The following is a 57,647-nucleotide window of genomic DNA, read 5'->3' on the forward strand; positions in this document are numbered from 1 at the left end:
ATCAAATCAAGTCACGGTAAGGTATTCAGTTGGTCGGTTTGCAATGGCTTTCTTACCACCTTGTTGCCTACATCCCACTTCTCCCATTCCTCTTGGAAAGCAAATGAGCTCCGGTAAATTCCCAGTAGAGATTGCTTATCTTATCAGCAGTCTAGAAACAATTCTTATGGTCTTCAATTGAACTCTGTTTCTAGAAGCATGATAGTTGTAAAAATATAGACTGTGATAAAAGAAGATCTGTTTTCAAGGTGATACCTACAATTGCCCTCTACTGATTGCTATTATCTAGGCAGCCCAAATAGAATTGTGGTAGCTGATATCTGGAAAGCAAAGTCTTGGTTTTCATGAGAGTTTTTGAATACTTGAACGAATCCAGAGTTAAAGAATTGGAAATTAAAGAATTTAATTAAATGTAGAGAGATTGCTTGAAAAAATCCCTTCATAAAAAAGGCATGCCGTAGGTGTGTGCTAAACGTGTCATCGATGTCTTCCTGCAAAACATGATCTGTCATCGATTAAATTATTCTTTCGTTGCCATAATACTTGGGGAAAAAATTGCATGCCAGCAAGCGAAGTTGGACTAAAAGGTTCACGTGAAGATGTAGTTAGGACAGTTTTTACCAAATATTGAATGACTTTTCCTACCTTCTAGGGAATAAATCCAGGTAATAGATCCAGGAAGAATACCTCTTGACTTTGAAAACCAAAGCCTGTTGAACAGAACAAAGATAGTCCCTTCATTCAGACCCAAAATCACGCGTCTCTTTGCTGGAGGAAAAGGTGTAACTGTGTGTGTGAATGGGAAGTATACTCACCCACCAAACAGATCCAGTCTTCAGTAACCGCCATCTAGTAAGTGAGGATGCATAGAATTTTCTGATCTTTATTTCTCTTTTTTTTTTTTAAAAAACAAAGATTTTCTAGTCATTGAAAAATTTTTCTGTGCTTGTGTGAGTGTAAAAGTGTCCATAAAACTTTCTGTGTTAGGGCAATCCTCTGTACAAGATGATGAATGTTTATATTATTGTATTTTCCTCTGTATCAATCAATTTCCTTCTTTTGGAAATATTTTTGTTATCTAAAGTAGTAACTTTCAAGATGTATTTTTAGAAGGTGTAAAAATGGAGATCATCATTTGTATCAAAGAAAGACAAAGAAAGCCCCCATCCATTCCATTATTTCAATGTTGTATGTTTGAATTTTCAATATCTAACTCGAATTCTCACTTTAAAATCACTTTTAAACGCTCTTTCTTCACACCAATTTGTTAGTGCTCCATTTCCATGCTTTAAAATGATATTGAGGGAAGAGTCATTTAGTGCAACTACTTCACAGTTTAGAAATTACCATCAGGAAGGAAGGAAGGAAGGAAGGAAGGAAGGAAGGAAGGAAGGAAGGAAGGAAAGAGAAAATTTCCAATTGTCAGAAGTCTTGAAAATTATAAAACACTGTGTGTATGATATTGAAGTGCCAGGACTGTTACTTGATATAGTAATGCTAAATTGAACATCTATGTGAGACCAAAGCAGTTAAATTCATTGGACAACGGTTTCTCAGAATCAAGAGTCTGTTATTTCTGTCTTCAACGACTTACTGCACAGTAGGAATATTATCATAGAATAATATAATGGTTTGGGTTGGAAGGGACCTTAAATTTCACCGATATTCACCCCCCATGTCATTGGCAGGGACACCTTTCGCTAGACTGCGATAAGCTCGAAGAGCCATTTAAGCTGGCCTTGAACACTTCCAGGAATGGGTCACCCACAAGATGTTCCAGTGTCTCACAAGCCTCATGGCAAAGAATCTCTTGCCACTACCCAAACCAAACATATACTCTTCAGGTTTTAAAGGCATCAACACTTTTCCTTTAACTACGTGCCCTTGTGTAGCTCATCTCCCTCCTTCTACTAGGCTGCCTTCAGCTACTGGAGGCCTGCTATAACACTTGCCCAGAGTCTGCTCTTCTCCAGGCTGAGAAGATGCCTGGAGCACTCGGGCTGCATTACAGATCTCCTGTGCTACACTGGGGGCTCAGACCATTCTTCTTCTTAGAATTGTTGTGTGATGCTCAGCCACTGTTTCGTGTTCTTCATTGTGGTAGAGCTCATAGATAGATGATTGCTTCCATAAAAACACACTTGAAATGATAAGAGCTAAACTTGAAAGCCAAATGAATTGGAGAAAGACTCCTAAACCTGTGGCCAGTTACCCCAGCCCATAGATTGATTGTAAATGCCATTCCTTGGAGATGTTATGATCCATGAACCAAAGCCAAGTGATGTATAGTACTTAAGACAGATGTTCTACCTGCTTCCTGGAATATCTTCTTATGCTTCTAAAACAAGAGCCTGAACATTAAGAACAAGGGATTCCATCATGAAGTAATGAAGCAATTTGGTTGAAAGGAAAATGCATTTTTTTGAAGGAAATGAGTTTGGGGGTTAGCACAGCAAGATCTCAGAAAGTGAGGGCCAGCTTAGTTCTCTGGTTCAGAGACAAGTGAAGCAATTCAGGAGTGTCCTCCTGTGAAAAGAAGTTACAGATCCTTCTGCACAACAGTTAACAAGCAGCATCTGAAATGTGTGCAAATCAAATACTAGCCACTACAAGGTTGCCAGCCATGAGTGCTAGGGCAACTCAGACTGATAGCAGTGTTCTGCCCTTGTGCTGTTAGAATAGACAGAAAAGAATGAGGAAAATGATTTTTTCCAACTAATTGGTTTCAGTATTGGTACAAAGACTATTTTCCTGCCCTCAAGAAACAGCAAAAACTCTCAACAATTGAAATGCTTCAGAATTGGAAATGATCTGAAGCACAAATCTTTCTTCTCCAATCAAATTTAAAATGCAATTCATAACTATAAAGCAGATAGCGCTGTTTAAAGATGAAAGTACTATACATCCTAAAATATTCCCAGAGATAACCATTGTGTACAAAGTCTGTTGAAAAGTCTAGAGCTCCTGGTAAAATACTTGTACACAACTCAGGCACCTAAATGATAGTCTCTTTTCAGATTAATGATCCTCTTCAATCTCATACCTTCTACCAATTGATTTCCGTAAGTCCATAGAAAACAGGAATTTAACTTTTTTTAGTTCTATTTAAAAAAAAATATGACAGTGACAAGAGCTATTTGCACTCCCTATTTTCTGAAAAGCCTGAACATCAGGCCTTAAGAACTTTCTCTTGGATTTCATTTCCTAGAAAAGGAAATTTTAACGGAGTGGCAGAGAGAATGGGAGCTTCAAGCAAAAGAATTTAGGCTTCTAATTCTTAGATTGTTTTCTTACTTACCTATGACAAGAAGTGGACAGAGAATAGAATCGAGTAAGCAGCTGTTGGACATTTACACATACTCTTCCACTAAAGAAGAGCTCAAGGATGGCTTTCTGCCCCACAAGCTGCAGCTTCCTTCAAGGCACATCCATCTGCTGCGGCATGGAGCCCTCCACGGCCTGCAGTGTAGGTATGTGTTCCCCCACGGTTCTCCAGGGACTGCTGGGAGACAACCTGCTTCACTATGATGTCCTTCAGGGACTGAGGGGGATTCTCTGCTCTGTCAGCTGGAGCACCTCCTCCTCCTTCTTGTCTCACCTTAGTATCACAGAGCTGCTTCTCATCGTCCTTTTTTCCTCATTTCTCACTACCTAGTCATATGTTTTTTGCTTTTTACAATATCTTTTCACAGAGACAGATGTGCTCAGTTGCAAAAATGTCTCTTGCTAGAAAATGACATGCTATACATAACCATGCTTTTATAGAAAAGCATAGTGGAAGTAGAAATCTACTGCTAAAGAACCGGAAAATTGACAATGCTTCATTGGAATATGTCCCCTCACTTTGCCTTCTTTCTCCTTAAGATCTGGAAAGAATACAGGGCATAAGACAGTGTTGTTTCAAGGAAAAGATTTTTTTTTTAGGATTCTAGGGTGCATGTTCAAATTTCTGTTGAGAAAAGGCGCTTTGTCTTTTGTGATAAATATCATAACCCAATATGATGCTACAGAATATCACTAGTGACAAATTCTGAGCAACAACAGCAGATCAAAATCTGGTGAGAGCAAGCAATACACCTTGAGTGGCCAGGACAGAACTATGGAGTCATAGAATCAGCTGAATTGGAAGGGGCTCATCAGGATCACCAAGTCCAACTCCCAGCCCTGCATGGGACCATCCTCGAGAATCACACCATATGCCTGAGAGCAATGGCCAAAAGCTTCTTGAACTCAGACAGGTGTGATGCTGTGACCACTCCCTGGAGAGACTCTTCCAGTGCCCAGCCATCCTCTGCTTCAAAACCTTTTTCCTGCTACTCCACCTACACCTCCCCTGACTCAGCTGCATGCCATTTCCTCCAGTCCTGTCCTTGTAGACCTCATTTGAATACTTTCTAATACCTTCATGTCTTTTGTCATTGTGGCACCCAAAACTGCCCCCAGCACTCAAGGTGAGGCCGCCACAGAGCAGAGCAGAGCAGAGCAAAACAATTGCTCCCCTTGCCCAGCTGGAAATGCTGTGCCTGATGCACCCCAGGACAGGATTGGCCTTCCTGGCTGCCAGGGCACTGCTGACTCACATTCAGCTTGCCATTGGCCAGGAGCCTGGGTCCCTTTCTGCGGTGCTTCTCTCCAGCCTCTTGTTCCCTAGTCTATACACAGCCCAGGATTGGCCTGTCCCAGGTGCTGAATCCAGCACTTGCCCTTGTTCAACTTCATCTGTTTGGTGATTGCCCATCTCTCTTCTTTGTCAAGATCTCTCTGCAGGGCCTCTCTGTCCTCAAGGCAGTTAGTTCACTGCTCCTCCCAATTTAGTGCCTTTGGCAAACTTATTCAATATTCCTTCAAGTCCCATGTCCAGCTTGTTAGAAAGATGTTGAAGAGAACTGGTCCAAGGATGAGCCTATCTATCTGCAGCCACGCGGCAGATGTGGCCGGGGTGGCCACCTTCCAAGAGCATCTCCCTTGACCAAGGCAGATAGCCCAAACAAGCAGCAGACGCTCGCATAGGCAGATGGTGTATAGCAGGCTGACCAGAGAAGACAGGAGAGGCTCTCTGTGTAGGCTTCCAACCATTGTATATCAACAGGAGGGCTGAAGGGACAGTGAGGAGCAGGGCTTAGAGCCCAGAAGTCAGTGCCTCCAACAGGGGAGGGTCCAAGGTATTGAACTGACCAGGGCTAGGCAGGGTGAAACAACTTGAGGGCCAGTGGGAGGAGGGATAAGGGCAGGCACAAAGGTGGGCTAAAGGAACAGTAAACAATGGCTAGACAGAGGGGGAGTAACATATAACAAGGACCAATGGGAAAGTATGAAACAGTGAACATTCTGGAACTGGGGAAGGGACTAGAAGTGATGTCACAACAGTTATTAACATCAAGAACAAAGAACCATGGGAAAAAAACCCTAGTTGTCACTCTAACCTAAACTCTTGTATCCTCCCAAGGCATTCCTGCCCCTCCTTCCTCCATATGAGATACTGCATCTAGCCACTGAAATGGGGGCTCCATACTTCTTGTTCCTTAATGCAGAAATCACAACAAATGTCTTCTTATTTCTTTCTTTAATAGCCATGCAGATATCTCTGCTTATGTTCATGCTTTTAATCCCAACAGCAGCTGACATGACATTTACACACACATCAGCAGCACACTTTCCCTACTGTTACTAGACTTAACAATTTTGCAATCTGTGAATCAGTGACCTTTGCAACTAAATTCAGACCTTCAGCATTTCTCAAAAAAAGAGGAAAATGTCAGCAGAAGAAAACTTTGCTGCATACTCTGTAAGACTAGAGAATATATGATCATGAGTTAGCATCACAATCATTGAAGAACAGACCCTATACTTTAGCAGGGAAAAAATTCAAAGAAGAGCTATTTTATGCAGCAACATAGCTGAGAAACAAAAAAACTAGCTTCTTCCAAACTGTTCCCTGCAGTATACAGGTGTCCCTACCAAGTATGAAAGCATCACGGACTCCAAGAAGGCTGCTTTGCACAACTGCAACTTCAATGCGAAAAAGTCTTCTCTTTATAGACTGTTCTGACACATTCTACCTGATTGGCTAATTAGCAAAAACACTTTTCTCACACACTATCCTTGAGAAGAACAGAAAAACAAAGAGTAGAAAAACACCAGCTGCAGGTTGTTTACAATAACAAGCTATCATAGTTTCTCCACAACTTCCTAAAAGTCTCCCAAGTCTGCCGTGAGAAAACTTACCTCGTTTTCTCACTCTCTGACCAGACTGTCATATCCACATAAATGTACTTGTAAGAATAGAGAAGATAAAAGATGTGGTTTTGAAAGGCTATATCCTTGCTAGGCCAAATTGGATCTCATCCTGTAGATGAAAGATCAAGGAACTCAAAGTGGAGATAGGGAGACATGTCCAGATAACGAGATATAGCAAAGCATTTCTAAAGATAATGAGGGATTCTGGTGGACTGGGCAGTTAGGTTAAATCTGCCACACTCATTCACTTTCAGGGACTGAACTGTGGAGTGCTAAACCATATCTGCTGCTGTAAAAAGTAAAAGAGACCCATCAAAACTGTATGGTTAGTGTGAACACTGTCATTCTCTATTGTAAAATACTTCATAAGATATTACATAGTCTTAGGAACAAAATGAAATAAAGCCATTTTACCCTCTTGGGATGGGAAAATATGTTCCAAATATATATATATAACAGATGAACCCAGCATAGTATTTTTTTTATTACAGGCTCTTGCCCCTTACATGTTTCATTACAGTTTTGTACAGTCATTAGAGTTTTTTTATTTCTTTTCCCAGAGACAATTTTAAAGGACTACTTAACCCCTAAAAATCATCATTTCTCTGGTGTCTCAAAGCTTTTTAAGAAAGTTGTTTTGGTTTGTTTGTTTGTTTTTTAATATTGCAGCATTCCTAATGGCTTCAGACCCCCTACAAGTAGAAGTTCCAAATCAATCTTATCGTAAGGAGACTGTTAAAGCTAATGAACTGCCAGTTTTGGTATTTGTATGTTTCTAAATCCTTTTAATGTCAAGGTTGCCTTCCTGGATCCTAAGATGAATTAGAAAACATTGTGCTTATAAAACAGACCCAGTTCAATTGCTTCTGCAAATTCACCTTTCTTGTTATACAGGATTGTACTTCAAGAAATCTTGTTTCATTCAAACATTAAAAGTATAGATTTGACATCATATGTGACCCTTTCATCTGTCTGAACTGTATTTCCTTGTGTGAGTTTCTCAGTTGCTTCAAATAAGGACAGATTCTTTTCAATTCACATAGCATGTTATCTGAAGATCTCCTGTCTGCTTTCTTCACTGGCTTGAATGGGAAGACATGATTGTTATCTTTTATAGTCTGAATATCTGAAGGTTCTCTTTTCTAGTCTACTTTTACCTACCAGTGTGCTTATATCTACCAGGACCAATTTCAGCTTGAAAGAACATATCAGAAAATCTCATTACTAAAATGGCCAAAAAGAATGCATAAGACCAAGATTTAGTGTCGCTGAAGCTGGAGGCAGAAATATTGAAATCCTCCAGCCTCCTTTTTAGTACCTCATTTGCATTCCAAAATCAGTGCACAATCTTGTCCTTTAAGATCCAGCTGTCAGCCAGCTGAGTTAGCTGAGTTTATAGCAACAGGGTGACATTAGTACAGCTCACGTGATGCTGCACACAGAAGTCCTCAGTGTGCAGCTCTAGCATACAATAATTCCATGCAGTTGGACAATGCCAGTGCTGACTTTGGATCACCAGAAGAGTAGAACTATAGAGATTTAATGGAGAGGTCTCTGGAGGAAGTGGCCTGAAGAAGATGGCAGAAATCCCATCTGTGTGTTTGTACAAAGAATTGCAATGCCATTTCCAGAAAAAGATCTTCAAATGGATCTGGCTTTTTCTGCAGATGATTTCTAAATTATATGCATTCCATGGAGAGTTTCACTGAGCATCTGAAATACAACTGCATTGAAGTGGATTGAATCAAGGCTGGGCAGCAGTGAAATCAAGGTTTTCAGGAATACCTGACATCCAAGTCCTGCAGAAATTTATACCTTTTGATGACCAGATGCTTTTTAAAATTATGGCTGACCATTTAGCTACCTAATGGTCAAAAAACCTAATGTTTTTAATCTGAAATACAAAGAAAATCTTAAAGTGTGAGAGAAAACTCACATCTTTTATGGCTTGAATATTTTTCTTAGTTTATTTCCTGTTTTCCAATTCATTTCTACAAATCATATTATTAGATAATGAGAACACATGCTGTATAAAAGTACTGAATGCTATAATTCTAAGTTAAGACTATTAAGACTCCTGGAACTGTTTAAAAAAAAAAAAAAAAAAAAAAAAAAAAACAAACACCAAGCCTATCTGGATTCTCTCTTCCCCACACTCATCCTTCTATGAAAAGAATTGAAATCTTCTATTTTGACCTTACATGGTGCAATTCTATTCAGAAATTCAAGGCTCTATTATTAGATTGTTTCCATTGTTTTCTGGCTATTCTAACTTCCCGGAACCACTCTTTGCAGCTCTATATTTTTTACAGTAAGGCATCACAGGGGTCTGTGAGAAGTCTGAATGCAAAGGAGAACTAACATGCAAAATACACGTGACATACTTGATGTATTTCACTTCAGAAAGTTACAGTATGCTTTGACGGGACAAAATATGAAATAAATCAACTTAACACAAGATTTCTACATCTTGGCAATCTATGACCTGAACTTTGAATCAGTTTGCAGGACTCTGTGGAACTGCAAAGGTGAAGTCCAAGGAATAGAGCAGAAGGTGTGTTGGGCAGGGGTACAGAAGATTGCTCTGAAGGGTGCTTAAAGCAAGATTGCATCCTATAAAGATAGCAGCTGCTTCTGCTGGTGCCAATATAGAAAATTTGTGCCACCATCCTAGTTTTCTGGATACATTTGACCTGTACATTCTTCAGGGCTTGCAGATGTGAATGGCTCCATCCTTGGATCTTTTTTTTTTTCTTTTGAATGTGCATGACCTGATCTGCTATTGTGTACTGTACCATATCGTTTTCTAAACAGACATGTCTCAACCCTTTGAAAGCAGTAGTTGGAAGTTAGGTTGCAATCATGAGTTGGCCGTCAAAAGAATTAATTTTCTGGTTGAAGCAAAATAGCAATAGAAAAATTCAATCCATGATAAGAGTCCTCTTTGTATTACTACAAGAATTGAATCGATCATCATTATTTTCCTATTATTATTGTGCTGTAAAGGAAAAATAGTTTTGCATGAAGCAAGGAGTAAAATGCATGTATTTAACATCATTCTTCCAGGTAGTCCTCAATTCTGAAAATACCTCCCAGAAGCTGCATCAAATGGGAAAGCTAGACAGATGGCAGAATGCAGAACCTGCATTGCATTTAGGATTGAGTACAAAATAAAACCCAAGAAATTCTTCAGAGATGCTTCCTAAGTACAGAGGCACCATGAATTCAAGTTGAAAAATAGTCAATGTGAAACTTGTTCGATGAATTAAAAAATGCTGCTAATCAAGAGACTACCATGCCAAGTGTGCTACAAGGCATTTTTGTAGTTAACATCATTTCCAGCATGAAAAAATATTCTTTTTCTTGTCGATTGTTTAAGAGTGCCAAACATTTTGAAAAAAAGTGCTTTTCTTTTTCTACTGGTAAGAACAGTGTATCATTAGAAGAGATACTGTCAACAGGTTTTTGAAAACAATGCTATTTTCAAGGTTAATTCTATTCATAAATACTTCACATGAAAAAATTGGATCTGCTATTAATCCTGAAGACTCTTAAAAGACAATGTCTTTGTTGCAGTCTCTTCTCACTAGTAGAGGAGCTAAGTCTTACCTGCAATCGAATGCATTTTGATGTTCCTGATGCACGGCCCAGACATCCTTGTCTCCATGACCATCATGATTTCCATAGCAAGTGATGAGAATTTTTGTTCATGATTGGTGAAATTAAGTATCATAACATTGATGTAAAGTCAGTTGGAAGTTTTTTTCTACAAAGGAATCTCTTCCTTCCTAATGAAAACCATTGGCAATAGCAAACCTACTCCGTTTTTCAGGAAATGAAATAACACACTTGCACTGTACAATTGCCGCCTTTTTTTTTCACCAGAAGAAGAAAACTGCTGTTTTCTTCTTCTTCTATCACCTTAGTCTTACTTGAGTCTAAATAGTTTTCAGCCTTTGAATTTCTATTTCTAGCTAATTGCTTTCACAGTGTTCTATAGCATATGTATTCCAAAAGGCCATTTGCACATCTTCAAATGGCTTACTTCTATGATATTAAGAAATGGTTGTACTTCTACTAAGAAACCATCAAGATGCAGACATATTTTATCTTATACCAAATTAAAAAGAACCCCAAGGATTAAAAATGATACCAGGAAATGATGGCTGTAAGACTGTTGCAGGAGGTTTTTTCCAGAACCATGTGCAGTTCTTCCCAATTTTATTTTTCCCTCCGATTGCTTAGTACAGGAATATTTTTACACAGTCTTCTAATAGCGGCATGTTACTACTGGGGTAGGGTATTGCCCTGCCAGTATTGGAATTGCCTCTGTTGTAGTTGTGTTCAAATTTGCTGATGGGACAAGGATTTTTTGCTGAAGACACTTTAGCGAGCAAGAGTGCCTCTTAGTCTTTAGATGCTAGGAGTCCCAGAAAAAGATTAATGAGATGATGATGTGCCTTGTGCTCTGAAGAGAGATCAAAAACTTCTTTCTGGGGTCACCCCCGTCTTGGTACAGAAAGTGCACAGAAGGGTTGGAAGCAGCACTTTAACCCTCTTTGCATTCACTAGTAAATGTGAGACAGAACTTGCCCCAAGGTTTGTGCAACCAGACTCTTTTGCTGCAACTGTTAACCAGACAATATCTACAGGAAAATTGGCAGTGGCAGCAAGCAAGCTCTTCCTGGGAAATGGACTGAAATTGTTCCGAAGTTATTTCCGTTCACTGTTGCTAAGCTCTGATGTCTAGCTGTCAGATATGGTTGGGACCATGTTGAAATCATTTGAAACAATGGACTGATGCTGCAATATTGAGTCAACATAGGTGGTCTTTTCCATAGGTGTCATGGAAAAATATTGCTATTGGTAAAAATGAGTTGTATATCAAAAAAGAACAGCATGGTAGAAAAAAAAATGACATCAATAGAATGAAGATGCCTAGAGTTCTTCTTTTTAAGTTACACAGAGTGGATATTTTCTAAAGAAGGTTGTGAAACTTATGAAGAAGTAGGAGTACATTCCACATGACTGGTGCACTAGTTCATCTTCCCAACTTACAAAAAACATATGATTAAAAGACAAATTTTCTTCCTTGTGGAAAAGTAGCGCATTAGTAATTTGATCAAAGGTAGGATTTTATCAAGTATTCCTACAAGACAGTAGCAGTACTATGAAAAGCCTTTTGGCATGTATTTAACTCCAGGAAATTAGAGAAAGCAGAAGAGTGTCTTTCCCTGCTGCAAGCTGTACTTCCTATTTGCTATTGCTGCTTGAACATTGTCTGAAGAAAACTTGTCCAAAGAAGACTATTGTATAGAAGCAACTGTAAATATCCATTCCATTCCTGCCAATTTTAACTCGAAAGTATGAGACATACACCCTAGTTGAATAGTCTAGTGCATAGATGGAGTATACCATCACTAAGAATGGGGGACTCTGGATACAGGAGCAAATGCAGATGATTTTCAGGGAAGGAAGTGATTGGAGACCTATGTGCAGACTCTCGACTTGACAAGAAATGACGTCCAGTAATCCCAACCAGAACCATATAGAACTCCATTTTGAAATGGGTGGCATTTATGGTCCTCTCTTCTTCCTAGATGAAGGATCTGTATTTTGAATCAATCTTCAAAATGGTATGGCTAAAAACCTTAGATGTCTTTCTTATTTTTTTCCTCAGAAACAACTGGCTCAAAACCTCTTTAAAAGAGACCTTTTCCCTTAAGATGCCATATTTTAAAATAGCATCTCGTCATTTAACAGTGTATTCCAAACATCATTTACAAATTTAGACTAAAAGTAACACTCTTCCTAGTCATCTTTCTTTTTTTACAGCTCAGTGCTAACATAGGCAGCAAAGAAGAGAACAGATCGCAGCTCTTTCTGGAACATCTTGAACAAATGCCATTGCTTATGTTCTAATCATTTGCTTCACCAAAATACCCAATGGTGAAGAAAAGGTTGTGAAGGCATTGCTAGTAGTATCATATGGCAATGTGTGGGTGTGATTAATCAAGTAGAATTTGTATTGCAATGATGCTACTTGGCAAACAGCAAATGAAGGGGTTTTTTGCAGATCTCAGACTGATGTTACATATCAGTAATTGAATAAAAAGATAACAAGAATGATAGTTTTTGACTCCATGAAGATGAACCTTAATTACGCCCCTACCATGGACATCTGAATCTTATGACTAGACAGTGTCTGATTTAGAAAAAAAGAAAGAATTATCACCATTGAAAGAAACATATGACCATAAAGACTTTGCTGATGGAACATAGCCTATTCATTGGCTGAAACGAAGCAGGTAGACAGGACAGATGAAATATTTTTTGTGGATCAAACATTTGTTTTCTAAAGTGATGCTGACGGTGAACTCACCAACTTGGATATTGCACTGTAGATAAGGGTACATAACTTGCTACACTTCCCTGGGGAATCATTATCCAAGGGGATTTTCCCCTGCATCTGGGAAAATGTGCCTACCTTTTCCACAAACCTTTTGCAGCAGCTTTATTAGGCCTGATCAGCTGATATGGAGAGTGAATGACCAGCAGCAAGGTGACTTGCCAGGGTAATTTGCTTCAATGGATTTTGATCTACCAGATCTTTTGAAGATCTGTTTCAGCCCTGTTTGTCAAAGACGCCCTTTAAAAGGTGCTAAACAATTTTTCACGCTGTGGATCACATGAAGAAGTACTTTCTGGTATCTCTACTGGGCCATATGCTCTTTATTCTCTCCCTCAACATCTTCATCACCTCTCGTCTGTTTCACATGAGCTATGTTCAAGGTCCACAGGATACTTTTGACAGAATCATGAGGCCTGCTGCAGTAAGAATGATGAATAGAACACACCTGGGATGAATTTTCCAGTTTGGATCCAATGTATTGTGTACACAAATCCAAGGGGAAGGTGTTCCCCTTATGCCCCGAAAAACCTTTACTAGTACTGGTGTTCTACATAAACCGTATTTTAGTCTGAAAGAAAAGCCTTTTCTGAGAGTGTTTGAGTGATTTGTATGAAGCACAGATACTTGACATATGCAATTTTGAGTATCAGAGGAAAAAGGAAAAAGCAAGAAGTTTTTAATTTTACTGGTTTTGATTTTAAATTCCATGCACTTCTTCAAAAAGTGTCAAGCTCAAATGCCCATCAATTTTAGGAATTTGTGAGCTATTATTAATATAAAATGTGTTTCAAATCAAAACCATTTCAAATATTTCCTCAAATTGTATATGCCTAGACAATTTCTGCCTATTATTGCCTATCTGCAATTTCTATGCCTATTATTTCTGACATCTATTAGATAAAAGGAAGACATTTTTTCCTGTGGGGGTGGTGGAACACTGGAAAAGGTTGCCCAGAGAAATTGTGGATGTCCAATCCCTGAAAGTATTCAAGGCTGGGTTGGATGGGGCTTTGAGCAGCAACAAATGAGACTCTTGATGGTAGAGAAAGAAAGTTTGAATCTAGAAGAAACTCCGATTGAAGTATAGGAGCAAGTTTTCTCTCAGCTCTTGGTGTAAATTCAAAGATGTACAAAATTGCATTTATCTGTTATTTTCACTACTGTAACAAAAAGGTTAATGAAAACAATGCAGAAGAGATCCAGTTTTAAAATAGATAAGAATTACAACATCCAATACATGGGATGGGTTTCAACATGGGACACAATCTAAGAGACAAGCTCTGTATTTCAACACTTCATCATGTTAGGATTTCATGACGTGCCAAAGAAGAAGGTAAAATATCATTCAGGATATTATTTACTGTAGTTCAGCCTGGCCATTAGCAGGAATTGGTGTTTGAACTAATGTATATATACCAGACATACTTTCCATTCACTGAAAAATTACTGCTTATAATGAGCAATGAGGATCAACATTTATTGAAACCATCTTCAAAATGTCAAGGATTTCATTCTAAATTATCTGTGATTAAAATACTTATCCCACCTTAGTGAGAGACAAATCAATTCTTCCATATCATTATGGTTTAAAATGGTATAAACCCATGTTTTATTCTGAAAACAGATGATCAAATGTTTTCTATTTTTAGCAGAAAATATTAATAGACATACAGCACACAAGAATTAAGTAATTTTGAATTATTGTAGCAGATCTTTTGCCCAGGAAGAGAGGTATTTAGCATTTCAGTCTTTTCCAAGTTGTTCATCATCTGCTATGCTGATCCCTGTGCCTAGGTGTGTGTGGAAGGGGGTGCATGTGAAGGGGAGTGTGTATGTTTGCTTAACACTTGTAGTGACAGATTCATGCTTCAGCTCCATAATTTTTTTTAGAGAGTTGACAGAGAGTGGAAACTAAGTTGAATATCAACAAGAGTTCAATTCCCAAATCATCCATTTTACTCTACCTTCTAAATTATATGCTTTGTTGCATCTTTTATCAAATAGACTTTCAAGCCACATGGAGAAATGAGAATGTGGAGAATCCCTCAAATGTCTTGCAACTTTGATGCAAATAGATTTTCAAGAACATCATCATTTCTCTTTGAAATATGTCTGGGCCAGGCATGATGGGGGTATCAACCTGTTGGAGTTTTTGTTGCTGGGAGAAGTTGTAAAAAAGGATTGGGTTTTACATTGTCCAGTTACTGAATCAAGTGCATGAATATATTTGAAATTCAATTTGGGTTTCCTTTTTCTAGCAAACTAATTCTAGAACTAGCTTGCAGACTCAAGCTCACTCTTTTTCTCTGTTTTTGTTTCTTTCCTATTTTCTTGGCTTCTTTGCCATTTTATACACAATTTTAGAAGTTTTTGCCCAACTCAAATTGTTTCGTAGTCCAATAATGATGATCCATTATTACAAGGAATTTTTTAAATCTTTGTTAGAGTTAAGAAAGTTATGGACTTAGGTAATTTTCTTCTCTTATGAATATTGCAATGAAATAGTTAAATAAAGAGCCATTCTTTTTCTTTTGAACACAAATAGATTATTCCCATCCATTCATCCATTTTGTGGACCAATATTTGCCATTATGATGCAAGTTGTCACTTCTTAACAAGATACCTTCTATGAGTATGTTGACAACATTTTCTGTGAAGATTCTGACTGGTCTTAGACACACATAGGGAGAAATATGCTCAGCCAGTGTCAGTCTTAAGCATGCATATCAGAAGATCTTTATATACCTGGGGAATTTTCCCATAAAAGGGATTCAGTTCTGGAAGAGACAATTATCCTAGAGTTTCACATTCTTCTGGAACACTACTCAAGGAACTCAAATCCCATGTCCATTTGGATCTTTCTCTGCAAAGAAACTTAGAATGCCAGTTACAGAACGAGAGAACACAGTCTCAAGCTTCATCAAGGGAAATATAGGTTGGATAGTAGGAAAATGTTTTTCATGGAAAGAGTCCTAAAGTTCTGGAATGGCCTGCCTGGGGACGTGATGGAGTCACCATCCCTGGATTTGTTTAAAAAAGCCTGGATGTGCACTCGATGCCATGCTTTCATTGAGGTGTTAGGGCATGGGATGGACTCAATGATCTTGAAGGTCTCTTCCAACCTAGTCATTCTGGGAATTCTGTGAACAAGTGACAAGGGCTGAAGAAGCTCCACCGTACCACCAACTACCAGCAGAAGAAACACGATACACTCTTTTCACTGACGGTTCCCGTCGCATCGTAGGGATGAACCGGAAGTAGAAAGCAGCTGTATAGAGCCCCACAGGACAGATTGCACAAGCTGCTGAAGGAGAAGGTGGGTCAAGTCAACTTGCTGAACTCAAGGCCATTCAGCTGGCTCTGGACATTGCTGAAAGAGAGAAGTGGCCAAAGCTCTACCTTTATACAGATTCATGGATGGTAGCCAATGCTCTGTGGGCTTGGCTGGAAAGGTGGAAAAAGGCCAGCTGGCAGCATAGCAGAAAACCAATCTGGGTTGCTGAGGAGTGTAAAGACATTGCCACTCAGGTAGAGAAGATACCTGTGAAAGTCTGCCATGTAGATCCCCATGTCCACAAGAGTTGGGCTAGTGAGGAGCATTGAAACAATGAGCGGGTAGATCAGGCTGCAAAGACAGAGGTGTCAAAGATAGACTGGCAACACAAGGGGGACTTGTTCCCAGCTCAATGGGCTCATGATGCCTCAGGTCTTCGGGGCAGAGATGCCACCTATAAAAGGGACACGAGACCAAGGGGTGGATTTAACCATGGACAGTATTTCTCAGTGTTACAGATAAGTAATGCAATAGTTGGCTCTCACAGTTAAGAGACTGATATCATATAGATATATACCAATGTTACTGGTAACATGTCATTCCAAAGTCCTCTTTCCTCCCCCCCTTGTAATAGCCGTAATAGTCAAGACATTTAGAGGAGGCTGGCTTGTTACCAGGAGGTGCGGCAAAACACACACTGGGCCTCCAATCAAGATGTAAAAAGTCATCTCCACCAATGGATGGCAGAGACAGAGTTGATTGACAAAACTTTCAGAAGAGCTAAAGATAGAAAAGGCAGAGCATCCATTTTGTAGAGGAGCCACATGTCTAGTAATGATGGAGGGGGCTCCCAGAGCTGTGGTTTTTCATTATTCAGTCCTTTGTTGTCATTTTTGTCAATGTTTAATAAACCCTTTTAAAATTTTTAAAAGCGAGGGCCGTTTCTCAGATCAGGTTATCCATGACTGTGAGGCATGTGCTGTGATAAAGGAGGCCAAGCGGGTGAAGCACCTCTGGTATGGTGAGCGGTGGTCCAAATAGAAGTATGGGGAGGCCTGGCAGATTGACTACATCACACTGCCCCAGACACGCCAAGGCAAGCACTACATACTCACAATGGTAGAAGCCACCACTGGATGCTTGAATGTTGGGATCTGTTTGAACCCCTTACCTAGAATCCTAAAATTTTACTTTTGCACTTGTGCTACACTAATTACTACTTATATTAAACACTCGGAACTTGTAATTCATCTTGTAAGATTGAAAAATCTTTTCTATGGACAGAGATCAGAGACAGCGTCTCTCAGGGCTCTGTACAGGGGGGCTTCTGACCCCCTGCCAGGGTCTCAGACCTTCTAGGGCAGAGGGATGCCCTGGATTCCCACACTTGAAGACCTACCCCGTGCCTCACACCACTAGCCAGAACATCATCCTGGGCATGGAAAAGCAAGTCTTGTGGAGGCATGGTACCCCTGAGAAGATTGACTAAGACAATGGGGACTCATTTCCAGAATGGCTGTTGCCGTCTGTGTTGATTTCATGAGTTTTACTAAGTTAGTTGTTCAGTGGTAGATTTTGTTAACCCCCATGTTTTCCACTTGGTACTTGCCTAAGTTGTGCCCTCCCTTCCAGCTGTCCCTCAAGATATCCCCTCCCCTTGTTCCAGACTCTTCCCTGCCTATCAAGGCAACCCTGCCCCTTCTGTCCTTCCTGTCAAGGTAACTCTGACCCTTGTTCTGGAACCTTCCCTGTCACTCACCCTCTGAACCAATCGCCAGCTGAGCCCTCTCTCCCTCCCCCTTACCCTGATGAGTTGTCATCCCAAAACTATGCCTTAAGTGTTTCCCTATTGGCTTGTTAGTGGTGTCCACCCCCTGGTTTTTGAGACTTTAGAATCCCATGCACAGGTTCTCGGGGCTCTCTCTGCCTGTGATCTCTTCAACCTTGGTTCTTCCTGTATACCTTCCACCTCAAGAAACTACTTTGAACTTCACTGCAAGAGAGTCTCCTCTGCCTTCTTCACCCAGTCCCTGCCACGTTGTCTCAGAGTACCAGTGCAGAGCAGTGAGCTCTAAGGTTCTGCCCTTGGCACTAGCCCAGCCAGGTCAGTTCCCCACCCTCGCTACTGCACCCAAAGAGCTAGCCTAAGCTCTGGCAGACAGTGGCAAATGGCCTTATCAACACCTGGGCTAGAGAACACGGCATCAAGTGGGTGCACTGGGACCAGTACTGGGGGTACTCTGGGACTGGGACTGAGACTGAGACCGAGGTTGGCATCGGGACAAGGATTGTTCCGGGATCACTCTGAGACCAGCACTGGGACTTGTACCTGAGACCAGCTCTGGGACTTCTGACTTCACTCCAGGGAGCTTTGGCCGCACCCTAGAGCAGGACTGGGAGGGACTGGGAGTGACTGGGAAGGCCCTGGGAAGCATGGGACCGTCTCAGTTCACATTGTTCCAGTGCCAGCCATCCTGGTCCACATGATCCCAGTCTGTATGGTCCTGACCCATATGGTCCCAGTCTGTACACTCACAGTCTGTAGAATCCCAGTCTGTAGGATCCCAGTCCATAGGATCCCAGTCCACATGATGCCAGTCTGCGTGGGTCCTGCATGGCACACACTCCAAGGGTCTGGAATTCCAGTTGCCAGAGAGGAAAAGATGTTCCTGCCCTTGAAGGCAAAGCTCTTACGAAGGGGCCGAAAGCCAAGTGCAGCAAGATCCTACAGTGACATTTCACTGCCAGCCTTCCTAACTTCACCCATGGTTGTTGCAGCTCCTGCATTGGGAATTAAATCAGGGGAGGGTCTTTGGTGGCAGCTGCCCTGGCTCAGGGGAGACACGGAGAGAGAAACAGAGCAGGCAAAGAGAGGCAGGAGAGAAAGGAGGACACAAACTCAATCAGCTGAGAAGGTGGCCCACTGGAAAACAGAACTGCTACTGACTGAAAATGAATGGGGACAGAAATCACTAACCCTGAAAGTCTGATTTACTATCAAATACATCCATCCACCCAGCCCCACACAATCCTCATCCCACTGTTCCAAATTGGTATCCCACTTCTCCCAATCTCCTTCCAAGCCCATCTCACCCTGATGGCTGTGGAATCGAGTACGTTTGGTGTGAGATGGAGTTTTTCTGAGGTGGGAACAAGCGGTTTTGAGGTGGGATTGAGCTCTTATGGGTTCAAATTCAGTTGTTTTCAGTGGGATCTGAGTGGTTTTGAGGTGACAGATGGAACCCTCTTGGCTTTTAGAGTGCAAAGAGATGAAGAACGCTGCCGAAAATCCCCCCAGAATGCACAAATCCTCCAGAAGATGTCCCCAAATCCTAAGTTCCCCCTCAAAACCCTGTGAAATGGTGAGACTTTGGACATCTTTGATCCATTTCTTTCTTTTTAACCCTGTTTTAGCTGCTTTGAAGGGATGAAGATGAAGCAGAAGAAAATGAAGGCTAAAACAAAAGGATAACCAGCCAGGTGGCTTCCCAATATGAATCACAGGGAACATGAGTCATCAGGGCTCTGCCCAATGTGGGTCCTCCAGTGGGGGATGGAGTTGGAGCAGCACACAAAGCTCTTCCTGCACTCAGGGCACTGGCAGGGCTTCCCTTACCGGTCGCTCCGTTGGTGTTGAGTCAAGGTAGAGTGCTGTGAGAAGCTCTTCCCACACTGGGGACACTCATGGGGCCTCTCCCCGGTGTGGATGCACCAGTGGGTGATGAGGGTGGAGTTGAACTTGAATCCCTTCCCACAGTTGGGGCAGCTGAAGGGCCTCTCCTCCATGTGAATGCACTGATGTCCAAGGAGATGGGAGGTGGTCTGAAACCTCTTCCCACACTCAGAACACTCGTAGGGCCTCTCCCCAGTGTGGCTCTTTTGGTGGACGATCAGGGCAGAATGCAGACTGAAGCTGTTCCCACATTCCCCACACTTGTGTGGCTGTTGCCCAGTGTGGATGTTCTGGTGCTGGATCAGGCTGAAGCTCTGGCTGAAGCCCTACCCACAATGCCACACTTATAGGGCTCTTCCCCAGTGTGGATCATCTGGTGCCTGATCAGTGTGGAGCTCCGCATGAAGCTCTTTCCACGCGTGGGGGAATGCCCCACGCTCGTAGGACCTCTCCCCTGTATGGATGCGCTGGTGGGTGATGAGGGTGGATTTGTCCTTGAATCCCTTCCCGCAGTTGGCGCAGCAGAAGGGCCTCTCCTCCATGTGAATCCGATAGTGTAGGAGGAGATTGGAGCTGGTCTGAAACCTCTGCCTGCACTTATCACACTCGTAGGGTCCCTCCCCATTATGGATCTTTTGGTGGCCAATCAGGGCGGCCCGCTGCCTGAAGGTCTTCCCACACTCCCCACACTCATAGGGCCTCTCCCTGCTGTGGGTCCTCTGGTGCTTGATCAGGTTAGAGCTCCTCCTGAAGCTATTCCCACATTCCAAGCACTTGTGGGGCTTCTTCCCATCATGAACCTGCTCATAGACCAGCAGCGTCAAGCTCTGGCTCGATCACCGGCTGCCTACCCGGCCAAGGGTGGGTGTCCTAGTCTGATGTTATGGTGCTTGTTTCCCCAATTGTGTGTTCTGTTTATGCTTGATGTTATGTTCTGGACAGTGGAATCTTCCCATGGAAAAGCACTTGAAATCTCTTTCAAGAACTTACCATCACTGTTTGGATGCTACCTTCTATATTGACTATGACCAAGAATTGCTGAAAAATTGCTTCATCTGGTGTGTGAACCCATGTTGTCCAAATGCTATTTAACAGCTATCCAAGCCAAGTTCTCTTATAGAAGCATGTCAGAAATTTGCTCCTCCCCTCCTCAACACCTCACTAAGTACTAGCAGGAGCTTTATAAATACATTCAGACAAATGTGAGATTTCTTTTTTAAAGCAAACCCAAGAATGTAATAAATTTTTGTAGTTACTAGGAAAGGACTGATTGAAGTGGCATTAGATGTCCTATAAAAAATCCAACCCAACCCAACCTACAATGCTGGGAGAAGGGGACATTAGCTGGCTTTTGCCAGGGGCTGTAACCTCCAGTTATGCTGTCTGCCCTCAGAGGCAGCCACATTTGTTTCCCTGATGGGGGTTCTCCTATTACCATTCTTTTATTAAAAGAACAGAACATCTGCCAACTTTTACCAGTTATAAATGTTATTTTAATTAAAAGTTGCATGAAAATCAAAGGGGAGGAATTTTTCTTTTTCTGTGAGTTACTGTGGCATTCAGTAATATAATGCCATGGGGAAAAGGATGAGCTCTTACCCTGCTTTTCTAAAGTGTGTCAAGGACAAATGAGTAAAGAATTTAAAGAGATTTCTAGTACTCTGGAAGTGAATTCCTGGGGACAGCCCCAGCTTTGTAACTAAAGCAATTACTTTATTTATTAAGTTATGTTTATCTCAGACTTGAACCTAGGTGCTGGTAAACTGCCCCAAAAGTCTGTAAAACAATGTAATATGGAATTAATATATAAATCTCTTGACTCTCAGCTGCATTATCTTTTCCAAAATCAATATTACCACAGTTGCACTTCCTTGTGAAATTAGACATTGCGCAGCTGAAAATGAGTGATTTATAAAAGTAACCAGGTTTTATACTTTAAAAAAGTTTAAATTCCTAGCTCTTTACTTAGGAATTACTTGAACAGCTCTCTGTATCTGCTTCTGTTCTACAGGTGCTCAAGTGCCTGAGGCCAGGGCTCGAGCAAATCTGTGTGCTGCAGTTATGTGACACAGCCTCACTTCTGAACACGTTCCAGGTAAAGTCTCTGAGCTTCCACTGTTCTGAAAATAAGTGTTTATAGTGTATTTCAGCATAATTTGAATATTTGTATCTCAACTACTGAGTTGCGTGTCTGAAAGCTGCTTGTATAAAACTAAGATTAGAAAACAAATCTATTCACTTATTGATAATATAATTTATTCTAAAAACATCCTTCTATTCTTGCCATTATAAGTGATTTGGGTATGGAATAAACCAGCATATTTAAATATATTACATATAAGCTAGTGTTCATAAAATAGGGGCAAATAATGGTGATATCCTTTATGACACAAGAGATGATTTAACGTATTTCTTTTATAGATAAATGATGCCATATTAGTACGCAGTGCAGACCTGTTTCAGATACAAATATTTTCTTGTTTTTATCTTAAACAGAACACCCTGGTTGTTTGGTTGGAAGAAGAGAACTATGATTTAGCATAGTTCTCTTGAGTTTTCAAGAAAAAGCTGTCTGTGCTGAAATTTGGGGAAGAATTCGCCAGGTACACCTAATCTCGTACATTCTGCTTCTTCCAGATGTTTTAGTACTTTCTGTGACTTTTTCTATTTGTGCATCCTTCTTAAACCTGCTTGTAAAATAAACAAATATTCACTGTTATTTTCTGTCGCTTTTCTGTGATGAGCTACCAGTGGTGCCAGTGACATTTTTTGGTGTTGGATAGATAATAAGGCAGACTTGGCTTACCATCTTCAAAGAAACATCTGACCCTTTGAAGTAAGACTTGACAGATAAGTTGCTAAACTGACCTGGAAATATATGAGTGGCAGTCAACTTCTTTACGCCATAAAAGTCCAGCATCCTTTCCATGTAATTAGATTCTCTCTTTCCTTCCCTTTCCCCTTCCCTCCCCTTTTTCTTCCAAAGCACCGGTACTCTGCCGAGACGCTTTGCTTTCCGCACTGTTGCCGCCACAGCCGGCCCAGGGTACTGTCAGTGCCCGTCCCCAGCCCTCCTGCAGCTGGAGGCCACAGACGGGATTGGGAAGCTCAGCCGGGTACAGAGAGCTGCTCTCCTACGGGGGCGGGCCCGGGAGCGGGGGCGAGGCCGGCTCCGGAAGAAGGGTTCGGTTCCGGGCCGCGCGGCGTCATGGAGTCGCTGTGGCGGCTGAAGCGGTTCGACGCTTTTCCTAAGACCCTGGAAGATTTTCGGGTTAAGACGTGCGGGGGAGCGCTGGGTGAGCAGGAAGTCTGCGGGTGGCCGGGGGGCTTTAGCAGGCCGATGCTTGTCAGCGGCTCGGGGCGGCGGCGGGCAGGTTGCGGCGGCGCTGACAATGGTTCTCGTCTCCCCGGCAGTGACGGCAGTTAGTGGGCTCATCATGGTGCTGCTTTTCTTCTCGGAGCTGCAGTATTACCTCACCAAGGAGGTAAGTCCCGCCGATGGAGCAGACACAGTCCCCCGGTGCTGCCTCCGACTCGCGGCGGGCAACCCTTCAGGGCGGCCGGCGGTCCCTTGCCCCCGCCGGGCCGCCCCCCTGGGCTGCCCAGGCAGCAGCTTCGCCCCGCATAGACCCGCAGTTGGCGGTATTTTTCTGGGCCCTGTCCGGTCGTCGCGGCGGTGGGAGCAGGCTGCCCTCCCCCGCCTGTGGCGTCTCGCCGGGACGGCACTACGTCTCGCTGCCTGCGAGCAGCCATGCCATGCTATGCCAAGAAGGGAAAGCAAGCGCTGAAGCCCTGTTCCCTCCCCATGTTCAGAGATTTCCCAGTTATTTAACAGCATTGCAAATGGCATGCGCTGGGCTGTGCATGGCAGTGGCTCAGCTGTCTGGCAAACCTTTTCTGTCTTAAAAATCAGCTCCTGGACCACAGGACCAATGGAAAAGGGCCTTTTGATTTGCTTCCAAGTAAAATAGGACTGTTTTTCCTTTGTTCCCAGGTTCATCCAGAATTGTACGTTGACAAATCAAGGGGAGATAAACTGAAGATCAATCTAGATGTTATTTTTCCACATATGCCTTGTGCTTGTGAGTAAGACTTCTGAATGGTGATGATAATTTTTCTCCTTGGCAGGGACTCAAGAGGCTCAGTGTGCCCATAACAAATGTATGTTTGTAGATCACTTTCCTTGTGCATTGGTTTCAGATTTGAGCATTGATGCAATGGATGTAGCAGGAGAGCAGCAGCTGGATGTAGAGCACAATCTGTTTAAACAACGTTTGGATAAAGCTGGGAATCGTGTAACTCCAGAGGCTGAGAGACATGGTAAGATGCTGTTCTGCCTTGTCCTGGGTGGATGCTCTATTAGTCTTTCCACTGTATGCCTGTTCTGAGATTTGTGGGGACAAGGTGACAGCTGTGAAGTGTTTAAATGCTGCAAAGTCTTGAATACCTTATAGCATGCAGATCTGTTAAACTAGTCTTAGAGTCAGTACTTTTGCAAGGCAATCTTTGCCTGGTCCCTCTGAAACTATGACAAAGACCTAGGGATGCATTTGAAGAATAAAGTTGCACAGTTGATGGTGTTTTGGGATTAGAAATCAAGCAGCTGTTCTTGCAAAACTTGGCTTTGGATGTATCTTTAAATCACATTGGGTGAACAAATGGGACTGTGTGGTTCAAGGAAAGAGCCTTTCTCTAGGGAAGGCTATAGTGACTTAACCTTTAAGCCTAAACTTGCATTTTACTCCATTAAATCTGTGCGTGTTAATGCACACCTGCATAAATATATGTGTGTTGATCTATTGTTTGCAAGCTGTAATAAGTGATCCTTGGCTACTTAAACCTCTTCTCTACATTTTTTATGTGTTATGATTCATCCTTGTTCTTTGATACCAACCAGAAAGGATTCTGACAAAGCATTTCAGTTGCACAGTAATACTGTTCTGACTTTTCCTTCCCAAAACATGAGTTACTTACTCCCCTTTCTGGGAGTCACTGTAGTTTTGAGTATCAACATGACCAAATTTTTAGCTTTGTATCACTTTAGATTTACCATGTCTGTTGTTGACATTAAAAGGCTTAAACTAAGCCAAGAGCCAGACAATTGGCAGGCACAAGGGTTTCTCTGGTTGGCATGGGAATGTGGTGATACTATTCTTACTGCTGTGTCATTTAGCAGCCACCACAGGTTGTGACTTTAAAAATTATTGTCTGGGGACAAAAAATATTCTATGTGTTTTGAAGCAGGTCCTGTGTCACTCATAATGTACTGGTTGGGTCTACTTAAGACACGTTTTAGCAAAGCCTTTATGCAAGTAATGTCTGGTACTTCAGTAAGGCTTACAGATAACCAGTTCTTTCCATGGAGGCTGTTCTTGAGAGGAGAAATACTATGCTTCTTGTTGGTTTTACTCCACACCACAGCAGGCTACATACATACCATTTCAGGTGGGCGTTGGCACATGGGCAGGATGTGCAGTGGCACATTGTGTGTGCATAGATTATTCATTATGCATAGAGCAGAACAAGAGTACAAGACAGAGTTTTTAGATGTGTCGCATCACTTTGAATCCTGTTTTGTCTTAGAGCTGGGAAAAGAAGAAGAAAAAGTGTTTGATCCACATTCTTTGGATGCTGATCGCTGCGAGAGCTGTTATGGGGCAGAGTCAGATGACATTCGGTAACCTTTACACCTTTTTCTAATCTTCTTAGTGCTTGAATCCTGGTATGTTATATGCATATTTTTTTTCCAAATGTCTGTGAAGGTCTGTGCAACGAAATCCTGCTCTTAGTCGCGTGTTCAGTGATAAGAGCTATTGTGGTTTGGCTATGCCCTTGGAAGCTGCACTCAAGATTGTTGAGAAGGTGCATCTGTAGGTTGTTTGGATTGTCTACATGCCTGTTTAAGCAGTACAAAAATCTGTATCTCGGCAGACAAGAGATTTTCTGGGCTTGTTTGGTGTCCAGAGCGGAGGTGTTGAAATTATTTCACTGTTACATGAGTTATCTTGACGTAAAAGATATGGTTATGCCCTGGCCTTGCCTTCTCACTTCTGCTGCTGGCATTGTGTCCTTACAGGAGCAAAGACCAGACATCTATGGCTCATACAAACAACAGGCGTCTTTTCGTTTTTCTCATTCTTCCAAACAGGAAATTACTGTAAGAATGGATCCATTATAGTCCGTATAGGTTCTGGACTAATCTTGGCTATTTTTGGCTCAGTGGTAACTTGGTTTGTCCCATCTGTCAAGTTCTGTCCTTTCCCAGAGATGTTTTCATCTTGAGGTATTCATAACTGCTGCCTTCAACAGCAGGAATTCATTCAACATGTCCAGCGAAACATGAAACCTGTTTTTTTTTCTGGTAACCAAGGTATTATCCACAGATAGATAAGTACAAAGAAAGTTTGCAGTTAAGCCCCTGTTTAGCCCCAGTGTCTTGGCCTAAAAACAGAGGAAAGTAGCAATAGTAACAGGCAGATGCTTTGTTCATCTGAAGAAGTTCCAAACTGCTCATAACTGTGGGACACTGATGTTTTTGTGGCAAATTTCTTTGCCAAGAGCTGCCTTGGCTGTGTAAATGGCCAGGCAGAGCCCTCTTTGGACTCCAGTCCTTTATTCAAACAGTGTGCATCCGCACCTCCAAAACTCAAAAGGCACATCAAGAAGCTCATGCTCAGTCAGGAGCATTAGGCCACTTTCCAAGGTCCAGTCCCCGGTGTTTGTGTTGCTGCTTTGTTGAAGAAGAATCTGTCAAGGACTCAAGTCCTGAGCTGGAGCATCTCTTCTTAATGATAAAGATGGTAAGATGGTGCTTGTGCTTTTTGCAGGTGTTGTAATACTTGTGACGATGTCAGAGAAGCGTACAGGCGGCGAGGCTGGGCCTTCAAGAACCCAGATAGCATAGAGCAGTGCAAGAGGGAAGGGTTTAGCCAGAAAATGCAAGAGCAGAAGAATGAGGGCTGCCAAGTTTATGGTTTCCTAGAGGTCAACAAGGTGAGAGAGAGCTTTTGCTGTGAACCTGCTGCATGATGGTGAGGACTGTGAAAAGGCAGAGTCAGGGCATTCCTCTCCTTTCCCAGTCTTAGTGCTTACAAGACTGTCATAGAATAACCTCTGGGATCAGCAGTGTCTTTGTGCTTGTCATGGGGTTCAGGAGGACAGTCGGGAAGAGCAATGGGAAAGAGGTTAATTCTGGTTTGTGTTCTGTGGGCTGGTAGGAAGTCATTGCAGCTGGAGAAGTTCGCCTTTTCCTCCCACCTGGGTACCAAGTCTTTTTGCTGAGATTTCTGAGGAAGAGGAGAGGCAGCTGCTTTGAGCTTGAATTGTTCCACCTGCCCTTCTGGTTTTAAATCAGAGGCCACAAGTGGATGTTGGAGATAGCAGTAACCAACAGCTCACCTGCAGAGGTGTTGGAGAGAGTGAAGTGTTATTTTCTTTAGAAAAACAGTGGAAGCAAGGCTATTGGAGTTGGTTATCAAGGCTGAAAATGCTCAGAGAGGTGGCTTTAAGGTGGGTTTATGCAGGTGATATATGAAAATACACAAGATGCACCAGGTAACTATGTAACCTGTCATTTTGTGAGTTACCCCCACAAACACACAGGTTGCATGCCCAAGTACCTTGTAGAAGAAGTCAGACCCGGGTATTTTTTGTATGTTTTTAACTTCAAACTCTTGTTTTTTTTTCTTTTTGGGCTTTTTTTTAATCCTTGTGTATTCTTCCTGCAGACCACAGTCTTTATTTCTAGAAAGTAGGCCTTGTACTCACAAATCCAGACACTGTGATTTGAGCATTATCATAGGTATCAAACTGTTATGGGACCCTCTCTCACAATATATGAAGAGCAGGAAGATTCCAAGGGGAATACTGGATGTAGGAATGGTCCAAGTGTGAGTGTCACTGGGGAAGTTTTTGGGACCTTTTTTTAGGCACTTGGAACTTTGCCCATCTTCATTCTCAACAGGTCTGCAGTTAACATAAGGCATAGGTTTCCCCAGGCATCAAAGATGTAATACAGTGTGCGAGCTTGGAACATTTAAATCTTCCCATAGCAGAGTGCATATGATTGCTAGTAAGTGTCAGGGAGGACTGGCACCTAATATCCATATCCCTTTCAGAGTCCAGGATGAAATTTTACCAGTTTGTCTTTTGCAGATTTTTGAGGGGTTGGGTTGTTTTGGAAGGAGAGTTTGGTAGGTTAAGTGCTTTATTTTTGCATGCTCTTATTTTCATGGGTGTATACATTGGATCACTGCTGATTATTGTTACAACTGTTAACTCTCACTTTCTCCTCTCTTTTTCTTTGATGCTGTTTTGTATTTTCTGAAGGACCAGTCAGTTCCCTACTTAGAGTTAATTCCTCCTTTTTGTCATTTTTATGTCCACTAAATAATCTGGATAGAACAGCTGTTATCCACATCAGTATTTAATTATGGATTTCAGCATCACTGCCTGTACTGAATATAGGAAATTCATACTTCTCTTAGGATAATGTCTGCTGCTACTGTCATCTGTGAAAATTAGTTGGTTGGTGTCTGTCTTGTGTAAACAAAATCCTAAAAATCCAAACACCAGTACAACTGCTGTGCTTACACAGATTCAGACCATTTAATGAACGTTTACTCTCTCCTGCAGGTAGCTGGAAATTTTCACTTTGCACCAGGAAAAAGTTTTCAACAGTCTCATGTACATGGTAAAGTATTTTCTTTTCCTGTTTACTGGACCTTTTGGTTTCAAGTGTATCTGACCATTTTCTTTTCATATCTTTGCATTACCATCTGTAGTAACAACATCACTGCTTCAGTGGAGAGGACATTTGTTGAAGTTTTGTTACAGTGGTTTAGAACTATCATGGACAAACAGAAAAGTGGTTTCTAGGAGTGCTGCCACATGAGTGTGGAAGAACTTGGTAGATAATGTTTCTGGGAAGTCTCTCAGTTCTGCAAAACTTTGCTGCTTTGCAGTCAAACAACCTCAAGTAAAATTTTCAGTCCTGGACCTGACTACCATTACCTCTGGAAGGGATATTTTCCTCTATTCATGAGGTTCAGAGTAAAATTTAAGTTGTGAAGGACTTCCTTGAGTATATATAGAAACAGCATGGCAAGAACAATAGTGGTAGTTTACAAAATCATGGAATGGTTTGATTTGGAAGGGACCTTTAAAGGCCATGTAGTCCCACCGCCCTGCAATGAGCAAGGACACTTCCCACTAGAGCAGGTTGCTAAGAGTCCCATCCAGCCTGGCCTTGAATGTTCCCAGGGACTGAGTGTCTGCCAGCTCTCTGGACAGCCTCTGCAAATGCCTCATCACTTTCAACATATACAATTTCTTATATCCAGTCTGAATCTCTACTCTTTTAGTTTGAAAGCATTGCCCCTTGTCCTATCTCAACAGGCCTTAATAAAGTGTCTGTTCCCTTCTTTCTCATAGTTCCCTTTTGGTATTGGAAGGGGCTCTCAGATCTGCCCAGAGCATTCTGTTCTCCAGGCTCTCCCAGCCTCTTTCCATAGCAGAAGTGCTCCAGCCATTGGACCAGCTTTGTGGGCTTGTGTACACTTGCTCCAAAGCAGGTCCACATCTTTCCTGAGATGGACATCCCAGAGCTGGAGGCATCTCTGCATCTGGGGTCTCACCTGAGTGGAATAGAGGGGAGAGTCATCCCCCTCACCTGCTGCCCATGCTGCTGGGAATGAACCCAATATGCAAGTGGTTTCTGGATTGCCAGTGCATATGGCCAGGTCATGTCAAGCTTCTTGTCCACTAACACCCTCAATTCCATCTCCCTGGGACTGCTCTTGACTTGTTCATCCCCAGCCTGTATTGGTACTGGGGGTTGCCCTGACCCAGGTGCAGCACCTTCCACTTGGTCATGGTATTCAGTGGCCCCACTTCTCAAGCTTGTACAGGTTCCTTTGGATGTCATCCTGCCCCTCAAGCACATCAACCTCACTCAGCTTGCTATTATCTGCAAACAGGCTGAGGTGCACTCAATCTCACTGTCAGTGATGAAGGTATTAAATAGTACTGTTCCTAACATGGACCCCACTTTTTAGTGGTCTTCATCTGTATATTGAGCCATTGACCACTACTCTTTGCATGTGATCATCCAACCAATTCCTTATCCAGTGAAGAGTCCACACATCAAATCTGTATTTTGTCCTTTTATCGCTCACTCCAATTTAATCTGTACTGCTGAGGTTAAGGTCAGGGGAGAATGTGAATGTGCTTGGTGAGAGTAACTGGTGTATTTGGAGAACAACAGACAAACTTTTGAGCACCGAAGATGCACTTTTGTACAAACAACAATAATGAGAAAAGCCTGTTTTTCCCCATGATACTGATCGTTAGTAATAAAAAAAATATTTCACTTACTGTGCAAAGCCTCCTTTGTGTGCTTAAACTATCATAACAACAGCAACCTTACTACAGCCAGAATCAACGAAGTCATGGCATATATGTTAAGGAGAAGCATCTCTGTATTACATCTCTCTGTAACAGACAGGAATGCAGGCTGGCTGCCTCAGAGCAAGTACTTTGTGTACAGAGAGGAGGGCATGAGGTTAGGATAGCTCTCTAATTCCTCTTCCCAGCGTCGTCTTTCTCTTTGGCTCCTACCAAGGAACAAAGTGGGACTCTGGCCCTGAGAGGAAAGAGCGCCTCCAGTCTTTTACAGCTGCTTGCTTCTCATCCCCGTCTGCTGGTGTGGATTTTTGGGGACAAAAGGTTTTACCCACTTTTGGGGTATCTGTCTCGGGCCTGTGGGGGTGGACACGAACACGTAGCCACGACCCCAGGTAATGAGCTCGTAAGGACCCTTGGTTTCCTAAGTTTCTGGCTCCTTAATGAGAACTGGTGGACACTGTGATAACTTAAACTGATTATTGCTGTGGAAATGCTGTACTACCGGAGGACTCATATTCTCAAATGAACAATTTAAAAAGTTAATTGTAAACGTGGCTTTGCAGAGCTTTTGCTGTGGTGTCATCCATGCTGCTGAAGTGCTCTGCCTTGCCAGGACTTGTTTGAGCGTATGGTGGGCACGCTCAACTACAGCTTGACTGTGGGGGAGTGGGGAATGCCTGTCTTGTGCTCCACCCCCCACTGCTGGACAAACTCTAGCAACTCCTTGGAGGTGTACACTGGGCCTCACAGTGTACTTGTCACATCAGTACTCCATCTCTGTTCTTCACATCCTGTGTTCCCTGAGAATCCGAGCTGAACCTTTGGAAACGTTGTTGCTTTTGAAGCAAGCAGTGATGCTGCTTTTCGTCCCAAGTTGGAAGCATTTAAAATTGGTCACTTTAGGCTTGCACAATGATGTGACATCATCAGTGTCAGAGAAGACCCCCAACTCTGGAATGTCATACTGGCTGCAAATGATCATTTGTTGTTCAGTTGCACTAAGAAATCCCAGATAATTAGGGAGGATTAGGAGGAGGATTAAAAGAGATTGTGAGGAGGAATGAAGCACTTCCAATCAGAATTCTTAGCACTGAAACTAGTAGTTTTGGTTCTCCTGCATTAAGGGAGGCCAGAGTCAAAAATTGCTGATACTTCGAGTCTTCTGTTTTAAGCAGCACAGCCTCAAACTCTGTTTATTCATTTGGTTCTTGCTGAGATTGGAGTTGCTTCATTGTTGTCTGTTTAGGCTTTGAATCCTAAACTGAGATTTTATGTTTGAGTCATGCAATGTGCTGCAGATTTTGGTGAAGTTCTCTCTTTCACTTTTGTATCTGCAAGAACAGCCTCCAGCATCAGCTGGACCTATTTATGACTCTGAATGTTGTATCTGTTTTCTTTTGCAGCATTTCACATCTCCTGTCTTTCCTTCCTGTGTCAGAGCAAAGAGGAATGATTGGGTGATTTAGCTGTTTAACCTCTGAGATTTGTATTTCAGGGGCTGCTGCCATGTCTGTCCCTGCCTGTACAGCAGCAGCCTGTGGATATTCTCAGTTCAGTCAGAGAGAAAAGAGAGAGAATTCTCCCAGGCCTAGCCTAGGAAAGTTAGGAGAAGGAATGAAAACAATTATTATCTCTCTTTCTGTTCATATTGTTTATGGATACGTTCTACCACAGTGTGCTATTCATAGTGCACCAATGATGTGAAAGGTTTTCACTTTGAGACCAATCATATTTCCCCTTAGCAATCCTGGTTATAAAAATGAACGCTGCTTCCTGCTAGTAAACATTCTTTGCCTTCTGAACCGTGTGAGTCTTTTTGTCCATCCCTGCCTCAACAGTGTCATCAACCTTCTTCTGCTTCATCTGCAGTAGTGGAGAGTGACTTTCCTGCCTGTAGAAACTTCACCTACCTAGTGGTAGGCTCCTGAGGAGAGTGACATTATCTATATCACTTCCATTTTTCTTGCTCTATTTCTTATAGTCAAGGGGAAACTGAGGGTTCTCATTCCTCCTTTAGATTGTCTTTGGGCCACTCTGTTGCTGAGGTGCCATCACCAGTATTTTTTAGAGAAGACATTGGCCATCATGCTTTTTTGACAGCCAGAGAGCTTTTTAGGATTATTTAAAATGTCTCATTAGATTCCTTCAATTCCTTAAGAAGAAGATGGTGTTGATGGCACTTTTCAGGACATTCTGTCCTGAAGACATGCTCTGAATGACTGTGACAATTTCTGTGGATGAAGCAGTCTGTGGTCCAAATTTTGTGGTTTTCTTACACCCTACATGTCAGCTGGAGGAACAAAGTTATCTTTGAAAATGCTGTTTTTGAGGGATTACTGTTTGTTTTCATCCTCTTTTGTGGTGATGGCTGTGGAAGGAAAAAACACAGGTTAGGTGCTCTTTGAGATGATGATGGTCTTGGAAAAGGAGCTGCCTCCTTGGAGCCACCAAGCTTTGCCTAGAAAGATGTAAAGCTTTGTTAGCTCTCTGGGAGTTTCACTGGTCAGTTGAACATCTTCATTAGTGTTCTGTTTATGTATTTAATGAACGGCTTGTTTCTTTCTCTGCTAGAGCTTCTTTGACAGCCAAAACCTACTTGAACTCATCATTGGATGCTGTAGATGACTCCAAATAGCCTCTCTTATTTTACATACTTTTTAGTGTTTTGATTACTGAATTGTGAAAAGATACCGAGTCTTTGACTGCAGATTGGTTGTCATTTTTCAAGTCCCTTGGCACCTTCTCAGTGTCAACAAAGAGCAAGTGGCATTAATTAGCTCCATTTTATGCAGAGACTTCAGTCTCCTTCTCTGTTCTTTTCCTATAGCCCAACTAGTTGTGGGCCCTGTTACTATTGCACAGGCCTCTACAGGTAGCAGTTGCTTATCTGAGTTCTTCTCCTGCCCAACAACATACTTGAAAAAAAATTATGTGGGACTCAGTCTCCATCAGGACATCAGTTCAGTGTGCAGGAGATCCAAATCCTCTGATCACATATACACTATTCCTTCCATGGAGGAGGTGTGTGTGAGCTCATTCTAACTTTTGTCCCAAAGTAGTGTCTGTTAGGGAACTATTTTTATCCCCATACTGAATACTGAACGCTGAGAGTCTTACTTCATCCTCAGCATTGCTAAGGACTTTTCTTTTTACATTAGTGACCTCTTACCAGAATTTGGTTGTCTTGATGCTGAAAGACGCACGGTCTCACTCATTTATGGTAGACAAACTGTTTTCCAAGTTACAACAAATCTGTTTTGGAGACAAGAAAAATGACATTTTCATTTGTCATTTAACTATCATCCATCAGAACTCAAGTTGTGCCAGTTGTTGGGAGTGCTTAACATTTGTCAAGTAGCCCGCTGGAGTAGCCTTTCCTTCTCCATACGAAAAATCATGCTATGGCAGAAGCACCAGCAGAGATGTGGCAGAGGGGATCAAATTGCTGTGGGAAGGATTCAGAGGCCCATACAACTATAAGGCCCTGTAAGTCTATGACAGTTACTGATAAGTGTTAAATGTATATATTGCACAGTGTTGAATACAAATGAACAAGCTTTTGAAACAAACAAAAAAGGAGTCTACATAACCTCCTTTGAGATATGCTGTACAAACATATATATCTCTGCCTCTGATCTTTCCCGGTATTCACCTTTGTCAGGATCTTGCAACAAAACGAACAAAATCATCCTCATGGTTTTTTATTTCCTCTGTGTATCAGGTGGGATGAAAATAGCACAGGACTGATTAAGAATAAATAACCTGTTACCCAGTTTTGAATGTTAATATGTTGTAAATATAAATCTTAGTGCATTTCTGAATAGCTTTGATCCTAAAATGATCTCTCTTATGACTGAAAAAGAATCTAAATATAACCAGTATTGCTGTTTGGCATGCTGCTTTGGAGTTCACTTAACATATATGCACATCCCACTGTGTTTTTCCTTTTGGTGATTAATTACTGCATTTTGAGTTCTCTGTTACACTTTAAATGATTGCTTGGCTACATATCAGTCCTTTAGCTAACTAGGGGGTGATTTTATATGGCCTAGAAAGCACACAAGCACAGATGTTTCTCTTTTTGGTATGAATATTATTCTACCTGAATCTCTTTATCTTTTCTTTGTAAGGATATGAACATTTCTCTTTTCTCTCCTACTCTGCTTGTTTTTCCAGTGCATGCTGTTGAGATTAGGTGTTGCTGTCTACTTCTTTCTTCCTCTGAACTACAGAACTATGATGATTTTTGTTATTTGCTGAGCCCATAAATCTCCTTCGGAAGGAGCTGTTGATCTAGGCTGAGATCTGAGAAGATTTCCAGGAAGTTAAAAGGAGAGCTGTGCCAGGTCATTCATCTGTGGTAAACACGGTGGAAAAGGTGGAGAATCCTTGTCTTAAATTATTTTAGTATCCTGTGTTGGAGATAATGTTTTGGCAAATGTTTAGCTGCACTGTGCAGCTAATGTTCTTGAGGGGAACGTGCTGACATTTTAAAGCAACTTCTGCCTTTTCAAATCACATGAGAGAATTATCTCACTTAATCTCATTTGTACAACACATTAGAGAATATTTCCTGAAAATTCATGTACCAAACCAGCTGATCTGTTTGTGGGAACTTTTACAAGGGTTTAGTAAACCATTCAATTTTTCTATGGATAATCATGGCAGTTGCAATGTTTCGAGTCAGTAGCATCTGGCAGAGGGCTCAGACTCTCAGCTTTGCTTAGCTGCAACATTTTTTGTGTTGCTCCGTCCCTCATTCCCCTCTTCACAACACATCTTTATGCCACTTCCATCTTCCTGCCACTGTGCTCTTGTAAGATATTTTCCTCCATAAAATTCGTCCCCACTTTGAAAAGTGGTGTCCTATCTCACCTTGGAGCAATGTGTTTGGGTGGCAGTCTTTGGTTTTTTGGAATCTTCACATGTTTATTAACATAGTCCTGAATGGCTGTAAGGCTCTTAATCATCTTTTAGGTGTTAAGAACTGAGTTTTGTGAAGTCCAAGGAGGCTTTGTGATTGTTGAGGTCAGAAATGCAGGATGGGGAGAATTCTTCAGATAGACAGCATTTGTTAAAACTTTGTTACTAAAACCACAAACAAATCTTGCTTCTAATAAAGCAGACAGAGTTCTTGACAAACTTAAGATGTTTAACAGGTATCTTTATTTTGCCTGTTAGGTGTGGTTAAGGAAATGAAAAAATGTGTTTGTTTCTTCAGAAATAAGTGTCTTTGGTCCTAGCAGACAGTCTTTTAAAGATCTGTTCTCTTTCCTTTTCCTGCTCCTTATCTTAGCAGGCTAAGTAACTGCTGGTTTATGTTAAGCTAAACATGTATCTGCCACATAGATTATGTATGTATGTGCTTAGAATAATCATCAGTGATCAAGGAGAAATAAACCTGTGGGCTGGTGGAAGACTCTTTTAGAAACTGAACTGCTCTACTGCAGAGTTGTAAATCACTTATTGGAGAGGAGTTTTATAAAAACTACTTAGTTGTGGAAAGCATAGCAGAGCACTTGGGGACATTTTGTTTTCAGTAGCCATAACTGCTAATACGGGTCACACACAATGTAAATCTAGTGTAACATGTTAGTTAATGTCTGGTCCTTCTCAAGTGATGCCCTGGGATTTCTCTGGTACTGTGCTATTCCTGTAAGTTTTGTCATGCTCACTAGTCCTCAGTTCTATTTCACATGTACCTACCCAGGTGACTACCCAGGTGATAAAGCTGATAAACATCATAATCCCACAAAGGGTTCTAGGAGCACAGCTACCACGAGGATCATCCCTCTGCCTCTCTGTGCATCACTGTGCCAGTGCAGCTGTGGGATTAACCTTACTTTGGAGTTGTTCTGACTAGAAGAATAGCCTCAAATAAAGCAAGACTTGCATTTCAGTCTTTTGCGGAGTCTGAGATGGCTCATAACTGAAAGGTGGGTGGTGTAGGAATGAGCTGAGGGACCAAAAGATGGTGTAACAAAGAAAGTTGTATTCCTTTGGTGGTATGAAATCATAGAATATCCTGAGATAGAAGGGACACACAAGGATGATCACGTAGGTCCAGTTTAAATGCAGACCCATCAGAGCCAGGATCTGTGTGGAACTTTGTTATAACTGAAGGTTAGCCAGCTAGTGTTTGTACAAAAGGCGGGAAGACTTGACACTTCACTGGCAGCTAAGCCACAGAACTCTTGACTTAAGTGCAAATAATGAGTGCAGCATGAAACAGCCTAGTGTTGCTGGTAACTGTTAAGAAGAAAAGCATAGCATAATGCCAAGGCCACTTCTTTCCTTTCCTTCTCCATTTCCTATTGAAATGTCCCTTCTTTCCTTCTCCTGCCCACATATACTTCCAGATTTTTGCTAGGAATTTCTTTTTTAAAGTTCATTGATACAGTTGTCAGCACAGGAACACAAACCTGTGTGCTGTCACTGTGCTAGTGGCAGTGACAGGTCTGCACTCCAGTCAGAGAGAGCAAAAGGAATATCTGAAGCCAGTGCACCTCTGAGTTCTTTGAAATGCAGAACCATTGCCTTAATTCCAAGTACTGCAGCCTAGTCTCTGGGCATTTACCTGCAAAAGGACTCCTCCCTACATCAGCGCTTAGGAGGAATGTACTTTAGAATTTCCTTTTCTAACTGTACATTCTCTTATTTTTCATGCCTGTCTCTTTAGGCTTAGTAAGGGTTTTATATAAATACAAGTACAGCTTCTGGTGGTTTACTGAAAAATGTTAATTGGAAAAAAAAAAAGAGTTCACAGCACACTCAAGTAAATGTTTTAAAGGAGAGGCTAGTTCAAATCAGATCTTTAGCTTTGCAGCTGTCGTGGTTTGTTACTGGCCAAACATCAGGCATCCACGAAAGTTGTTTGCTTGCCCTCTCTTGCTTTCAGCTGGGCAGCATGGGAAAAAAACTAAGGGCTCATGAGTTGAGATGAGGATTGAGAGAAAACACTCTTAAGGGCAAAACAGGTTCAAATTTAAAGATATAAAGTAAATTTATTATTAACAGAGTCAGAGGAAGATAATGAGAAGTAAAATGAGCCTTTAAACCACCTTTTTCCTCCCCCAGCTGCTCCCTATTTCCCACTGACAGTGCAGGGAGACAGGACATGGGGGTTTTGATCAGTTCGTCACCTGAGATCTTTTTCTGTTCACTCAGGGAGAGGAGTCTTTCTTCTGCTATGGTGTGAGTCCCTCCCACAGACAAACAGTCTTCCCAAAACTATTGTGGCATGTCACTTGTCCATGGGGTGCAGTCCCCTAAGGATAGGTTGTTTGAGTTTGGAAGCAAGGGCCCTCTATCTTGGAGGCAGGGGACCTCTCTCTCCATTTGGGTCTCTCACTGGATCACAGCTTTCTCTGGCATCCACCCGCTCTGGCATGAGCACTTCTCCCATAGGCTGTGAGTGGATCTCTGCATCCCCCATGGAGCTCATGGGCTGCAGGGGCACAGCTGCTTCACCCTGGTGCTCACCATGGCCTGCAGAGGAATCTCAGCTTTGACACTTGGAGCACCTCTTCCCCCTCTTTTTCCACCGACCTTGGTGTCGCCCTGTTGTTCTCTCTCACATGTTCTCACCTTCTCCTCTTCTCTGACTAGAAGAAAAACTGCTGCTCATAGGTACTTTTGATAACAAGTTCTGCTAATTCAAAGATTCCTACAGGATCCCGCAGCTCTGAGAGGTTGATCTCATCTAGGTTCCGTGCCAGAGAGTCTCTCACCATATTTCTGCTGCCGGCCATGCAGCCCCACCACCACCGAGCGGGCAGTGATGGCCACCACGGCACTGGCGCTATTTAACCCCTCTCCTCATGCGGGACGCTGGGAAGAAGCTGCTGCCACTGCCCCTGCCCTTCTTCCCACGGCACGGCTGGCTAGGGGCAGGCAAGCAGTAAAGGCTTGCCACGCGCTGCGCCGGGATGGCAGCACCTGTGGCGCCTCACCACCCCTGGAAAAAACTGCGCGCATGCCGTTTTAATTTTTCTTCTTAAATACCTCTTCACAGAGGTGTTACCAACCTCTCTAACTGAGCCAGCAGCATGCCCATCTTCAGAGCCATCAGAGATTGGCCCTGTCGGACATGGTGGAAGCTTCTAGCAGTTTCTCACAGAAGCTACTCCTGTGGCACTCCCTCACTACCAAAAACCAGGCCTTGCCAAATCAACACAGCAGCTTGTCTTGTGCTAGGCTCTCAAGGGAGCAGCATTTCTAATCTTTGTTAATAATGTAGCAACACTTGATGATCTTACTCCATTAGCTCCTAAAGTAATAGCCCACAATTATTGAACTGTGTTTTGCTTTGCTAAATTGAAAGGTGAAGTGTGCCTTCCTGAGCACATGAATTTACCTGTTAAAATGTCTGCAGGCTCTAGCTTCTTTGAGTTGATTGTATGACTTTGGATAAACCTGGTAGGAGTGATATTGAAATGGAGTTGCAATTTAGATTTTCATTCTGAGACTGATGCTTCTGGTATTGCATAAAGTCATTTAAGTAGCAAACTAGAAGATAGCCATTGCCTCCCACAGATTTTAAAGATAAGCATGTATATATTGATTGTCCTCGTAGTTAAAGCAGTACCTTACCTACTCCAATGCATACGAAAGATAATTGACAAAGCCATCAAAAGAGTATTCTTAGTACAAAAAGAAGGGGGAGGTGTTGGAATCCAAAATGCAGGGAATTCTCAGAACCTTGGGCCTGTAAGCCAAAGCTTAGAATTAAACATAGGATTTGATCTGAGACCTTGGAAAAGGTTTCCAAACTTAGGTGCTAGAAGTGAGAATGTGGATTTATAGTTTAAAGCAGAGACACGTTAAGCTAAATAGAAGAAAGTTCAGAGTTTTAGAGTTTAAGATACAGAAAAAATAAAAGTAGTTACAAAGGTAAACAAGAGGTTTAGAATGCAGTACTGTAGGTTTATGTGTCATAACATGATTGGCTAAGAAAGTTTACACTGTAGCATGAGTCCATAAGACGAAATATTTAAGGATTGGGTCAAAAACATAAATATCCTTGTTGGCAGTGTTTTATTGGTCAATAAATCCTTTAAAAGTCTTGTAACTAGAAGTCTTGTGACCTTCTGAACCATGCAGTGAAGATGTGAGCTGAACTCACCCTTCCTGCCTATGTAGACGATAAGAAAAATAAATTGCATCATCTAAAATACTCAGTTACCATCTCTAGCTCATTCAAAACTCCTTCAAAAATCCCCATACCATATCTCTGCCAGATCCCTTCTAGGGGTATATGGTCCTGCCAGCATTGTTGCATTGCTATATGTGGGAAGGGCAGAGATGAGGAAGGCCAAATTCCCCGAATTCCAACACTGGTGACAGTCACTGTGGCCCTACTAGTGGTTTGTAAATACCCTGCTCAGGCCATTGCTGCAAAGACTTCCTTTCCTAGTATGTTCTCCAGGCAGTAGTAGCAAGGTTGATAGGCAGAGTGCTGAGAGTTACTAAGATGATGATGGTTTTTAAGGGCACTTGCATGTGTATATTAATGCATGTGCTCTGCTCAGTTGTCAGTTTAGATCTGTCATGCCTCTGTGTTTTACAGTAGTGAAAGGAGTTATGTGTAGATAACAGCAAAGCTTTCTTTTCTGGCCTCTGGGATCTTGTTTTTGCACTAGATGAAGAACACATGCAGGTGAGTACTGAATAACTAATCTGAAGGAGCCCCAAATTAAATTTAATTTCCTTCATTCTAGAAGTGGCTCTGTGTCAGGAGGGGTATTACAGCAGTTTTATCTGTCACACACCCTACTATGCAAGCAAGAGAGAAACCCAGGCAATTTTCTTGCCATTTTAGATTGTGATGTAAATGAAAGGAACTCCCTTATTGCTAGAATATGGGAGAGATATATTATTGCTATGACAATGCGAGCTATATTGTTAACTATTTTTCTGTTACAGTTCACGATCTGCAGAGCTTCGGACTTGATAATGTAAGTGTTCCTGAAGCAGTGTTCTAGTTCTCTTAGTCTCTTTTCCTTCTGGATTTCCCTCCCATTGTCATATTGAGATCTTAGATTGCTGCAGATTTGGCTTTATGAGTCTAAGCAGAACCTGGGTCCTGCTTTCACAGAGGGTTCTGAAATACATTCTGTGACATTTGCGTGCTGCATGGCAAGCCTGTGCCTCTCTTCCTGAGCCTTTTTCCTTAATCTATGCTTCACAGTTTCTTAAGGTTGATATTGTCACAACTGCTTCTGGATCTGTTGGAGTTTACCTTGAGCTGAGAGGAAAGCAGATGATGCTCATACTTATTCCTCCAAGGCAGCTGATAGCATGTGCTCCTATGGCAGGGAGATGAGTGGTGGGAGAGCCCGCTCTGTAGATGGGAGGAAAGGGCACAGAGATCTGTGGATTTCCAGTAGGAGAAGGAGAAATTCCTTGTCTTGAAATCTCCTATGAATATAAAAGAAGAGCAAATATTTTGGAATTTATTGTTGAGATGCAAGAGAAAAGGAGCACCTGTCTCCATTCTAGAACCACACTCAGAAAAACATACCAATAATGACCTTCAGTCTGCTAACCTTTCCCCTCATGTGCTGTGCAGCTATTTGAGTTATAAGCATTTCCGTTTCAGATCAATATGACGCACTATATCAAACATCTCTCATTTGGAAGGGATTATCCAGGCATTGTGAACCCTCTGGATGGGACAGCCGTCACTGCACAGCAAGGTAAAAGACAGCTGAAAGAAGTCTCTTTTTAAGTGTCTGTATTAATAAGTGTTAGAAGAGAACAGGAGCAAAGTTCCCAATTTTAACAAAAAACCTGACAGTGTTATGTGAAATATCACTCCTCCACCTTGTGATCTTTCTGGAGCATCTGTCTCCAATCAGCTGGAAGAAATCTGCCAACATGTTTGGATTCTGTGACCTTTCTGAAAGGTATCTCTGTTCAGCGTTCATGAATGCACAACAGCAGGTACAGTATGTCATTATTAAAGGCCTACCTCAGATATAGTTCAAGGAGAGCCCTGTCTAACTACTACATACAGTGAGAGAGAACCAGAAGATGCAGGGTAGAGAAAAAAGGCCTAATGGGTAGTTGCTGGAGAGCTGTGGTGTCTGCCTGACCTTGACATACCCAACAGTAAGAGCATGAAAAGCTGCAGTGAAGTTGAAATATTGCTGATATTTTCTAGATAGTTCCAGATTTTCTGGCTTGAGAGAAAGCTTTTTCTTCCTGCTGCTGCTGTGCTTGAATTTATTTCCACAAGCCTGCTTTTCTATGAAAGGTCCTTTACATGCCACTGCAGAAGTTTTTTTTTTTTAGATCTACTGAAGTCTGAATAGTATGTCTTTGAAAGTAATTGGAGCTGTATGTTATAAAGCTTGGAGAAAGAAGTAATTTGCTTTGGAGTGGTGATAGAACTGTTAGTCCTACCTGAATCTGTTCTTTAAAGTTTTCTGCCATTGATTTTGATCCTTGTACCCAAATCAGAGGATGGCATTTGAAAAAAAGTACAGAAAAATTAAAAGGCGTCATAATATTCAATACGATTAAGATGCTGTAGTTATTCCTTGGAGTAACAAGCTTTCTGAGAGGGAGGACCTGTAGCTGACTGGTAAATTTCTGCATAAGCTCAAGCTTTTCATCCTGAACCTCAGGGAACCAGTTGGTAAATTCTTGAAGAATTCATTCTGAAAACATGCTCCAGTAAAAAAGTAGAAGCAGTAGATTGCAGGTCAAATTTATGTTTATTGCGGCTAAAGATACCATATACAAGAATTACTTCTGCTGTAGAAATGGATGAATAGTCTTCTCTAGGGAATTTCATAGAAAATCATTTTTTCTTGCATTGCATTATCTTTAAGAGAAGTGAAGGAACAGGCTGGTCTGAGGCAACAGAAAGGGTTCTTGTGGTTTTTCTTCATTGGTCCATATCTTCCTTTTCATCTTCTGATACAATAAATGTCATACTTCTACAGGAATAAACTGCAGTGTTAATTGAAATTGATATGAGATGCTCATTTAGACCTGAGTAAGTTTGCTTAGGGCTATGTTGTTAAGAATTTTTCCTGGACTAGAATTGAATTTGCAAGAAGTTTTACTGGTAAAGCTACAGCAAGTTTGTAGAAGTTTTTGCATTTATTCAAGGCCAAAATGCCATGAGTTTTGATTTTGGCTGGAGCAAAAACGAGATTCACTTTGGCAAAAGGAAGACACATTTCAGACATTAACTTTACTGTCCTTGAAAACCTCCAGCAGCTGTTATGCAGAAAGATGTTCCCTGACATGCTGAACAAAACCAGTTTGTGTCTACCTGTCCTGCCAGTGAAAAGCTTCCAGCTTATTGTTTTATATTAATTGTGTCTCTCCCTGTCTTTGCTTATAGCTTCCATGATGTTTCAGTATTTTGTCAAAGTGGTCCCCACTGTGTATAGGAAAGTAGATGGTGAAGTAAGTACCTTTTTCCCCTGTTAATTTGACAAGTGAAAGCCTTCACTTTCTCCTCATATTCTTGATGCTGACAGTAACTGTGGATCCAGATGTGTTGCCAGATGTATACCAGGGGCTGTATTGTGCATTCAGTACTTGGAACTCCCAAGTGTGGAATTCGGTAAAAAAAACTAGATAGTATCTTTCTCTGCTTGGATTGTAATTTTGTCAGATAACTTAGTAGGGATGATAGAATATAATTTCATTTTACAGAAACCTGGTTTAATTGCTCTAAGAATAGGGCTAGTATGAACAACATGTAGAAGAATGTCAGGGCACAGAAGAATGCTGAAGGGTGATCTTAATTTATGTGAAGACAGGTTATCTCTGTCTTTCTCTGCTCTCCTACCTCTATGTATTGTTTTCCTATTTCTCACTCTTGATTATTTATGGCTTTCTGCTATCATGGCTGTCTCCTGAAGCATGCTTAACAGGACTGCCTTTTGGTAGAGGATAACATAGACTCAGGGTTGAGAGGAACAGCTTATGCTAGCTGTCCGGCCGCTTATGCTGCTGTGTGCCAGCAGAGACCAAATAGTCCAGCCTGGGTGTGATGCTTCCCTCATACTATGGGCTAGCTGCAGCTTTAACTGGTAGCCTATAGTAAAAATAGACCTGACAGCAAATACCTGATCCTGATAGAGCTCTTCATGACTCTTTCTAACCACTGTCAGGCTGCCCACATGGGCAGGGCTACACTGATGTGGTTCACTGAACTCATGTTTTAGTAGCCTTTCCTCTTCCCTGTTAGCAAAACAATGTTTGCTGTGTTTGTTTCCTGGTAGGTGGTGAGAACTAACCAGTTCTCAGTTACACGACATGAGAAAATAGCAAATGGGCTACTGGGAGACCAAGGTCTGCCTGGTGTCTTTGTACTGTATGAGCTTTCACCAATGATGGTGAAGCTGACAGAGAAACACAGGTAAGAGACATTTCATTCTATTTCATTCATCCTTCGTTGATTTTGTAATTTTGCATAGCTTGAAACTTCATCCTCACTTAGACATGATAGTGCAAATGCCTGAAATTCATCCAAGCCCCTTGCCAGCCAGTGGAAAGGAAGAGGTGCTCACCAATGGCCTTCCTCTCCGTGTGAACTGTGGTCTGGGTTTTTTCTGCTACTACTATGTGAAGTGTTGTAATCTGGTATCAAGATGGAAAAGGAAAGTGGTGCAAGGAGCAGTAGTGTAATATAATGGTTCTTGGTTCAGACTTCTGATGGGAAGACTAGGTTTACTGAGCTACCCATTTTACCAGCAGCACTCACACAGTCCAACGAGTTCCTTACTCTGCATTTGCTATAGCTTTTCTACATCTTCCAGCCAGTGTGGAACCTCTTTGTCTCTCTGGGTTAATGGCTGGCAATGCAACTGCAGAAAAGGGAATCTTTGAGGTTCATAATGGGGGGGTAGAAAATGTCAATTTCTTAAAATGCATTAACATATGCTTAGGATTTAATTACTGTGTTATGTGACCCTCCTGTGCATTCTCACTGGGTAGAAATAAATAATGTCTTAGGGATTAAAAGCCCATCTTTCAAATTTATAAATTCAGTACTTCCTCTTAGTGCTGCTGACTAAAAGTAGCAGTGACAAACTTGAGAATTATTAGCTATGAATATTTAGGTAATGCATACTTATATGGTATGATGAATATTATTAGAATTATTAGTTAATTGTTACATACCAGACATTGGTATCTGAGCTCATGCTGGTTGTTCAAATTCTAGGTCCTTTACTCACTTTCTTACTGGAGTTTGTGCCATTGTTGGAGGCATATTTACAGGTATTGCACCTTTCAATCATTTTGCTTTCTAAAGTGTAAACGTTTACTATCTTAGGCTTTCTATAGTCTGCATGTCTAGTAATAAATCCTTATTTGAGTAAGAGAGATGATTTCAGTCTTTGGGAAGCAGTACAGCATGTTCTGCAGAGCCACAGGAGTGGCATCAGACTGTAGCTAGCACTGAAGGCTTACAAGATGCTGTAATATTACAGCATTTCATTTCATTAGACCTATAGACCTGTCATAATATTTCATTTTGATGCTCTACAGGACATTTTGTTTTCTAACAAAGCAGTTCTTCACAGACCATATGAAAATGTCTATACTTGCATTCTTGGCCAGCTTGGGTCTGTAAGTAGATAAGTTTTCATGTGGAATCAACACCAGTTAAATCTGTGAACCCAGCTTGCCATGGGCATAATATATATCTCAGAGATACCAAACTGCTCCCAGACATAGGAGCTCCAGCTAGTATTCCATAAGGACTAGATGGGATCTTGTGAGGAGAGGCTCAGAGGGTCCTGCAGATCCATCTGAGTATCTGCACTTCACTCTCAGTGCTGGCGCTGGAATAGCTAATCAGTATCTGCTCGGCTCTGTGCATGGGAACAGCCTTGGTGCAGCCATGCTCGCCAGGTAGTAATCCAGGGTGCTCATAGTCAGACATGTAGGTGTTAAGGATCAGCCTGAAGATGTGGTCAGGGACCTGAGAAGCCAGTTTCTGTGTCATATAGCATCTGTGTCACATACCTATAACATCATACCTTTATCTGCAAGGTTTTCCCATCATCTGAGGTGTCATAGTACTCAATTAACCTGACACTGTTAAACAGAATTTCTGTCTGCAATAAATTTTATCCTATTAATCTCTTTGATTTGAAAAGTCATTCAGAAATTACTTTCATGACAAATTCAAGTGGCTTTTAGCACTGACTGGGTTTGACAGCCAATTCATGTTTCTGCCTTAACACCATGCTCAGACTCTCTGTATTCTAGAGATCAAATCAACTAGTGGCCAATAAGGTCAATTACTTGTACCAGCAATAGCATGGCCAACAGGACCAGGGTGGTAACTGTCCCCCGCTGCACTCTGGTGATGCACCTTGAAGCCTTGGTTCAGTTCTGGACCCTTCATGATGAGCAAGACATTGAGGTGCTGCAGCGAGTCCAGAGAAGAGAATGGAGCTGGGGAAGGAGCTGGAACGTAGGTCTGATAAGGAGAAGTGGGGGTGCTCACCCTGCAGAAAAAGAAACTCAAGAGGGAGCTTCTTGCTCTCTACAACTACATGAAAGGAGGTTGGAGCCAGATGAGGGTCAGTCTCTTCTTCTAACAGGGACAAAACAAAAGCAAATGGCCTCAAGTTGCACCAGGAGAAGTTTAGATTGGATAGTAGAAAAAAAAAAAATTGTCATGGAAAGGGTTGTCCATGGCACAAGTTGCCCAGAGCAGTGGTAGAGTCACCCTCCCTGGAGGAATCTAAAAGACATGTAGATGTGACACTTAAGGACTTGGTTTAGTGGTGGGCTTGCCAGTGCTGGGGGCAATTGGATGCTATGACCTTAGAGGTCTTTTCCAACCTAGATGATTCTATGCTATTCTAAAGTCACCTCAGTGTTGGTGTAACAGTATCAAATTGATTCCACAAGTAGAGAAAATTTCAGGGCAAAACAACCACACAACAGTTATCTGAAGTATGATAGACCAAATATTAAGTCCAAGAATTCCATATTATATAGTAATATATAGAAGATTTAATTCCCATTTTAGCTGCAATGCTTTGTATCATATTGAAATGTCCTTGTAAACAGCCAAGTAATCATTTACTTATTCCTTTGATTGAGGTTTCAAATAAAAGAGAAAATATTAAGCTTTATAAAATTAAATCATTGAAAAATGGCTCCCTAGCAATCTTTGTGTTCTTTTCCTGGCAGGAGATCACGGTTCCTGCCCTGTGAAAACATTGGTTGCATGTGGTTTGTGGTACAACAGACCATTCTGAGTTTTTCTATGGTCACAAACACTGAATTAATAGGCTTCTTCAGGGCTGGAGAGGTTTGAGGAAAATACTGCAGAAAGAATTAAAGTCAGTGGATTGTATTGCTTTGTGTCTGGTGGGTGTACATTGCCATCTCCAATAAAGGGCATTCATCAAGAGCAGCATATGGTACTTTTAAGGTTGCTGTGAAATGAGCAAGAAATGGGAAACATGCCCTTTGCAAGCTGAGTCAAGGCAACAAGTGGCATAAAGCTCTCCACATCAGCTTCCTCTCCAAACTCTTCTCAGTCATCAGTAAACACACATGATGCAGCCAGTCTCTTTTATTTCTGGAAAAGGGATCTTTTCTAGAGAAGCATGATCACCTCTGTCCTGCAAGATGGGTCTTGTCTGTCCTGAGGAGATGAGGACTTTACTGTTCTGAGCAGCAACAGCAGCAGCAGTAGAACCTTTTTCTGTCTGGTGGACCTGGGATTCCTTTCCTCTGACAGCAGGGTTTTTGTTTTCTATCTTTGGGAGTTGTTCTTTCTTTGAGGCATGTCTGATTTCATCCATTTGGTTTTTTCCTTTTAGTTGCTGGTTTCATTGACTCCTTGATCTATCACTCAGCACGTGCCATCCAGAAGAAAATTGAACTTGGGAAGACAACATAAATAAGCAATGGCATCAACCCATTAAAAAAAAAAAATAAAAAACAACCAGACAAACAAAACAAAACAACCCCTCCAAGGAGAACTGAACAGGCTCTTTGAAACACAAGTGATCTGCTGAGAGTGCACAGGAGAAGAGGTTTGGAACTTCCAGATGGCCCTAACAACTCATATGTTACTGTGCCCTCATCCTTTGGCCTTAGTTTGTGGATGGAACAACTTGAACCTTGCTGCTATAAAGATTAGCTATCATCATATCTGGCTCTGCAGACCCTACTGTCATACTGTTTTTGTGTCAGTCCATGTTCTTCCAGTTCTACACTCCTTCCCAGCAGAGATGCTGGAGATACTGCATTCTGTTTGCCTCTAGGAATAATGTACTTTATTGTCAAGAGACCTCTCATGGATTGAAGTTGCCATCAAATAAGCTTTCTAGCAACACCATCAGGGATTTTTAATTTTTCCATAAAATGTTTCTGGGTGTGCTGATGTCAGACCTCCATAAAAATGTGCTGAATCCCATCTGTTGCCTCCCAGCGATCTTGGGCCGCATGGGGAGCCTAAGCATTTGGGATGTGCTTTCTGCCTGAGGGAGCTCCCAATTGTTCTTCTTATGAATGATGCAAGTTAATGTTTCAGAAAAAAAAAGTGTCCAGAATTTTAATTGATTTTTTAATTGGATTTTTTTTCATTTCCCCTTGGTATATATTTTCAAATAAAGTCCATCCTCTCTTGTTCTAGTCAGGCATATGGAGGAATAATTAAATTATTTGAACTAATCCTGGTACTGAATTGGAAATAAGAATTAAAAGACACATTGCATTGTGGCAAAGTATGTAGAGATTGTGATGATGATGGAGCTTTTTTATTGATTGATTACTCTTAAATCTCAGATCTGGATTTGCTTTGGTATGACTCTAATATTAGTCCAAGCAATTGGAAAGGCACAGGATCAGATACTGCAGAGAGCAAGCTGTTTTATAATGTATTTTAAAGCAGGTTTTGCTAGGTGGTTGGGTTTTTTAATTAGTTGAACTTACCCTTACCTATAAACCAGGGAGTCTAAAAACTGCTGTTTTTCAGCTGGGGAGGGAAGCAATTTGTGGTGTGGATAAGGAGAATTATTATCTTCAAGAATGAATGTTGAAAAGCAGGTTTGTTTTAAATGTATTTTTACAAGGATATTTAATGAATTCAGTGGGTCAGGATCACATAGTACTACTACAGCATGAGGAACAGAATATAGTGTCTGTTTCATCAGGATCAAAAAGTGACCTGAACAATTTCAATTGCTTATCAGTGCATTTCAGCTTTGTAACTAAACTTGTAGGAATAGTAGGAAAGAGAAGATGAAAGGAAGTAATGCAGCAAGAGTTTAACCCACAGCAAAACAGTTATCACTGTTTCCTATCAGTGATAATTGATAGGCTTGTCCTTGATAGGAAAGCCCATTGCTTGTAAACTGGAAAAGCATTGGAGATTATTGCCCAGAGCAGACCTGAGCACCTAAAGAAAGGTGAAGGGAAGGTGAAGTTGCAATACTTGTACTCATCATGGGAAACTGGAAATAGTGGAGAGAAGAAATCAAAGACACAGAAATGGAGATTCTATCTGGAGAGACAGAAAATTAATGAAGCTAATAGTTAAGTAATACAGGCTTCTGCTGTCAGTAGGAAGGATATGAGTCCAAGACTTCTGGTGATTTTAACAGACTGAAAGCCCAAGTGACCAAGCCCAAGTGATAAAGCTGAGTCTGAATCAAGGATGTTAGTGATTGAAAGTGATAAAAGACATCCTGCTAACCCTGCTCTGGAGGACAAAAACCTTCTTTGGGGAGCTCAGTCCCTAGGGTCTGCAGTCTTGCTCTGCAGGGAAGTCATGTTCTGCAGGGGTGCCTTTTCAAAGTTGTAAGGGGTCAAAAAGCAAAGGAAATGGTGATTTATGTGTTTTCAAAGTTTATTCAACATGAGATCATTTCAAATCTATTTGATTCTGTTGTCTTCTGTCACCATGTTTGATTTTTCCCTTCTTACTCTTCCTTGATGCAATTTAAAAAATATTCCCGTAGTTAAAGACTGTAAAAATAGAAGTCTTAGTAAAAGACTGGGCAGGGTGAGGAGGGCATCTTCCTTTCCTATGAACAACTACAAATCTCTCCCCAAAAGCCATCTGTGGGTGGAAATACCAGCTCTGTCATGTGGACAGCCACATTTGAGCAGCTGCTGTCCACCACTGGCTTCACAGCCCTGCAGGGCCACACACAGCAGCTCACAGGCTCCATGCCCACTTCCAGCCCGAACACCTCCCCTTTGTCCCTCCCAGCCAGCATGGGCAGAACTGCGCCCACCCTCTGTCCAGCTAAACACAGCATCGCTGCTGTCATGGGAGAATGGCACCCACAGTACCCAGCTGGTAGGACCAGCATCAGCAGTACCAAAACCCTGCAAATTGCAGGCTCTGTGAGCCCAAGTGGTGGGGTGGAGCAGCAAGCTAAAGAGCCAGGACAGCTGCTGGCAGTGCACTTTGGCCCATTCCTGGCCAAATAGCCTGGCTCCAATTTTTCGGAAATGCATCACTTGTAGAATACAATCCTGCCTTAATGTACCCATCTCTCGATGCGGCTGAATTCAGCATCAGTGTCATGGACTCTCGTCCTGTGAAAGGCTCCAGACCAGTGATTTTTTTTCCCAGTAGTGTTGCCAGTTCCCTTCACTGTCTGCTCCAAAGCCAAACACGGAGACCCGTCCACATGCCAGCAAGAGCCAATGCTGTGTGGACACTGGGGCATCCTACAAGCATATAAACAAGCAGTGCAAGGGGAGATACAGTGGCAGTGTCTGGTACCACTGGCTGTGCTCACCTGCTGGCAGGTGTGCAAGGCAAAGAGCAAGGCTGTGAAGCCAGTGGAGGGGTATCACTCATGATGCTGTGTCCAGTTGTCATGGATGTACTTGAGGAAAGCTGGGCTCAGGATCAATACCTGAGTGGGGAGTGGAGTGATTAGATGCTCTCCATGCTGGATCAGGACAGCCAGCCTAACACAGTGCAGCCGTTGGCTCACTGCTCAACAGAGTTCTGCCTGCCCCTGAGGAGCTGGAGCCCACAGAGCCATAACCTTGTTCCTTTGATGAAGTGTTTAACTCTCACGTGTGCTGCAAAAGCAGAGGTGAGCAGTGATCATGTAGTACACCCACTGCTGAGGGAGCCCATTTCTTTGCAGAGGGTATCTGTTGTCTCCCAGCACCCAGCCCAGTGGCATCTCCCACCCCTTGAGCTGGCCCAGTAGCATCGCCTGGCCTGGCTGTAGGAAGGAACAGATCAAGCGCATGACCCCACTGTGGGTACAGCTGCCATCCCACTCATAGGGGTATGCTACTGCATCTTGCCTGAGCCCTGTGGGGACAGGTCAATGCCCAACTACCTCAAAGTGCAGGGCAGAGGGATGCCCAGTACCCTTTGTGCCATCAGGACTAGTGCCAGGTCTCCAGTGAGGCACTAGATCCCCCAGACCATACTGCACCATCCGCAGGGTTTTCAGCACAAGAGACACCATGCCCCAATGCTGAGTGAGTGTGAGTTCTCCAGTGGAGAAGGCGCTCGTCACCCACTGCAGGTCCAGAGGTTTGAAGGGGATGAGGACAAGGTGGACATCGGGCCTTAGGTTCACTGCGCTCTCTGGATACATGAATGTCACTGTAGAGATGGATAAGAGACTTATTTTCTTCATGCACAATCACCCAATCTTTATTGTTCACAGTTCGTATTTATCATATTTATCACAGTTCTAAAGGCATCATGTTTAATTTGAATTGGTAACTTACTGCAAATCAGTTCATTGGTCAGTAGTTGCTAGTGTACATGTTCATCAAAAACTTTCCTCTCTTAACAATGTTTACATTCTTGCTTCATGGATACAGAATTATTCTCATGGTTAGAGCCTCTATTTTCACAGCTGTAATTCCTTTCTCACAGTAACTTGCTAGGCTAGCTGTTAGCTGCACCCAGCTGATGCAGCAGGCCTAATCTATGATTTTACAGGCTCTTATTCTATAAGGCTTTACCTATATGCAACACATGAAGTGATGGGTTGTTCTCATGCCAACATCCAACTCAAAGACGGTGATCTTTGCTCTGTTCATCCTAAAGGACAGCAGAATGGTGTGTCCCAAAACAAAGGTGTATGTTCCCAGGCTCTTGGTCCCACCAGGCAGGGACAGCAGGTCACCCTAGCCAGCAGCAAATAGTGGATATGGGTGACATGAGGCCTGTGTGTCCCAGGATGTAGGGCTCCAGAGAGCAGGGTCAACCAGCCACCTCTTTCACAGGGTTTGTGTTGTCAGATTTCAACAGCATGGACAGGAGCTGGGGCATGCTAGGGTTTTCGGAAGATGGGGGGAGACCAAGTCCCTTTAGGTCACCCACCTCAGCACCCAGTCATGAGTGTCAATTAGCAGCCCATGACTGGAACCTTTCAGCTGCCTCAAGTTCCCCACCACTGCACAAGTCCTGCAGTGAGATGGGTCCCACACATCAGCTGTCAGGGCCCGGAGGACATTGAAGAGCTGCTGAATTATGGCCTGGAGCTGGATACCACTCAGGGGACGCTGCAGGATCTAGAGAAGCAAGCACAGTGACATGCAGCATTAGCACCTCCACCAGTAACCCAAAGGGAGACAGAGCCCCATTTCTCCTAGCAGAGACCTGGAAAAGGACAGAAAAAACAGATGGGATATTAGAAAAAGGATGCAAAACAGCCCAGGGGGCAAGGTATGAAGTGGAAGAAGGATTGAGCTGGGATCTCTGCATCCCTCTGTCCCCATCATATCTGTTTTTGGCCCTACCCCACTGTGAACAGATTCAGGGAGCCTGGGAAGACCAACAAGCTCCTGCCCACTGCCTCACTCACCAGCCACCACTGAACCACATCCAAGGAGAGCTCTTAGTCTGCACCCATCAGCAGAGGCCCTGTGCCTGCCTTGTAGGGGGCATTGAACCATGCAGAGCTGTTGGTAGGGGTGGTGCAGTGGGCAGTAGGGGTGTGGAGGAGGGAGGGGACCCAACAGACAGGACTAATGCCATCTATGAGGGCTCGGAAATATTGTACAGGACCAGCAGCAGGCACAGGGCCAGCACCACCTTTGTGTACCTCTGTAACAGCATCCCATATGCCACTTGCAGTGATATGTCACAAAGACCAGTGGCAGTGGCACTACAGGATGCCTTCCCACCCACCCTCTCTGCCCAGCCTCCTGGGACACCCCTTGGATGCTCACCCACCCTGAGGGAACTGAAATAGCCCAATATTAATTTCCTTTTCTAACTGTTCAATGACATCATTGCTGTGTTCTGCTGTTGTCACTGCCACCCGTTACTTCAGGCCAGACAGGGCTGCCTGGCAGCATGTGCTGTACAAGAAACTTCTCTCTGCCTGCAACATATTTAGGTTCTGTAAACTGACCTGTGAACTAGTAGCAAGGCATCATCACCCTGGCCACGAGTCAAACACCAGCTTCCCCATCGAAAGTGGTGTACATTCACCTACCAAGTGCACAGTGCAAGCAGTGAGCCCTCCTCCCCGTGCATGAAGAGAAGCTGGGGGCAGAGGAGCCCCACAGCCTCTCTGCCCTGCTGAGCCCATGCAGGCACCATGCAGCTCCCACCCCAGCAGTCCTGGGATTCTGCAGCTTCAAGGGCATTAAATCCTTGCCAGGAAGAACATCTGTTCTCTATCAAAAAGTTCTCATATAGCCTAAGGTCAGAGGGAAAAGGGTTTTCCATTCCTCAGGGAATTCATGAAGTGCTCAGTGACTTAGGACTTGGCTTCTGTGGCCCAAGGCAAGAGCGAAGAGCTGAGCTTCATGGGCAGCCTTCATCCCAGGGTCAGAAGAGAACACAGCTGGTTTGTGGAGGTGTCCCCTCTCTACTAGAAAATCCCTCATGTTCTCACAGTAGCACCCTGTGCCTCCCTCAGCTGCTGTGTCAGCACTAGCTCCATTTCTCGATAGAAACCATTTTCTGCAGCTCCTGGAGAACAGAGCCCTAATGGACATCCTTGCTCACCATGGTGTCTGACTTATATCTGTACTCAGTTCTAATCCCCAGAACATGTCCCAGACAGCAAAACTGCTGTCCCAGGGGTCCAGGCAACCAGCAGAAATGGGAAACAGAGCAGAATGGGATAATCTGCATGATCCTAGGTGGCTGAAGCAGGGGATGCCTGCTATCCCTTCTAAAAGCCAAGGAACCATCACCTCATATTAAAGGGGGAAGCACAAACAAGCCATCACCAGTGCCACTGGAAACCTAGATGTGGGTTCTCCCAAGCAGGAAGCTGCCATGAAATGCCAGCTCTTCTCCCCACAGGATGGCTACCAGAGTCCCTACACTTTCCCTGCTGGCAGTCACAAGTCCCTATGACTTAATCTTTTGTACTCTTGCAAGCACCCACTCCACCGAGCACTAACGGGTGAAGGTGATGCTTCTGGGCTCGGTAGCCTCTCTAGTGCTTGTTGCAAGTGCAGCAACTGCAAAGGGAAGAGGAAATGTTGCACCATGCTATGGGGGAGGACTGTGGGTGGTACAGTGAGGTCAGAGCTGCTGTCCCTTCTTCATCACTCTGGCATTCTGGCATAGCCTCTCCATGCAGCCCAGAAGCTGAATGCCCCAGTCAGGTTCCCAAGGCCAAATCAGGAATTTAATGATTAAGAAATTCCTCTGGGTGGGAGAAGCTGCCTGGAGTGGAGCTGCCCTCCTGCCTCTATATCCTGCTGGGATGGCTCACTGACACCAGCAACACAGAGCTCTCAACAGCCTTATACATCCAGCACCTTGCCAGGACCCTTGCACACCTGGATGTAATTTTGGCTCAGAGATGCCATCTCCTGGGAGTTTGAGAGAGGGATCCAGAAGATGCCTCCTGCTGGAACATCCTTACAGAGGCAGCTGATTCTTTGCACTAGGCCCCAGGCATGTGCAGGTGCACCATATGGGGTCCCAGTTTCCCAGGGTAGGTCTGCATAGGGAGCCAGCAGTGCTGCTCACCATGATCTCAAGACCAAGCAAGGTGTCCCTAAGGAAAGGGCTCTGCCTTTGCAGTGTCCTCAGGGAGAAAGGTGTCTCCTGCAGCCCAGAGAAGCAGGGCCAGTGTAGACGCTGCACTCTTCTCAATGTCCAAAATTTCACTGTGACCTGCTAGAAACCTGGAATTATAAATAACACAGGGATAGCATTCCTAGCACTTAGCAGGGAGATGTCAATTCAAGGAATCACAGCACTACTGAAAAGAGAGACTACTAGGGCCAATACTAATTCAGGTCAAAACCAAAGGGGGTAAATAATGGCAGATGTGGGAGCTGAGCTGATCCTAGCCTCTGGCCACATACCAAACTGCTCTTCCAAGGAAGGAGGGGTGATACATCCCAAGCATGGCCAGAACATGGATCTGGCTCCTGGAGGCATCAGTGTGGGCCAGACTGTTCTGTTATACTGGGTCAGATGTGCAGATGGGGTCCATGACTTTCAGGCACAACAGCAATCAGGCTGGTCATCTCACACCTTTCATCACAGGTGGACAACACCAACATCCACTCTCAGGCAACACAGTGCAATCTGGTGCTCCACCATGGTATGGTGCAAGCAACAAACACGCCATCAGTCTGAGAGCCAGAAAAGAAAGGGACTGTGGACAGAGTGGAGAGCAGCAGCAGGGGAAGAGGACATGGCCAGGAAGAAGAAGGACATAGCGTGGAGGTTTGGATGAGAAGCATGTTACCAGGAGGTGGGAGATATGCAGCTCCAATGTTGTAGATGTCGGCGAAGCCAATGGGAAGAATTATGATGTCTGACTTATTTCAGAAGGCTGAATGATTTCTTTATTATAATTATGCTATGATACATTAATATACTATATAAAAGAGGATACTAAAAACTACATGCTACTCTCTCTAACCATCATATCTAACTCACTCACAACTCGTGACCCTGTTCTCCAGAGTCCAGACACAGGTGGATCTCATTGGCCATCAGGCCCAGACAATCCACCGTGCTCCAACTAGGCATTCGCTCTAGGTAAACAATTCTCCAAACACATTCCACAAGAGAAAAACAAGGAGCAGAAATAGAAGTTGTTTCTCTTTCACTTCTCTCTGTGCACCTTTATAAAAATCCTGAGAGAGAGAGAAATGTGCTTGCCACACTCCAAGGTGCTTCAAGAGCTGCCAGCATCCGGGTGCAGCAGCCTGTGCCTGTGCATCATGTGCTTGGCACCCTTTGTCACCGCCATGCTTCCCATACTGCTGGGGTGAGGCTGGTTCCTCAATGCACCCAGCGGCTCCAGCTGTCCAGACATCCATCCTGGAGACCCTGGGGCTGCTCCTGGCAGCATTCACATGTTTGTCAAGGATCTGTGCTGTGGAAGACCCTTCCTCAGCCCTCAGTCTGCTAGCCTGACTGGGCATGTGAGAGTTGTCCTCTCTTCAAACCATGGTGTGGGATCAGTACGAGGCACAGCCTTCTCATACAAACATCTCCCCCTTTGCTCTTGTCCTCAGCCGACAGGTGCCTGTCACCTGATGTTACAGGTTCAGGAGGATGCCCATGCACAACAATTTCAAGACACAATTAAAATAGCAAAGCAAGTCAATTTTATTTGTTGTGTTAGCAATAAATACATACTTACCCCTGGATATTGAAGAAGCTGCCAAGCAGGAGAAGGAGATAGAGCATGGCTCCTGAGTGAGAGCAGTAAGAGGGCAGCACACCTTCAGGGTGTCCCCTGGATCAACATGGTGTGCTTCATGTCGTGCTCTCTCTCCACCCCAGGACCACACCCTATATCTCCTCCTCAGGAGTGGCCAGTTTCAACATCATCTCACATGGGGCCAACACATGAGATGAGGTCACAATGGCCCATGATCCCACTTCTATGCCAACAACAGCTTTATTGTATTGTTTCTCTTTCACAGGATAAATCCCACCAGGTGACAAATACATGGTTGCATTTCTGAAGCTTAGTCCTACCAACTAACAATAAGTTCTTCTTCTACATTATTTTGTTGACATGCATAACTGCAGACCAAATATGTCAGGCCTTAGATCCATCTTTGGTCCCTGACACACATGGCCACCATAACCTGGCACATGCCTTTATCAAATCTTTGCTTTGGGTGTTTTGCAGACACACAAATATATTCACACCACTCTCTACTCATGGTGACAAATTGTATGGTGGTGCCTGATCTGGTACAGATTCAGTAGGGCCACAGTGATGAAGGCCCTCCCCATCCCTGTAGCCCTCCACCCCTGCTCTTCTTCTCCAGGCTGTTGTCAGTAGCCTTGCAGTGGTCCATGTGGCTGATGAAGGCAGAGGTGGTGGGTGACCTGAAGTCCTCCTGCATCTGCTGCACACTGAGATCAGGGTAGCCATGGTGCTGACCAGGAAGGGGAGCTGCTGGCATGAATCATGGTCACATTTGGGCTTGGAGGGGTCTGGGGCAGAGGCCTGGGGTCCCTCCACTGCCAGCAGCAAAGGCAGGGATGAACCTCTTGGCTTGCAAACTCACACCCTGAACAGACACCACCCCACCCTCCATTCATTTTGTACACACAGACACACACCTGCACATTCCAGGCACACAGCAGCAATTATAAACCGGAGTATTTCGAGGAAGCCTGCGTGTCTTGGCTTTATGCCCAGAAATGGTTGCTGTAACTTTCAGGTGGGCAGGGGGCGGGGTATGGGTGTGGGAGCCTTCGGAGCAGTGGGCTTTGTTCAAAGCCTCACTCCGGGGCGTGCTGGGGGCCATGAAGAATTACTTTGTTCCTTAGCTAGCTTGGGCTTTTTTGTTAGCTTAAGCAACATGTTTTTTTTTTTCCCCTTTCCCTGGTCTGGCGAGACTGCAACAGGAATCCTTCGGCGGCTTTTGGGTTTGTTTTTTTTTTTACTGAACTGTTCTGCTTCGTTTTGTTCCGAGATCACACAGTCAACAGGAGACCGTCAGACAGGAGCTGCGGAAGCCGCGGGAACCACTCCGCCGGCCTAGACCTCGGGAAAAGCGGAGCCAAGAGAAAGGACATCAAAATCCACCAGCTTCATCTGTTACGAGAAGGAGACCAATGCCAGAGTTTCAACAGGTGGTGTGGTGGGAAATGTGGTTGAGCATGGCAGAAAGAGCCAAGAGAGCTCTCTGGAGGTGTGCACTGGATGTGCTAGAGTGCACTGAGTTTGTTTGAATGGAGCAGTCGCTGCTGGGGTGCACTGGGCACTGTCGGGGAGGACCAGGCACTATTTATGAAGGCAACATCCCACTAAATAGGCCCTGCAGAAAAATTGGGAGCGATGCAGCACTGTCACAGCCCAGGGTTTTGCTGTAGCCCCAAGCAGCTGTTGTATTACTTGATCCCTTTGCAACCTATTCACCCCCACCTTGCAGCCCAAAGGTCTCCTAGACGGAGAGAGGCCTCCCTCTTTGCCATTCTGGGGTCCCCGCCACATGGCTGAACTCTAGACTCACTGGAGGAACATCATGTCTGCCCCACACTGACTTCTGGCTTCATGTCCAGCCAGAGTCCTCACCTGGTTCACATCTACCTGCCTGGCTCTGCCCAGACAGTTTTGTCCCCAAAACATACTCTATTCCTGCCCCATTCAAAAGGCCATGAGGCAGGCACCTTTGCATAGTCAGATAAATTCTTTGGAAAAGCTGTGGTCCTACTAAGCATCACATGCACCTCTCAGAAGGAGTCTATCCTCTCA

General features: G+C 43.1%; 1 protein-coding gene and 2 pseudogenes across 3 annotated transcripts; 1 reads left to right on the forward strand and 2 right to left on the reverse strand.

The window, feature by feature from the left end:
• Window positions 1-19,239: 19,239 nt before the first annotated feature.
• On the reverse strand, window positions 19,240-22,806 carry LOC137484427 (zinc finger protein 623-like; annotated as a pseudogene).
• ERGIC3 (ERGIC and golgi 3) lies at window positions 22,731-46,964 on the forward strand. Of its 3 annotated transcripts, XM_068208155.1 has the most exons (13): window positions 22,731-22,892; window positions 23,011-23,081; window positions 23,591-23,678; window positions 23,797-23,916; window positions 25,180-25,273; window positions 26,424-26,589; window positions 28,231-28,288; window positions 39,925-39,956; window positions 40,601-40,697; window positions 42,359-42,423; window positions 43,248-43,384; window positions 44,192-44,247; window positions 46,818-46,964. In XM_068208155.1, the coding sequence occupies exons 1-13, from the start codon at window positions 22,805-22,807 to the stop codon at window positions 46,895-46,897; spliced, it is 1,152 nt and encodes a 383-aa protein (XP_068064256.1). In that variant the 5' UTR covers window positions 22,731-22,804; the 3' UTR covers window positions 46,898-46,964. The 3 variants fall into 3 exon arrangements, with proteins under 3 accessions (XP_068064256.1, XP_068064257.1, XP_068064258.1); XM_068208157.1 differs by lacking the exon at window positions 23,591-23,678 and having other exon boundaries at window positions 22,854-22,892; window positions 23,725-23,916; XM_068208156.1 differs by lacking the exons at window positions 39,925-39,956; window positions 40,601-40,697.
• Window positions 46,965-47,029: 65 nt separating this feature from the next.
• Window positions 47,030-52,054, reverse strand: LOC137484428 (CMP-N-acetylneuraminate-beta-galactosamide-alpha-2,3-sialyltransferase 2-like; annotated as a pseudogene).
• Between the last annotated feature and the right edge of the window lie 5,593 nt (window positions 52,055-57,647).

Source organism: Anomalospiza imberbis, chromosome 17 (genome assembly GCF_031753505.1).
Source record: "Anomalospiza imberbis isolate Cuckoo-Finch-1a 21T00152 chromosome 17, ASM3175350v1, whole genome shotgun sequence".
In the NCBI taxonomy this organism is placed as follows: Eukaryota; Metazoa; Chordata; class Aves; order Passeriformes; family Viduidae; genus Anomalospiza; species Anomalospiza imberbis.

What these genes read in the sequence shown, in the direction of transcription:
- ERGIC3 (XM_068208155.1), top strand. Translation starts at nt 22,805, where the DNA reads ATGGAGTCGCTGTGGCGGCTGAAGCGGTTCGACGCTTTTCCTAAGACC. An exon ending in TCCAGAGGCTGAGAGACATG is followed by an intron (nt 23,917 to 25,179) that starts GTAAGATGCTGT and finishes GTTTTGTCTTAG; the next exon opens with AGCTGGGAAAAGAAGAAGAA. An exon ending in GCAGAGTCAGATGACATTCG is followed by an intron (nt 25,274 to 26,423) that starts GTAACCTTTACA and finishes TGCTTTTTGCAG; the next exon opens with GTGTTGTAATACTTGTGACG.